Below are 72,089 nucleotides of genomic sequence, written 5' to 3' on the forward strand. Positions count from 1 at the left end.
TTTCATCAGGGGAAAGTTCATACTTCCTGAGAAACTACCCTGAAATGTGCAAAAAACCCCTATGACACCGTGTATAGTGGTCGGAGCGCCAGATAACTTTCTAACGGATTTACCGATTCGGTCCAAAATTTGCCATTCGCAATATTTTGTTCAAACTTAGTTTCAGTTCGAAGATAAGCCCTATCTGCCTACTCCTTCAGGTACCTCCCCCACAAAAGTTCAAAAGTGTTCGGACAAATTGTGCACACGATAACTCTTGAAGGGAGTGACCGATTTGGTCCATACTTTACACATCCTAATATATCTAACAGGCATAGATAAGATTGGTCTATATTTGTCCACTCCTTCATGTACCTTCCACACAGAATTACGGATAAGTTCACTTAAAGACCTGCTCTCGAATCTCTTAGTTTAATTTTTATTGAAGCAACTTGCATTCACTGCCTCAATTACGACGGTAAAAGTTTCTTTAAGAGCAAGTCCATACTATTTGAGAAAACAGCCCGAAAGGTGTAAAAAGCCTCTATGGAACCATTTGTAATGGCTGGAGAGCATGATAACTCTCGAATTGATCAACCGATTTAGTTCAAAATTTGACCTTCGTCATATTTTGTCCAAACATAGTTTCAGTTCGATGATGAACAATACCGGTCCACAATTTTCGGTAGCTCCCTCCAATATTTAAAAAATGACACTAAAATGGTATGCACGATAATCCTTGGACGGGGCAACCAATTTGGTCCAAAGTTTGCATCTCCTAGTATGTTGTCGAAATTTAGTTTAACTTCTAAAATCGCCCATAATGGTCTTTTCCGTAGGGTACCTCCCCCATAAAAATTCACCATTTGTATCAAACTGCAGTTTAGGAACTGTTCGAAGATCCTTTGGAAATATATACCTATTCTGTTCATTGCGATCCTGTTTACAGTGATATTATGTTATCCGTGGACAAATCCATGCTTCCAAAAGTTATACTGGTGGGAACGAGCTGATTCCCAAAAAAGATCCATTTCCATAATGGACTATGTCGATATATTCCTTTAAGTACCTCCTCCGCAACATTTTTATACCCTCAGCCTTTAGGCTAAAGAGGGTATATACACTTTGATTCGACCAAATAATGGTTTTAGACCCCAAGTATGTTTGTACGATATCCGTTTCAGACAATTTTGAGTAGATTTAGCAATTGCCGTCCGTCTGTCTGTCTGGCTGGCTGGTGCGCACGAAGGATCAATCGATTCGGTTCAAATTTTGGGTATCGAAATATTTTGTCCAGATTTGATTTAAGCTCGAAGATAGGCCATATAGGTCCACTCCTGCAGGTACCTCCCCCACAAATGTTCAACAATTGTCGCAAAACTTGTGCGCACGATAACTCTTGAAGGGAGTAACCGAATTGAATCAAACTTTGCATATGGTAATACTACCTCTAGGCTTACATCAGGTTCGAATATGGATTATATCGGTCCACTCCTTCAGGTACCTCCCACACAAAATTTGAAATAAGTGCAGTTTAGTGACACCTCACGAATCGTTATGAATCGTTTTGTAACAGGATGTTCGTGTGGCCCCCGTTACGTCATTGTAATTTTTTTCGAGGGCAAGCCCATAGCTCCGGAGATAATGGCGCATAACCTCAAAAAAAAAAAAAAACGCTGCACTATGTCGCGAGTTCAAATAAACGGTGACCAAGGAGTTGACGCTGGCAGATGAATTTTGGTATAAATACTTATAGTTCACTGACAATGTCGAGAGCAAAAAATTGGCAAGGTCGGTCCACGTTTTGGGATAGTCCCCATGCAACGGTACTTCTTAATGTTTCGGTATTTTGAATATTTTAGTTAAACTTATCAACCAAATTGGTTGAATTTTGAGATGCGGGGTTTTCACTTTACAAAAAACTTTTCCGATAAAAATTATGGACATAGGTCCACGCTATGAATAGATCCCATATAACGGTACCTCTCGATTTTCGGAATTTTAAAGATTTTACATATGTTTTACGCCCAAATACGCCGAAATTTTGCATTGAGGGTTCCCAATGGACTAAAAAAGTTTTCTGATAAAAATTATGTACATAGGTCCACGTTTTGATATAGCTCCAATAGAACGGTATCGCCCGATTTTCGGTATTTTCAAGGTTTTAGCCACATTAAACAACCAATGTAGCTGATATTTCGTATTTAGTCTTCACCAGGTCTTGCGAAATATTTGTACAGAGAATTGTTGGCATTGGTTCAAGTTTTGAAATAACACCCGTGGAACGGTACCGCCCAATTTTCGGTTTTTTAAGGCTTAGCCACATTATCCACCCAAAATGACAGAAATTTGGTGTTCAGTCTTCATATATTTTTGTGAGTTTATTGAATACATCAAAATTTGTCTTCAAATTGACCGATTAATGGTCAATAAACGGTACATTTTTTGTTAAAAATCGAAATTTTGACTTTGTATTCTTTTCCTTGACGGTGCATTCTTTTTCGGGGACAAGTCCATACTTTTTGAGATAATGGCCCTGGAGCTCCATTGAAAATGATGCACCACACTAATCGATTTCGCTTTTTATGCCATTTTAGTAATCAGAATGGTAGAATAATCGTTTCAGTAGTTTTGTTATTGATTCCGACAGAAAGAATGATGTTCCTGACGTAATTGTGGCATGATCGTAATTAGTGTCCCTTTATGGGCAATTTGAAGTTATTATCCAGCAAATGACTATGAAAAATTATAAAGGGTTGTGTCCAGAGTACGTACAAACAATCTAATGATGTATGGAAAGTCCTGTAATAGCCAGGCTTGTCTTATATAATACTAGTCTTTAACGGCGTTGCCCTGATAGAGGAGAGAATCATGACATAGAACAAACTTTTTTGCACGTTTCTTTAAAAATAGTTTTTAGAAACATTGTTGACAATGTCGATCATGTTTGCTTTTATAAAAACAAAAGTTTCAGCACTCTTTGTTGCTTTTCAAGCCCTACCATTCTTATTATTAAAATGGCATAAAAAGCGAAAAATTTGGAAATTATTAATCGATTATCGTGGTGCATCATTTTCAATGCTCAATTTAAAAATGTTCATTTTTTGTGTTTCGGTAAAATTTTAGTATAACGATAATGTAAAGGGAATATTTTTGTATGTCATCTTAAAGACAACTTTTCAGCCCACAAAATTGTTTTTTGAATTGTTAAAAAATCTCAACTCGTTTCCAAGATATCGATGTTTACATTTTTTATTTCAGGTTGCATCATTTTCAGTGACAGTCACTGTATATCTGTGTTGGCAATGTCGGCTGGTTATTTTTACTTGTTTACAGCAAAGTTAAAAATAACCCGCAAATATTCCACAAACAATCATCGACAATTTAATAACATAGCTTGTTTAAATGATTAAAATTGAGATTCGAGAGAATGACAAGGTCAGATAATAGTTTGTAACACTTTCATATCATTACAAATTACTACAGTACAGTTTGTAATACTAACTGTTACAGAATTTTTTGTATGTCTAGATAAGACGATTGATTAACCCCGCTTAACTTACAGTTAAAAGTGATCATTCAATTTTAAGAAGGTCCTTCTTAAATTTTAATGTAATTTTCACATCTTAAAGTCCTCCAAATTGGTTTATTTTGCTATTTCAAATCCATCAAATAGTAAAAGAAAACATATAATAATGGCCCTTTGTGTCTTATATTGAACCAAGTTGTATTCACGTGCCCTAACGCAGATATGTATTTTGAGAAAAGTCATCTGTTCCACCTCCACCCACCATATATTTACTAGTAGAGTTGTGCCAAAGGAACTATTTGGAACTATCTAGTTCCTTTCGCAGTTCCAACGGCCCACATTTTTTCTTTGAACAAACTGCGTATACTTACTATCACACGTTATATTTCATGATGTTACTCATACGTTTTGGAACTGGTACAAGGAACTAGGAACTAGATTGCCCAACTCTATTTACTACCCACCTGTCTTTAAAACATTTCAAAATCTTTATTTTTGTAATAATTATGAAAGAATAAAGATGTAAAGAAAGCTAAATTTACATCAGCTGATCGTCATAAAATTTGAGTTTTTATTGATTTCCTCTCTATTTCACACTTAACAAGCGCCACAAAGCAACTGGTCGCTATAAAAATGCAATGTCGATATTAAAAAAATACATATTTACATACAATATGTATGTTTGGATGTAGGTATAATAAGCATATGTTTTCTAAATTCTGTTCTGTTTGTGGTTGGTTCATGGACGGACATTCATACACATTTTGTAAACAAAAAATAAAAAAAATGCTACGGAATCTCCCCACAAAAATAGAAAAAAATGAAAACGACATCAGACGATATAACGAATTTTATATGTGGGTCACAAAACTAAATACAATGGATACTATCCACACGGTTGGAGGTTATTTCAACAATTGACCTACACATTCGGTTTTTAAAGATTCGGCAAAGAACTTTTCAAATTAACAAATTAATTTTATTTTCATAACAATGTGACATAGCTGAATTCTGTATTTTAATATACATATATATGTATTTAATTTTTTTATAATTAAATTAAAATACTGGGTACCTGAAGATGCTGCTGGATTATGGGAAGATCTGTAGAAATTCCAAAATATTTTATTTTTTTTGTTAAAAAATTAAAATAATTCTTAAAAAAAATATATGCTTATATTTTTAACAATCCCTATTAGAATACCAAAAAAAGTATTTCTATAGCCAACAACATTGAGTAGAGTGTAATATTTATAACCATAGTTTACTGTTTATATTTTCGTTAAAAATTACGCACTCATTTTCTTCTTTGTTTTTGTTGAGTTTTGTTTTGTTCGCCATATTCTCTTCCTATTTTTGTGTTGTGCCTCGACTTCGTAAAATAATCAACCAAAATAGACGGGGGACCCATAATGCATGAAACGGGGGACCCATAATGCATGAAAGACAAAAGAAACGAAAAAGACAACAAAACTGATTGTATTGTATATCCGAATCTAATAAGCCCTATGCCAATTGAATTCGTTGTGAGGGTGGTTAAATAAGACGCAATTTATTTGAATTATGTACTTGTCGAACATCATGTCTTGGTGTCTTGGGCATACAAGTAATTTGATAGGAAATCTGTCGTATGGATAAAAAGTACTAATGAATAAGTTCTATGGTTATTGGTAAAACAAAGACGGAGCATTTTTTGACAGTCTAATTAGTAGAGGAAATATTTGTTGTAGACTTAATTTTGAATTCTCTTCGATTTCGTCAAGAAGATTAAAAAGAATAAAAAGTGTGTTCTTTTACTCAATAACGCGGTGGAAGAAAATTTGGTCCATACTTGCTGCATAGTAATATTTCTGCGAGACATAGATAAGCTTCAAATAGGGACAAACCCGGTACACTCCTTCGGGTATCTCCCACACAACATTTTGAAAAAGTGCAATTCAAGACCTGCTCTCAAATCGCTTTGATAAGTGTTGTAGCAACTTGTGTTCACGGAGGACAATCGGAAGAGTGATGCGAATACGAACAATTATATTTGTTCACACAGTCAATCCTCTTCAAACGTCAACCTCACCTACTGTCTACTTGCTACTTCGTGTCCTCTGTTTACGCAAACGAGGCTCGAGTACAGTTGTGTGTTCGTGGTCCGCCAACCGACACGGGAGTGTAGAGAGGTTGGGAAGTATTTCTGAGAGCTACCCCTTTGCGCGGTGGGTAATACATTCACTCCACCTCCGGGTGTTGTTCCACTCCACCTTCGGGTGTTGTTCCACTCCACCTTCGGGTGTTGTTCCACTCCACCTTCGGGTGTTGTTCCACTCCACCTCCGGGTGTTGTTCCACTCCACCTTCGGGTGTTGTTCCACTCCACCTCCGGGTGTTGTTCCACTCCACCTCCGGGTGTTGTTCCACTCCACCTTCGGGTGTTGTTCCACTCCACCTTCGCGTGTTGTTCCACTCCACCTTCGGGTGTTGTTCCACTCCATCTTCGGTGTTGTTCCACTCCACCTTCGGGTGTTGTTCCACTCCACCTTCGGTGTTGTTTCACTCCACCTTCGGTGTTGTTCCACTCCACCTCCGGGTGTTGTTCCACTCCACCTTCGGGTGTTGTTCCACTCCACCTTCGGGTGTTGTTCCACTCCACCTTCGGGTGTTGTTCCACTCCACCTTCGGGTGTTGTTCCACTCCACCTTCGGGTGTTGTTCCACTCCACCTTCGGGTGTTGTTCCACTTCACCTTCGGGTGTTGTTTCACTCCACCTTTCGGTGTTGTTCCACTCCACCTTCGGGTGTTGTTCCACTCCACCTCCGGGTGTTGTTCCACTCCACCTTCGGGTGTTGTTCCACTCCACCTTCGGGTGTTGTTCCACTAACCAGTTCTCGTAGTATAGTGTAGAAGTTAACTTAGGCTAACACTAACTAACGATGGCCCGAACAACCGAGCCGAGTGCTGAATGAACATCTGCAACACGAATCACCGAGTGGCCGAATACCGAATCATCGAGCGGCCGAACACATACGAATTCCGAGTACGAACATCTACAACATGAATCACCTACGAACATCTACAACATGAATCACCTAGTGACCGAACCCCGAACACCCAATCACCGAGTGGCCGAACACATACGAACCCCGAGTAGCCGAACATCTACAACACGAATCACCGAGTTCCCGATTATCTTCCAATCGCGTACTACTGAACAGCGAATCACCGAGTACCCGATCATCATCAAATCATTTACTACGAATCCCGAAGCCGGTCGTTCTTTCGTCAATTACTAAACACCGAGTCACCAGCTCCAGGGCATCTGCGAATCGCCGCATCCGAACCCCTAAAACCGGGTCGTTGGGCCCTACAACTCCACCGCATACCTCGTACGAAGCTTCCAACCACAAATACTGAATCAAAGTTGCCGATCCCCAGTCAGTTACCCGATCTAGCAGATGCTATTTGAACCCTTCTTATCGTATTTAAACATCAGTAGATAATAAATTAGTTTTACATCAATAAATATCCGATTTAACCCCCAGGAAAGGGGGAATACTCGTCTTATTATTCCGTAAGGTTTAGTGGGCCCTTATGGCGACCCTGGACACGACTAAGTCTACCCCAGCCTACGACAAAACCACGTTACAATATTTGTGTTGTTATGGCGGACAAGGCAGTAGGGATGGCAACGGATGAGCTCATATAGATCAACGGTGTCGCCCACAGGCTTCCAAGAAGCTTACGCTCGTGCTTAGACGAATCTTAAATAAAGTTCGAAGGTGGACATGGGTCCACTCCTTCCGGTACCTTTCCCTAAAAGATAAAAAATCACTGAAATGGTATACAATAAATGTATTGAACAGAGCAACCGATTTGGTCCAAACTTTGGATCTCCTAATCGGTCATCTCCTTAGGGTACCTCCCCCATAACAGTTCAAAAGTTTTCATTAAAATGTTGAGCAAGATAACTATCGATGGCATTAACCGATTTGGTCCATACTTTGCACATCCTAATATTTCTGCGAATCTTAGATAGAGTTCAAATATGAACTATATCGGTCCCCTCCTTAGGGTACCTCCCCCGCAAAAGTTCAAGACTTTTGTTTATGTGCAGTTTTGGATCTATTCGAATCCGATGTTACTCCTTTGGTCGTGTTTACTGCTATATATGAATCTGTCAAGTCCTTCCTGACATAGTGGTCAAAAAACTGTGAGTTGTACGGTTACCAACTGAAATAACTGGAGGATGTGCTATCTATCGAAAATAAGTGACGATCAACTTCCAAAATAGACTATGTAGATGATTTTCTTCAGGTTCTTCCTCCTCAAGACTTTTGAACATTAATCCAAATATATATTTTTGTCGGCAAGTTTATACGTTCGAAAAGGGCCACAAAATCTGAATACATAATTATTGGGAAAAGGATTTTGGTTGTATAGCGGGTATTCAATTATATATGAAGGATTCAATTAACACAGCAACAATTTGAGTGGAATATATTTTGGCTATATGTTGTGATAGCCCCATTCTGTTGTCAGAACATTCAATTAATTTCCAATTTTGGTATCAATTTCGCAAATCATTTACACCAATTCGAAAATCAATTTGAATCCGATTGGATTTTAATAAAATAGTTTGGTCTGTTGGACCTATTTAAATTTATACTTATTTATTTCAACATGGGTTTCATTGTTTTTTTGTTCTTCCTCATTTAAAAGTTAAATGATATACAACTCAAACATATACATACATATGTAAAACGTATCCATCCATCCACCCATCCATCCTCAATAACGTTTATCGATTGAATTATGAATGGCCTTTGACCTACATTAACCTTTATCGCATCCATCTTTACAAGGAATAAACAGCAAAAGGTAATGACTTTATTAATTTACACTTGTAAAGCCTTATTTATAAAAAGGTCATAATTTTTCTATTTGCTTAAAGAGGCGTGCGCACCACGACCCGAAAGAATTTTGCCTTTCTTACCAATTTGAACACACACACACATACATATACTTGTGATCATCCTTACCTTAAAACAATATATTAGCCTTATTCTTAATCCCCTAATACCATAGTAATTCACGGTACTTAATCCTAATTTCTTACATAATAGATTTCTTTAAAAAAAACAACTTTTTACCTATTGGCTGGCTACCTGCTCACAGACCTTCCTCTACATGAAGAACCGCAGGTGGTATACGCCGTCCGAATGTCTGCGTTTTTCCTTCTACAATGGAAAATTTTCCATCATCATTTTCAATCGCCGTTGACAATTAATTTTCCATTTAGACATTCGGTTTTTTTTCCTATTATCTGACGAATGGAAAATTCCCACTGCATGCCAAAAAAATTTTGAGGAAAACAAAAAAGAAAATCAGAACACAAAAACGTGCCTCCACTAAAACAAAACTGCCAGAACATTTGAGTAGGAATAATATTTGCAGTATTTGTTTTGTACGTACATAATTATAGAATGTACATATGTATGTATGTATAGCTAGTAAATGTGCATAAAATATTGTACAAGTTTGGGGATTCAAAATACCATCTATTGAAAATATCCAAGCCATAAACACAATAAGAAAGTAACAATCAGCTATGCTGACGGAGACATACCCTCAGACACTAATCATAAAAAAATAAATAAATAACAAATAATAATTTTTTGAAATTTTGCCTGTTAGGGCGAAGATCATTTTGAAAGTTAATTTTCTGGTTTAGAGTTAAGCTTTATGATAAAAATTTTTTTGCAAGTGAAAAAGGAAATCCTATGACTCGAACCCACACAACCACCAACAATTTTGTGACTAGGTTTGAGTCCACGGCTTTCCTTTTTCACTTGCAAAAAATTTCGATAATAAAGCTTAACTCTAAACGAGATATACCCTCAGCCTGAAACGTCCATCTATTGACAATATCAGGAACTTGGACTAGCACACGAAAAAAATAAAATCGCTTAAACAGGACCACAATGAATAGCATCGCTATAATTTTCCAAAGGTTCTTCGAACAGATCCTTAACTGCGCTTAAACAAAAATGGTGGTAAAAGTGGTACCTTCGGGTACCTAAGGAGAAGACCGATTTCTGAAGTGAAACTACATTTGGACAAAATATTAATAGATCAAGGGTTTGGACGGTGGCTTCGTTCAGCAGATGTAGCGCGTACAATTTTAGTGTCATTTTTTAACATTTGGGGATGGGGAGAGGTATCGGAGTGCCAATCTTCAAACTTAAACTTAGTTTGGACAAAATATTACGAAGCCCGTTTGAAAGTTATCGTAAGCATAGTGTCATAGGAATTTTTACAGCTTTCGGGCTACCGTCGTAATGGAGGCATCGAATTCAAGTTGTTACAACAAAAATCAAATGGATTCGAGAGCAGATCGTAACTGCACTTTCCCAAAATTTTGTGTGGGGATAGCCATAGCCATATTCAAACCTAATCTATGCCTCTTATGGACCAAATCAGTTCTGCCTTCGAGAGTTGTCGTGAACATTTTTTACTCATACCAAGAACGGTCCTGACCGGCTTTAACATGGCAAAGCCTAGGATTTATCTTGGTCCCTCTTTCATCTCAAGGGAATACTGACCACCCCCGTGGTGTCACCTGGGGAGCTGCCTTTAACATCCGTTAAAGGTAGTGAGCTCACATGTGCCACGCGTTCACCCATAAGAACGTTAAAAACATGGGTTGGGAGTTGGGCAAGTAAGTCACCACGTCAAAACACCGCCTACTAATAAAACACAGAGAAAAAGAAGAAAAACAAGCCCCATAAGGACCATGATCTGCGAATCTGCACCTGGAATGTCAGGAATCTCTACAGAGCAGGTGCAGTTTGCGCACTGGCGGATGTACTTGGTATGTACAAAGCTGATACAGGAAGTGCGATGGAACCGGGCAGACGTAAAAATCACAAACGATTACGCATTGTATTATAGGCTATAATTTGTAGCTGACATAAAACGAAACATAAGCTAGGTGTTGGATTTATGGTAAATCGGATGCTTAAAAATCTTGTATCCAACTTTACTCCGGTTGATGAAAGAATTGCCGCAATCCGTATAAAAGCAAAGTTTTTGATATCAGTCTCCTCTGCGCCCATGCCCCGACCGAAGAGAAAGATGAACAGACCAAGTATATATTCTACGAGCGCCTATGACCGCTGCACTAAGATTGTTCTAGGAGATTTTAATGCTAAAATTTGTAAGGAAAATATCTTTGGTCCCACTGTTGGTAAGTTCAGCCTTCATGAGGTAACATCCGACAACGGAATGAGGCTGATCGATTTTGCAGCGCAAAAACATGGTAGTGCGCAGTACCAGGTTCCAACACCTCGACATACACAAGGCCACGTGGATATCCCCAGATGGGAAAACAAGAAACCAGATTGATCATTGATTCGGACCATTTCCTTGTGCCTCGGTACGCACTTGTCTTAATGTTGCGGCGAAAGTGCGATCTTACACAGGACCAGCTGCAAACACAACAGATAGCACAAGCTTATTCCGCTCAACTGACTCACATGCTGGAAGACCGCACTACTTGTCCTGATAATGTGGAAGCGCAATGGCAAAGAGTAGCCCACTCACTTCAAACTGCTGCAAAATCTGTGCTTGCGTACCAAAAACCACCAACAAAAAATCTAAGGTACTATCAGCAGTGTCGTAAAGCTACTGAATAAAAGAACTCGGCAAAGAAAAATATCGTGAGAAGAGGAGAGAGGAGAAGCGTATTTTCAGAAGAAAAAGAAAGAGCAAGAAAAACGTGAGCGTGAGAAACTCGAGATGTTCAGGAGTCAGAATGAAGTCTTAAAACTTTACCAGAGTGTAAAACACCAGACTGAAGGGTATGCAAAGATCATGAAGGCAATCTGGTAGCTGATACAGATGTCGTACTCAGGATCTGGAGGGAGCATTTCATGAAGCTCTTAGTATCGAATATGAGCGGCGATGAAGCTACACCAGAACCAATCGCAAACGACGACGCACAGTGGTGCCGCTTCCTTGTAAACGTCGCGACGTTGAATGCCTACCACCTAGCCAAAGCGAGGTCATGACAGCAATTAATCGGCAGAAAAACAATAAAGCATCAGGAGATGATTTGCTGCCGGCCAAGACAGGTGGCGAAGTGTTGATAAGGAGTATGCATCAGTTAATTATCGAAATTTGGCAGGACGAAAGTATACCCAACGATTGGTCCCGTTCACAAGAGACAGTGTGTACAAACTACAGAGGCATAAGGCATTTGAATATGAGGCAGTCGACGGTATACGCTCCAAGGGAAGGCCAAAACTCCGATGGAAAGACCAAGTTGAAGGAGATATCACAAGACATGGCAACCAAAATTGGAGAAGTAAAGCAAAAGATCGGTGCGTTTGGAAGTCTATTCTTAGTTCGGCTTATGGAACAAGACGTTCTGTTAACATAAAAGCCAACTACGTATACAAAGTGCTGTCGAGCGTACTGTGTGAACGTCTGAAGCCCATGGTCAATAAAATAATCTGGTCATACCAATGCGGTTTTAGATCTGGTAAATCGACTATTGACCAAATTTTCACACTGCGCAAAATACTGGAGAAAACCCACGAAAGACAGATCGACACATACCATCTGTTCGTCAACTTTAATTCCGCCTTCGACAGCCCAATTCGATCAAAAGTGTTCAAAGCCATGTCTGAGTTTGGTATCTCTTCTACGATTATGCAGAATGACATTTGCTAACACAATATCAGCTGTTAAAATAGAAAAAAAAACACTCCGAACTGTTTGAAACAAAACGAGGTTACTGACGAGGTCAGTCACAGCCTATCGTGTGACCTATTTAACATTCTAAAGGATAAGGTCATACGAGAAGCAAATGTATATACGGATGGAGATAAAAACAGCAAAATTTACAATAAAAGTATTATGTTACTGGCCTACGCAGATGGTAGACATAATTGGTTGATCAACATGGGCCGTAACAGCCACCTTTGCAAAAATTGAAAAGAGTCTGCCAATGTGGGTCTGGCAGTCAACGGTGATAAGACAAAGTTTATGGTATCAACACGCAAGATGTCCAGTAGACTCGAACCAACTGTTGATGTTCAGAACTAAAATGTTGAGATAGTAAATGACTTTATTTACCAAAAATAAAAATAACAACATCATTTTTGAAATCAAAAGAAGAATAATATTGGGCAACAGATGCTACTTTGGTCTAAGTAAACAGTTTCAAAGCCAAACAACCTCTCGTCAAACAAAAAATATACTATACCAGACACTGATACTACCCGTACGTATGTATGGATCTGAAACATGGATACTTGCGAAAGCAGATGAGGCAGAACTTGGTGTGTTTGAGAGAAAAATTCTTCGAAAGATTTATGGACCAATATACGTTGACGTATGAACCACGAGCTATACTAGCCGAAAGACATCGATATAGTAAAACGTATCGAACTACAACGATTGCGTTGGCTGAGCCACGTGAGCAGTATGGATAATAATGCCCCCGCCAGAAAGGCATTTGAATATGAGGCACTCGACGGTATACGCCCCAATGGAAGGCCAAAACTCCGATGGAAATACCAAGTTGAAGGAGATATCACAAAACATGGAATGATCTAAAATAATCGAATTTTGAGCTTGAAGAACCGTTCCTAGAATCTTTTTAAGTTCTAGAAAGAACCGGTTGTAGACATTTCGTATGTTCCAGAGAGTTGTTTGCTGATATCTTTGCTACATTATTGTGGTCCATTGTTTTCTTGCATTTTGAACGGTTTAGTATCTATGGAGCAGGGACCGAGAAAAGAGGATAAAAATCGCATTTGATTTGCTATTTTGACCATTAAGAACCGTTTCTTCAGAGTTCGTATGTTCTAGAAAGTTGTTTACTAAGATATAAGGTAAATTTTTCTAGTTTGTTGTTTGCTTCAATTTTGATCGGTTTGATATCTGTAGACTAAAATCCCAGAAACAATTAAAAGGGAAATTGACGATTTTGACCTTGTAGGAGAGGTTGAATGGATTTTAAGTGTTCACAATTATTATTATTTAAGACGAGAGCTACAACATTTCTACTACGAGTAAGCCCAAATTCTTAGCGGTTTAGTAGATATGTGCCTGAGGAAATGATTCCTTTTTACATCAAGGCCTCAGGTCTTTGGGGGCCCATAGTCGCGAAAGTTGAAGTGGTAGGGAAAAACGCCGGGACACGTGTCTTCTTATTTTTGGTCTTCTATCCCGCTGCGGTGTCAGAATATGGTTAATAATTTTCGTGTCTCACAGTGTATAAGACCAACATAATAAGACTTCAGCAATCATTGAAATAATAGTCGGTTTAAATCCCAAGTATTTGGAGTCTACTTTGCTATGTCCGCCTGTCTGGATAAAGCATACGATAACTCTCGATAGATCTACCTATTTGGTTTAAAGTTTGCAAATCGTAATACTCTCTTGCACTTATCATATATATTTTGATGTGGTCCCCAGTTTAATTAATTTTATAAGGTAACATTAGTTCCACCCTAAATGTTGAGGAATGTTATTATTCCGGGTATCCGTAATCACGGTGTGCCTTTACCAAATTTAAATGGAAGGTGCTTACACCTGGGAAGTTTTTGCAGAAACTACAATGTCCATAGATGTGAGATATCAAGAAACAAAAAAATCGCCAGAGGGATTTTCAAATAAATCGCGATTTAAGTTCACATTTTTAGGGGTTCTTTAGGTTTTCACGATTTTGCTTGGAAGCCGCGAGCCCTATGTAAATGGGCCTAAAGAAAATTTTGTAGCCGTGAAAATTTTCCACAAGATTAACCTTTATGATATTTTTGTAGGTTTTATCGTTTTTGAGATATAGAAGTTCAAATTGAGACAATGCATCGACTGTATCGCCTCGTTATAAAACATTACGATGAAGGGTGCGGCTTAAGTAACTTTTGATGAAAACCGCTTACACATCGGAAGATTTCGCGGATTCTGAAACAGCAATGTTCATAGATAAGAAAAATAGAAAAAAAAACAGAAAAAAAATCTCCGGAGGGATTTTTAAATAAATCGTGATCAAAATTCACAATTTTAGGTTTTTTTAGGTTTTCACGATTTTGGAAACCGCAAGTCGTATCGAAATGAGTCTAAAAAAAATGTTGTAGCTGTGAAAATTCTCTACAAGACTGACCTTTATGTTTTTTCGTAGGTTTTACCATTTTTGAAATAGAGAGGTTCAATTCAAATTTTTAGCTTTTTATCTTATGTTTTCAAGATTTTGCTTGGAAGTCTTGCAAGTCTTATCAAAATGGGGCTAAAGAAAATCTTGAAGCTGTGAAAATTCTCTACAAGATTGGATGATTTATTTTTTTCTAGGTTGTATCATTTTCAAGATATATAAGTTTAATTTGGGAAATTGCAGTAATGACATTGTTTTATAAGGAGGCGACACAGTCAGTGCATTGTCCCAATTTGAACTTCTATATCTCAAAAACGATAAAACCTACGAAAATATCACAAAGGCTAATCTTGTGGAGAATTTTCACAGCTACAACATTTTCTTTAGTCCCATTTACATAGGACTCGCGGTTTCTAAGCAAAATCGTGAAAACCTAAAGAACCACTAAAAATGTGAAAATAAATCGCGATTTATTTGAAAATCCCTCCGGCGATTTTTGGTTTTTTGATATTTCTCATCTATGAGCATTGTAGTTTCAGAATCTGCAGAAACTTCTCAGGTGTAAGCACCTTCCATTTAAAATTAGTTAAGGCGCACCGTGTAATAGTTAATTAAAACAAAGATTATTGTTCTTAAATTCCTTTATTGAACTTAAAGTACCAAAATTATGTGTATATAAATCAACATTTGAGATACATTTCGCTTAAATCCTACATATGTAAATGTGTGGTTATGTGAAACTTATTTTTGTATAAACATTAATAATAATTAACATTATTCAGTTCTTGTTTTTTTCTATTTACAAAGCCCAAAAAATGTGCAAGAGAGTGAGAGATGGATGTTTAATTATTTCTATTCATTCAGCAGACATGTTCTGATGAGAGCATCACACACAGCATACGGATCACAATTGGAACTTGGACGGCGATCTTCAAAATAGCCCTTGCCAGCTGTGGCAACACCTTGTGGTACCCGTACACTGACACTACGATTGGCAACACCCCAAGAGAATTTATCGATGCTCGAAGTTTCCAAACGGCCAACCAAACGTCGCTCATTGTCTTTACCCTCTTTCGGGTCATAGGCCTTTATGTGTCTCTCATGATGTTTACTTAGCTTTTCAATTGCCTCTTCAATGGCTTTCATGCCGCCCTCCGCTCTCATGGCCTTGGTGGAGAAATTGGTGTGGGCGCCTGCGCCATTCCAAGGGCCCTCTACCGGTTTGGGATCAAAGGTAACCACAATACCAAACTCCTCAGCAATGCGTTGTAGAATATAACGTGAAACCCATAAATCATCACTGGCCTTAATGCCCAGACTGGGACCCACTTGATATTCCCATTGGGCTGGCATTACCTCGGCGTTGGTGCCACTAAAATCAATGCCTGCATAAAGACATGCCAAGGTGTGGGCTTCAACCAAATCCCTGGCATAAACACGATCTGCACCCACACCACAATAGTATGGTCCCTGGGCAGCTGGATAACCATTGGCAGGCCAACCAAATGGACGACCATCTACATCGAGCAAAGTGTACTCCTGTTCAATACCAAACCAGGGTTCTTCATGGCCCACCTTTTCGATGGCCTTTTGTAACGCATAACGTTTGTTCGAGGGTGTGGGGCTACCATCGGCCAAATAGGTATCACACATAACAATGATGTCATTTTTACCCGGCTTAAAAGGATCACGATATATGGCCCGCGGCACCAAGGTGGTATCGGAATTTTCACCTTGACACTGATATGTGGAGCTGCCATCATATTGCCATTTTGGTAAATCACTAACTTCTTTGGGTATTTTATTCAAAACACGATCCTTGACGCGGATGTTTTCCCCCGTACCATCAATCCACAAATAGGTCACTTGCAAACGATCACTTGGTGTTTCCAGAAATTTGTAGCGGTTTAAAATTGATTTATCCAAGGCATTGTTGGGGGAGTTTTTCAAAAAATCACTGGAAAAGAGCCGTGATGTGGAACTCAAGGCACGCGTTTGCCTTGCAGAGAATGAGGCACTTAATTCTTTGCCAAGCAGAAGACCAACACAACGAAGAGCCATTTTGTTTAAATTTTAATTTTATTAAATTTCTTTGAGAAATGGTGTTTTATTAAATGATTCTACTTTTGCGGGTTTTGTTGATCTTGTACTTCTTTTTTCAATCTGTTCTATGTTTCGTTTTTTTTTTGTTCTATGTTATTTTCTTCTTCTTTGTGTTCTTATTTCGTTTAGTCAAAATAGATGCGCGACGTTAACACGTTAACGTTAGGATGACTTGTGAGCGCCTGGGCAATGCGTAGATCTCCTTCGCTTGTTTGAAAATCAAATGCCGACCGTTGGTAATTTGTTCATTTTTCGGTGCAGTGTCCACGCACTCATTTATTTTAGGCTTTGTTGCGTTCTCAATTGTTCTCTTATGTTCTGGTTGTTAGATGGACAGGTACCTGGATGTTGTTTAGGCATATGAATAACATTAGTCATGTTTTTAACATAGTAGAATTTTTCCGTTTAGGTATTTTTACATTAATGAAGTTGAACCACCACAAATCTGCCCACAATAAACACTTCGTTATAAAGAGGCTATTTTCTGTGAAATTTCAAATTTCTGTATTATTCGTTATGAGGACGTTCGTTACCTTAAACAGGATTATTTATTGTAATTAATATTGGATAGAGAAGCACTCCTCGTGAGGCAGTCACTGTGCAAGCTTTTACTGTGTATTTTATTTTATTTTAATTTATTTATTGTTATTTTATTTATTTATTTTTTTTTTCATTTTATTTTTATTTAATTTTTTTATTTTGTTTTATATTATTTTATTTCATTTTATTTTATTTTACTTTATTTTATTTAGTTTTATTTTGTTTCTATTTTATTTCCTTTTATTTTATTTTATTTCATTTTATTTTATATTATTTTTTATTTTACTTATTTTTTATTTTATTATATTATATTTTATTCTATTTTATTTTATTTCATTCTATTTCATTTTATTTTACTTTATTTTATTTCATTTTATTTTATTTCATTTCATTTCATTATATTTTATTTTATTTTATTTTATTTTATTTTATTTTATTTTATTTTATTTTATTTTATTTTATTTTATTTTATTTTATTTTATTTTATTTTATTTTATTTTATTTTATTTTATTTTATTTTATTTTATTTTATTTTATTTTATTTTATTTTATTTTATTTTATTTCATTTTATATTATTTTTATTTTATTTTAATTCGTTTTATATTATTTTATTTTATTTTATTTTATTTTTATTTTATTTTATTTTATTTTATTTTATTTTATTTTATTTTATTTTATTTTATTTTATTTTATTTTATTTTATTTTATTTTATTTTATTTTATTTTATTTTATTTTATTTTATTTTATTTTATTTTATTTTATTTTATTTTATTTTATTTTATTTTATTTTATTTTTATTTTATTTTATTTTATTTTATTTTAGTTTATTTTATTTTATTTTATTTTATTTTATTTTATTTTATTTTAATTTATTTTATTTTACTGCATTTAATTTAATTTTATTTTGTTTTATTTTATTATATTTTATTTTATTTTATTTTATTTTATTTTATTTTATTTTATTTTATTTTATTTTATTTTATTTTATTTTATTTTATTTTATTTTATTTTATTTTATTTTATTTTATTTTATTTTATTTTATTTTATTTTATTTTATTTTATTTTATTTTATTTTATTTTATTTTATTTTATTTTATTTTATTTTATTTTATTTTATTTTATTTTATTTTATTTTATTTTATTTTATTTTATTTTATTTTATTTTATTTTATTTTATTTTATTTTATTTTATTTTATTTTATTTTATTTTATTTTATTTTATTTTATTTTATTTTATTTTATTTTATTTTATTTTATTTTATTTTATTTTATTTTATTTTATTTTATTTTATTTTATTTTATTTTATTTTATTTTATTTTATTTTATTTTATTTTATTTTATTTTATTTTATTTTATTTTATTTTATTTTATTTTATTTTATTTTATTTTATTTTATTTTATTTTATTTTATTTTATTTTATTTTATTTTATTTTATTTTATTTTATTTTATTTTATTTTATTTTATTTTATTGTATTCTATTTTATTGTATTCTATTTTATTGTATTTTATTTTATTTAATTTTATTTTTATTATATTTTTTATATCATTTTATTGTATTTTATATTATTTTTTATTTTATTTAATTTTATTTTATATTATTTTTTATTTTATTTAGTTTTATTTTATTTAATTTTATTTTTATTTTATTTCATTTTTATTGTATTTCATTTGGTTTTTTTATTTTATTCTATTTCATTTTATTTTACTTTGTATTTTGTTAAAAAAACACCACTATTATTTCTCTTCCGCATCTATTCTAATATGAATGCAATGTTCAGATTTTTTTAGGCAGTCAAAAAAATCTTCAGGAATATTCTCTCATTTTCTCTCTAAAACATTCTTTCAATATGTAAGATCTGCAATTCATGGCATTAACAAAATAATATTTTTGATTTATTCTTTTTTATAGCGTATTAAATTTTCAAGATGATTTTGAACTCTAGACAAACATTTTTATTAGGCTAAATGGCCTTTAGACTAAAGAGAGTATATACATGTTGATAAGATCAACAAGTAAAAATATCAGTCAGATATACCCTCAGTAGGTGAGAATTGAAACTTTCAATACGCAACAGAAACCCTTTTCCAATAATTATGTATTGGGGGGTTTTCAGATATTGTTGTCCTTTTCGGAGGTATGAACTTGCTGACTAACAATTATGTGGACTAAAGCACAAAAGTGTTGCGGAGGAGGTACATGAAGGAATGCATCGACATAGTCCATTTTGGAAGTCATGGGAGTCATTTCCTTCATTTGGTCATTTCATATAGTCACCGTATAACTTTGAGGTTTTGGGCTGTTATATCAGGAAGCATGAACTTGCCACGAAAACAAGTAAAACAGTATGCGTCGGCTTTGCCGACAGAGATATACCGTCAGCCTATCTGAATTTAAACTATCATCTACGGACAGATTGAATGTATTTAGGGTCTTTTCAGAATTTTGTGGCTCTTTTTGGACATTTGAACTTGCCGACAAAAATGTGGATAAGGGTTAAAATTTAAAAATGTTGCGGAGGAGGTACTTAAAGGAATGGAAAGTTGATCTTATTTTTTATAGATATCGCGCCCACTAGTCATTTCAGTGGGTCATCGCAAAAATTTTGGAACAGAAAATCGATATCGGTCATTTTGCAAGTTAAACTAAATTTGGACAAAATATTAGGAGATCCAAAGTTTTGAACAAATTAGTTGCCCCGTTCAAGAGATATCGTGCATTCCATTTTTCATTTTTAGTGAATTTTTTTAAATGTTGAAGGGGAAGTACCGGACATTGTTGCCCATCTTCGAACTGAGACTAAGTTTGGACAAAATATGACGAAAGCCAAATTTTGGACCAAATCGGTTGATCAGTTCGAGAGTTATAGTGCTCTCCAGCGACTACATACGGTGCTATGGAGTTTTTACACCTTTCGGGCAGTTTTATCAAGAAGAATGAACTTGATCCTGAAAAAACTTTTACCGTCGTCATTGAGACAGCGAATGCATATTGTTTCAACAGAAAAAAAAGTGATTCGAGAACAGGTCTTCAAAAGGAACTTATCCGAAATGGGAGGTACGCAAAGAAGTGGACAAATATAATCCATATTCAAAACTGATATACATCTGGTAGATATATTAGGATGTGTAATGTATGGACCACATCGGTCACTCCCTTCAAAACTTATCATGCGCACAATTTTTCCGAAAATTTTTGAACTTTTGTGGGGGATGTACCTGACGTATGTTCGAACTTAAGCTAAGTTTGGACAAATATGACGAAGGTCAAATTTTGGACAAAATCGGCAGATCCGTTCTTGCGCTCCAACCACTACACACGGTGTTATAGGGTTTTTTATGTACTTTTCAGGCTATTTTCTCAGGAAGTATGGACTTGCCGCAGATAAAACTTGTACCGCCGTATGGGGGGCGGTGAATACAAGATGTTACAACAAAAATCAAAGCGATTCGAGAGTAGGCCCTAAACTGAAATTTTCCGAAATTTTGTGTGGGAGTGGAGTGGACTCATTGAGTCCTTATTGGAACCTCATCTAAGTCTGGTATATCGGTTACTCCCCTCAAGAGTTATCGTGCGCACATATTTTTCGAACATTTTCGAACTTTTGTGGGGGAGGTACCGGAAGAAGTGGACTGATATAACCCATCTTCGAACCAGCCAGACAGACGGACGGACATTGCTAAATCGACTCCAAATTGTCTGAAACACATTTCGTCCAAACATACTTGGGGTCTAAAACCATTATTTCGATGAGGCACATTTTGCCCGCGTGAAAGTGTATATGGCGAAAACCAAAAATATTTTACAATCGATTAATCCGAGTTTCACCCATTCAGAATTCGCGAACTGTTAACATATTTTATATAGTATGATTGAAATTCTTTAAAATGAAGTGTTTTAGGAGGAATCCCATAAGGTCGACCATTAAAATTAATTTACGTGGAATCTGTGTTGGCATCAATGTAGAAAAACTGTTCAAAACCCAAGGAAATTTTAAAGGTTTTTTATTTACGGACCTGAACAGGAAAGAATGGTCGAAAATAATCAAATTTTGAGCGTGAAGAATCATTCCTAGAATGTTTATATGTTCTAGAAAGTCGTTTATTGAAATCTTAGGTAGGTTTTAGTAGTTGGATGTATACGTAATATGCGAGCGGTTCGATATCTGTCGACCAAAGTCGGAGAAAAAAGTATAAAAATGTAATATTTTCAAATGTTTTTTGCTATTTTCACCTATAAGGACAGTTCATAGACTGTTCGTATGTTGCAGAAAGTTGTTTACTGATATCTTTGTTGATTGTGTTATTGAATTTTGAACGGTTTGGTAGCTATGAACCGGAATCGGAGAAAAGAGGATAAAAATAGCATTTGTTTTGCTATTTTGGACATTAAGAACCGTTTCTACAGAGTTCACATATTCTAGAAAGTTGTTTATTGATATAGAAGGTACATTTTTGTAATTGGTTGTTTGCTTCAATTTTGATCGGTTTGATATCTGAAGGCCAAAATCCGAGAAAAAAATATGACGGAAACTTGACGTTGACGATTTTGACCTAGAAGATGAGGTTAAATGGATTTAATGTGTTCACAATTATTATTCTTTAGGATTAGATCTACAACTTTGCTTTGATGTGTAAACCAAAATTCTTAGCGGTTTAGAAGATATGAGCCTAGTAAAATGAGTCCTTTTGACATCAAGGCCTCAGCTTTTTGGGGGCCCATAACCGCGAAACTCGAAGTGATAGGGAAAAACGCCGGGATACGTGTATTCTTATTTTTTGTTTTCTATCACTCTGTGGTGTCAGAATATGGTTAATTTTTTTCGCGTCACACAGTGTTATTGTATGGGTTTTTGCGAAATAGTTGGAGAACTCCCAAATATTTTTTTCTAATTTTTCGAATCAAACCAAAAAATATATTTGCAACAATATTTTCCAACAATAAATTTTTGCTCTTTTGTTGTTGCTATAATATGCAATTTATGTACCCAATCTCTATAAATTTGGTATCATATTTCTCTACGCATTGCCTAAATTCCGCATATATTTTTAAATTTATTTTTTGAGGGACTCTGGGAAAGTAACATTTTTTTATTATTTGTTAAAAACCGCTTTAACTTTGGCACACATCGTCCAATTTTGTGAACGCGAAAAGATTTGAAACCAGAATTTTTTTCTTAACCTCTATGCCAAAAATTGTAGATGTGCTCGCAAAAATATGTTTTAATTTTTTTCCAATGGAATTGCAAAGGATTTTTTGGTTTTTGCCATATACCCTCGTTAGCATAAATGCGAAGGTATAAACATAATATAACCTCCTAAAATGTTTAGTTTTGTTAAAAATTAAGATTGCCAAAGTTTGAGCTCAATCGGAATATGTTAACACGTGACGTCAGTTGCGATTATTCACTCTTAAATTAAATCCACCATTTTTTTAACTTAAACGACGATCTGTATAAATAATTCACATTTGCATTTTCTTAATAACTTACATATAAATGCAGATTCCAATAACAGAAGTCAGTGCTGATGGACTGAACATATTCGTACCTATTATTCACATTATTCTGGTATAAAAGGAATACGAAGGAAATATACAATTTGCCATCTTCTTCTCTCTACCCACTACCAATGAAAACTCCAATTGTCACAATTAGTCCAGAAATAATTCTGGGGCGAACTAGTACCAAATCGTCACAAAGTAATGCGAAGGAAACCAATTGACACCTTTTTATCCCCAAGTAAACGACGAGGCGTCAGTTGCGACTATTTATTCTTACATTAAATCCACCACTTTTTTGAACAACATACTGGCATATGACTGTAAACTAGTACAATACTAGTACAAACTAGTACTAGGAACTAGTACAATACTATCTACAGGTAATGCATAAAAAGTCAATTGGTTACCTCCTATGACATCCCCATGTTAAAGTTTACAGTTGGAACTAGTTACTGTAGCCCTAAGAATCGACGAGTTACCGATGCCGAACTAGTTCATCTTGCAAGCGGGATTAGCTCAATGATATGGGGCCTACTGTTTATCGCCGAGTCCGAACGGCGTATCTTAAGACCAATGAATGTAAACAAACAAAACGATTCCCGTACCAATCACACAACGCCACAAACTTTTCAGCTTCTCTGACTCGTTTCATTCTCACAACCGAAACAAACCCACAAACTTTTCAATGTAAAAAAGATGAAAACCGTACGATTGCTCAAATGTACTTCGGCTATGCTTTGCCGAGTTGTTTCATTCACCACCGAAACAAAAAGATTTTTTGGCAAACGTTTGCCGTGCGTTATGGTCAATGACACACACAGGCACACACACACATGTGATTGCATAACAGCCCTATAAGTTAGCATCAGCCATGCATACCACAGTGAATTTTATCAACCACCAAACGTTTTTGATTTATTCACATGTGTTTAGTACTATTTAGTTTTTTATCTGCTCTTGTGGAGTTGAGTACTTTTCGCTAATCGTTTTGTTCGCACTCACGAATGTAAACAAAACGAAACTAAACAGCGAACTCCGAAACGATTGAAAATGTTATTTAAAGTATTTTTATTTAAAGTATTTAAGACACCACTTTGTAGAGAAGTTTCACATGGCTAAAATACTCAGGAAATGGCGCCAACATTACTGAGGGGTATTTTGCCACTGTTGAAAATTGTGATGTTGACTGGCCGGGGAATCGAACCCACGACCTTCGGCGTGCAAGTTGGGTGTGCGTAATGCGATGATAAAATTAGGGAGAATCAAACGGTTATGTCATTTTGGTTATGTCGTGTGCCTCATACCTTTTTTCACTTAAATATCTGTTTACAGTGACTTCAAAAAATGGTCAAAAGTTCTGAAAAATAAAAACTTTAAAAGCTTTTGTGTGGAAGCTTTTTTTTATCGAATCACTTTATGATTAAGATTTTATGCAATCTTAGGTTAAAGCTCATCAAAATATCATACAGGGATAAGAGGTTGTAAAAAGTCATAACCCTGATATACACTCTAAACTTTTTTTGTTGAATTTCACAATGATAATTATATGTAGGCAACAAGATACGTAATTTTCAACAGCTTTGTTGTTGTAAAATTGTACGCAAAATATGCTTAAATTTACACATTTTGAATTTAGACACAATTTATTGTAATTTGACGCACTTTTCTTTGTAAATGTATGCACCAAATAATTTCTGAATTTGTTTAATAAAACTACATTTTGAATACGGAACAAAATGCTTGGGGCGTGTAGTGAGAGGTGAAGTGTGTCTCAGAACATTCCCGACTGTATATATTTAATTATATATAAATTCTGGTTGCAGGCTTCTAAACTTTAATTAAAATTATTTATGACTCAAAAAATATTTTATAACTTTTTCTACTTTTAAGCACAAAACAATATCATCACAATCTTTCGTCCGCTTCAAACAAAGATCCACGAGCAACTAACACTTGGTTTTTGTGGTCGTTCTGCTTATTGTGCTAAAATGAATTTGCTACTGTTTATGTTTGATTTCAAGCAGTTTCTATTGCAATTACAGCTTTTGCAACACTTTATGTTTGAAATTACGCAGTTTGTGTTTAATTTTAAGCATATTTTGTAGAAACTACTGTTTTTGCAATAATTTGTGTTTGAAATTACGGATTTCCATAAATTGCACTATAATTTGTTAATTATTACGCACCTCTTAAAAATCAACAAAAAATCACAGTGATTTTCATTGCAATTTTCAACAAATAATTTAGAGTGTACATACTATGAAATTGTCAGGCAAATCTGTTTAGCGGTTTTTGAGTCCGTAAGGTTCAAACAAAAGTACAAAGAATTTTCAATTTTATACTTGTCTGAATTTCATAATTACTTTCCGTTCGTCTTCATATCATCCTTCTATACGTGTTCCTTTATTCCGCCTCCTTTTAACCCTAATTACCATTTCCAAATATCAATGTCAAGAGCATTTTTCTTATCAGGGAAACTTACTCGTGCAAACCACCCACAGACCTACCTACCTACGTAAGGAAAAAATCACATATCACTGGCGAATTTATCGGAACGCAGAGATAACTGCAAAAATGCTTCCTATTTCAGAAATTAGTTGAAAGAATGAAAATTCGCACTTCGTTATATCGACATGTGTGCACATTGGGGTATCAAGTTTTTTTTTTGTAAATTTAGCAAATCCATATATATAAAAGAGCTTAGTGATAAGTGAGTGAGTGAGTGACATGTATATCATCGCCCAGACGAAACCGCTGAAGCTAGAAAGCTGAAATTTTGACTGTAGGTTGCTGTCGGTGCGTGGGTGTGAGATAAGGCTGGGTTTTTGGAAATTCTCCCTAGAAAGGTACGAAAAGTACCAAAAGGTACTAAATATGGTACCCATTGTATTAGACAAACGGCAAGAGCTAGAGTTCTGAAATTTGGAATGGATATCACTGATTGATAATTAGAAAGATGTACCAAAGGGTTTTTGGAAATTCGACCTCTAAGTGTACGAAAAGTACTAAATTTAGTACCAATTGTATATTTTGAACGGATTTAGCTAGAAGCTTGGAATTTGATATGGAAATGAAGGTTGGCAAGTAGTGTTTATAAAAGGAAATGGTTTGTGAAATTAGTACTCATGTGTACGAAAAGTACTAAATGGTTCTAAATTTAGTACAATTTCGATTTGGGTGAAAGGATAGAGCTGGAAACCTGAAATTTGGAATTAAGATTACTGACGGAGTATTGGATTGAGATATGGGGGTAGTTTTGGAAATTCGTACGTATGTATACGAAAAGTACTAAGTGGTACTAAATTTAGTACAACTTGGATTTGGGAGATCGGAAAGAGCTAGAAACCTGAATTTTGGAATTCGGAATTAAGGTTACTGTTGGAGTGTAGGATTGAGGTAGTTTTGGAAATTCGTACTTAAGGGTACGAAAAGTACTAAATTTGGTACGATTTAGATAAACGGATAGTGCTAGAATCCTAAAATTTGGAATTAAGATTACTGGCGGAGTATTGGATTGAGATATGGGGGCAGTTTTGGAAATTCGTACTTATGTATACGAAAAGTACTAAATGGTACTAAATTTAGTACAACTTGGATTTGGGCAAACGGATAGAGCTAGAAACCTGAAATTTGGAATTAAGGTTACTGTTGGAGTGTAGGATTGAGGTAGTTTTGGAAATTTGTACTTAAGGGTACGAAAAGTACTAAATTTGGTACAATTTAGATTTAGATGAACGGATAGTGCTGGAATCCTGAAATTTGGAATTAAGGTTACTGTTGGAGTGTAGGATTGAAGTAGTTTGGAAATTCGTACTTATGGCTACAGAAAGTACTAAATGTTACTAAATTTGGTACAATGAGAAAGTGATTGAACGCATAGGCCTGGAAACCTGAAATTTGGAGTTAAGGTTACTGTTGGAGTGTAGGATTGAAGGGGATTTGGAAATTCGTAATTATGGGTACGAAAAGTACTAAATGTTACTAAATTTGGTACAATTTGGATTTGGGTGAACGTATAGGACTGGAATCCTGAAATTTGGAATTAAGATTACTGTTGGAGCGTAGGATTGAGGTAGTTTTGGATATTCGTACTTATGGGCACAGAAAGCACTAAATCGTACTAAATTTGGTACAATTAGGAAGTGATTGAACATATAGGCCTGGAAACCTGAAATTTGGAGTGTGGGATTGAAGATGATTTGGAAATTCGTAATTATGGGTACGAAAAGTACTAAATGGTACTAAATTTGGTACAATTAGGAAATTATTGAACGGGTAGGCCTCGAAGCCAGAAATTTGGAATTAAGGTTACTGTTGGAGTGTAGGATTGAGGAAGTTTTGAAAATTAGTACTTATGGGTACGGAAAGTTTTAAGTGGTACTAAATTTTGTACACTTTCGATTCGGGTCTGAAATTAAGATTACTCTTGGACTGTAGGATCGAGGTAGTTTCGGAAATTCGTACCAATGGGTACGAAAAGTACTAAATGGTACTAAATTTGGTACAATTTAGATTTGGATGAACGGAGAGAGCTGGAATCCTGAAATTTGGAATTAAGATTACTGTTGGACTATAGGATTGAGGAAGTTTGGGAAAATTATACTATGGGTACGAAAAGTACTAAATGGTATTAAATTTGGTACAATTTGTGTTTGGGTGAACGGATAGCTCTGGAATCCTGAAATTTTGAATTAAGATTACTGTTGGAGTGTAAGATTGAGGTAGTTTTGGAAATTCGTAATTATGGGTACGAAGAGTACTAAATTTGGTACAATTTGGATTTGGGTGAACGGATAGGGCTGGAATCTTGAAATTTGGAATTAAGATTACTGTTGGAGTGTAGGATTGAGGTAGGTTTAGAAATTCGTACTTATGGGTACGAGAAGTATTAAATTTCGTACAATTTAGACTTGGTTGAAATTTGGAGTTAAGGTTACTTTTGGAGTGTAGGATTGAAGAAGATTTGGAAATTCGTAATTATGGGTACGGAAAGTACTAAATGGCTCAACATTTCATACAATTAAATTTGAGTGAACGGATAGCGCTGGAATTCTGAAATTTGGAATTAAGATTACAGTAGCCTTATATTTGGTTTTGGAAGAATTTATAGAGCTGTAAATGTGTATCGCTGTAGCGATATAGTTTTTGATATAATGGTGTAATTTTTAAAACTATTACCTATTTTAAGTACTAAATTTGGTACCGTTTTGGTGTTGCATAAAGGGATATAACTGGAGTTTAGAATTTTTGTAGTAGGTTCAGTGTTAGTGTTTAGATATTGAACTGGTGTTGGAAATACGGAAATACATTTTGATATCACAAATTCCGAAATTACAAATTCTTCGGTTGGAAATTTTTAAACTACTCATACCGTTGTAGTGAAACGTGAACTAAAATTTAAAATGTTAACGTGTAGGATGCGATAAGGTATTTTTTTTTTTTTTTTTTTTTTTTTGGAAATTCGAACTAAGGGTGTTCGAACGGTATTTAAATGAAATTAAACATCAATTACATCAAAAATTTTAGTGTTCACCATTTTCATATTAAATATTGTTTATTTGTATATTCTTCCCTTTCCGCATACGAAGTAGCGGGCATTTTGCTAGTATCAAATATTAGGAAATGTGTACCACATTTTTTTTCTTTATAGTAAAAGAATTTCTGCACAAAATTCTCCTTTAGCTTTATTATTGGTCAATATTAATATAATTTTAATCATAGGCATCGCTTTTGGTGTTGGAATTTTGCTCATCGAATCGACCAAAAGTATTGGGTTTTATTACAAACACAATATTCGCCACATTGTATTTTTTCTTTATAACCCTAGTGTATATTCGTATTTGCACAAGCAAAATCTTGGCACACTTCTAATAAAAAAATTAAATGAATAAAACCACAACGAGAAAATGCAAACATCAACGCCATGGGAAATTAAATTTCAGTTTAATTTGAGGGAAGACTAAAAATAATTTTCTTTTCTACGAATGACTAATGCAGGCGAAAAGTAAGTCAGTGAAACCTTTGCCTAGATGAGACCTCCACCACCAACATCATCGCCAACAGCGCCGCCCACCAAATGTTATTCTTATCAGATCAAATGATTAGAAATAAATTAAATAAAATAGGAATGAAAGAAAATCCGCACTTATCTATTTGGAATATACCTACCACACACACACAGGCAAGCAGTCAGGCAGACTGACAACCAGACCGACCTACACAATAAATGTCTGCAAATGCACTTTGTACCATGGACAGTGATTTGGATTTGATTTAGAATATCCATACTTTACTTAATGATGGAATAAATTAGAATATCAAAGTCCAATGTGAATGGAAATGTTAACAGTCAGTGGAGTCAATATTAGATAAGAATAGAGAAGACATCTGAAAAATCTGCTCCCATCGCTGTTGTGAGGAAGGTAGCGGATGCAGTTCTCCGATATTGTCCATCTTCGAAATTGATCTAAGTTTGGAAAAAATATTACGAGGTGGAAAGTTGGGACCACATAGCTTGTTTCCCTACGCTTATAGCTTTGATGGTTTCTCTAGAAATTGTCTTCAAGCATCCACGTTTGTAGCTCTAATGGTCCCCCAAAAATTATCTATAAAAATCCACGTTTATAGCTATGATGGCCCCACTAAAATTATTTTTAAAATCAACATTTGTTTCTCTTAAAGTTAAAATAATTCCCCCAATCAAATCTTAAACTTTCTCACATTACACTGCAGTAACCTGCTGTTCTATTGACTTTGTTTGTGGCATTTAAGCCTTTGCTTTCATAGAAACATTTCTATTATCCTCACTATGAATTCGATATGCTTGCTTTCCGTTCTCAGGGTGAATGGTAGGTAATCTTTTGAATATAAAAAAGGAAACACTTTCCTTGTCTCAAGGAAGAGGAGAAGGGTGGTTGAAGACTTTGTAACGAATATGCAAATACTGTTGAAGGAGGACTTTGCTTAGTGTCTCGTGTCGTATAGAATAACATATGGCAGCTGATTCGTGTGTCCCACATAAATATAAATGCGGAATATATTGTGAAGTGGAATGAACGACGACTTGTTGATGTAACACCACTCGAGAGTAAACAAACGAAACAAAAAGTGACGTTATGAAATCCTAAATAGTGGAAACAGTAAATATAATGTCTATGAATGACAGACTATTTGAGTCGTGAGAACGTCAAGGAAGTGAATATTTGCTTTAAGAGGGCCTTAGCAGAAAATATTTGGAACTTTTTGTTTTTTTTCTGCAGCGATAAGTTTGTGATATTTTTACAATGAAGAAGAATTTGTATTTTTGGACTACCACACATCCACTATTATCCGATGTTTTTCGCAGTTGTTTAAGCTGTTCATCAGATATTTTACATTAGATATGCACATGCATATTACACACAAATATCACCAAGAGGGACAGGAAGAATTTCTTGCATGTCAAGGAGTCTGAGGAGTTTTGATAATATTGCTAGCTAATTGGTAAGGGACCTACCTTTACCCGCATGCTTCACATAGAATGACACAAATTGTTGAGAAGTCTTATTCTGAAAATTCTTTGAAAAATGTTATATTACCTTGAGCAAGTTTTGAATTAACAACCATCTGCTAAACATTGCCCCACTTTCCTTTCAACCTCTAAGGGCCCCTGCTCAAGGCTCAGTATTTTATTTTTTTGTCTAGCGAAATTATTTTTCAAGACAATTAAACGAAATAAGCAATCATCAGTGCTGCCTTTCAAGATGCTTAACGAGCAGTGAAACATTAAAAGTTTGACATGAGACGAACAAAAGAAAATCTTAGATGGCTTCATTTGGCTCAGACCATTTATATTTAAATGCACTTTGAAGGATGCTTATTTGAATATATTTTGGGGGATACTATTTATGTAGAATTTGTTATAATTAAGAGGCAGACAATTTTATGGACCTGTGGTACATAAAGTCTTTATCAGAAACTGCTGAAATTTGTCATTAACAAATATCTATACTTTATAGAATATAAAATATCAACAAGTAAAAAAGTATCAATCGACTTTGCCGACAGAGATATACCCTCTATGTGAATTTAAACCTTCATCTACGGACAGATCGAATGTATTTAGAGCCTTCTCTGAATTTTGTCTATTTTGGAAGTGGACAACTAGTCATTTCAGGGGATACGATGACCCACTGGAATGACTAACTTTTGGACCAGTATGCCAGGAAGCATAACATCGCTGTATACATTTCCAAAGGATCTTCGAACAGACCCCAGACTGCACTTAGACACAAATTTTGAAGTTTTGTGGGGGAGGTACCCTAAGCAGAGGACCGATACGGGCCGAGATAAACTAAATTTATACAAAATATCAGGATATCCAAAGTTTGGACCGAATTGATTGCCCGGTTCAAGAGATATCGTGCATACCATTTTAGTGACAATTTTTAAATATTGGGGGGAAGTGCCGGAAGTTGTGAACCGGTATTGCCCATCTTCGAACTGAAACTAGGTTTGGACAAAATATTATCAGTTCGAGAGTTATCGTGCACTTCAGATACTACATATGGTGCTATAGGGGGTTTTTTACTCTTTTCGGGCTGCTTTCTCAAGAAGTATGGATTTGGCCATGGAAAAACTTTTACCGAGTGCTAGTTGCTTCAATAAAAATAAAAGAGATTGGAGAGGGCCTTAAAGTGAACTAATTGTTACTTGGGGTCTAAAGCCATTATTTCGATGAGGCACATTTTGCCCGTATGAAAGTGTATATACCCTAAATTAGCATTAATATAATATATAAAATATAAGAATAATAAATATAACAATAATAATAAAATATAATTAAAATATAAAATTTAAAATACAAAATATAAAAAAAAAACATAAAATATAAAATATAACAGATAAAAAATAAAACATAAAACATAAAATATAACAGATAAAAAATAAAATATAATAAAATATAAAAATACAAAATAAAGTATAAATATAAAAATAGAAAATATAAAAAAGAAAAAATAAAATATAAAAAATTAAATATAAAAACAAAAAATAAAATATAAAAAAAAACATAACATATAAAATATAAAATATGATATATGAAATATAAAATAGAAAAAATAAAACACAAAATATAAACACAAAAAATAAAAAATAAAATATAAAAATAAAATATGAAATATAAAACATAAAAAATAAAAAATAAAATATAAAAAACAACAAATAAAATATAAAAATATAAAATATAACAAATAAAATATAAAATATGAAATATAAAATATAAAATATAAAATATAAAATATAAAATATAAAATATAAAATATAAAATATAAAATATAAAATATAAAATATAAAATATAAAATATAAAATATAAAATATAAAATATAAAATATAAAATATAAAATATAAAATATAAAATATAAAATATAAAATATAAAATATAAAATATAAAATATAAAATATAAAATATAAAATATAAAATATAAAATATAAAATATAAAATATAAAATATAAAATATAAAATATAAAATATAAAATATAAAATATAAAATATAAAATATAAAATATAAAATATAAAATATAAAATATAAAATATAAAATATAAAATATAAAATATAAAATATAAAATATAAAATATAAAATATAAAATATAAAATATAAAATATAAAATATAAAATATAAAATATAAAATATAAAATATAAAATATAAAATATAAAATATAAAATATAAAATATAAAATATAAAATATAAAATATAAAATATAAAATATAAAATATAAAATATAAAATATAAAATATAAAATATAAAATATAAAATATAAAATATAAAATATAAAATATAAAATATAAAATATAAAATATAAAATATAAAATATAAAATATAAAATATAAAATATAAAATATAAAATATAAAATATAAAATATAAAATATAAAATATAAAATATAAAATATAAAATATAAAATATAAAATATAAAATATAAAATATAAAATATAAAATATAAAATATAAAATATAAAATATAAAATATAAAATATAAAATATAAAATATAAAATATAAAATATAAAATATAAAATATAAAATATAAAATATAAAATATAAAATATAAAATATAAAATATAAAATATAAAATATAAAATATAAAATATAAAATATAAAATATAAAATATAAAATATAAAATATAAAATATAAAATATAAAATATAAAATATAAAATATAAAATATAAAATATAAAATATAAAATATAAAATATAAAATATAAAATATAAAATATAAAATATAAAATATAAAATATAAAATATAAAATATAAAATATAAAATATAAAATATAAAATATAAAATATAAAATATAAAATATAAAATATAAAATATAAAATATAAAATATAAAATATAAAATATAAAATATAAAATATAAAATATAAAATATAAAATATAAAATATAAAATATAAAATATAAAATATAAAATATAAAATATAAAATATAAAATATAAAATATAAAATATAAAATATAAAATATAAAATATAAAATATAAAATATAAAATATAAAATATAAAATATAAAATATAAAATATAAAATATAAAATATAAAATATAAAATATAAAATATAAAATATAAAATATAAAATATAAAATATAAAATATAAAATATAAAATACAATCAAGTAAAAAAGAATCAGTCGGCTTTGCGGACAGAGGTATACCCTCAGCCCGTGTGTATTGAATCACATTTTTCCAAAAAACATATGTATTAGGGGGTCTTTAGAATTTTGGGCGTATGAACTTGCCGACAAAGATATGGATTAGGAGAAGATCTCAAAAGTTTTGCGGGGGAGGTCCCTAAAGGTACATACGCAATATTCGGTTCGGGAGTTGTCGTGCGCACCAGCCACACACATGCTGGCCGCAGGGGATTTTTACAGTTTTCAGCTCATTTTCTCAAGAAGTATGGACTTGCCACTTAAAAAACTTGTACCATCGTAATAAGGGCCAAAATTGTGCAACATGTTGCAAGAAAAATCAAATCGATTCAAAAGGAGGTCCTAACCTGCACTTTTCCGAAATTTTGTGTGGGAGGTACCCGAGGGAGTGGACCGATAGAGTCCATATTGGAACATGATCTATGTCTGGTAGAAATATTACAATGGACCAAATCGGTTGCTACCTTTAAGAGTTATCATCGCATAATTTTTCCGAACATTTTCGAACTGTTGTGGGGGAGGTACGAAAATGTGTGGACCGATAAGGCCCATCTGAGAACTTGAATCGACTATGGGCAAAATATTAAGATAGTAAAATTTTGGATCGAATCGGTTTATCCGCACGAGAGTTGCCGCGCGCTCGATCCACAACACGTGGTGCCAAAGCGGATTTTTACAGCTTTCAGGCCATTTTCTCAGGAAGTATGGACTTGCTCCTGAAAAAACTTGCACCGTCGTAATGGGGGCAGCGAATACAAGTTGCTATAACATAAATCGAAGATTCGAGAGCAGGTCGTAAACTGAACATTTCCGAAATTTTGTGTTGGAGGTCTAGTAGAAATTTCTCGATGTGTAAAGTATGGACTAAATCGGTTACTCCCTTCAAGAGTTATCGTGCGCACAAATTTTCCGATCATTTTCGAACTTTTGTGGGGTATGTACCGGAAGGAGGGGACCGATATAGCTCATCTTCGAACTTAAACTATGTTTGGACAAAATATTACGAAAGCCAAAATTTAAACCGAATCGGTTCATCCGTTCGAGAGTTATCGTGCGCTCCACCCAGCCAGTTGATCAACTCCAAATTGTCTGAAACACATTTCGTCCAAACATACTTGGGGTCTAAAACCATTATTTCGATGAGGCACATTTTGCCCATATGAAAGTGTATATACCCTTTCTAGCCTAAAGGCTGAGGGTATAATTATAATGTGCCATTGTAAATTCGTTGCAGGTGATAACTTATATTTAATATTGCATATGTGCCCTTCATTCACATGAATGTTCAGTGGCAACTTAATGGCCAACTGTGTCGTCCTTCCACCTTCTTATAATGTACATCTTATATACCTGATGAAGCTATAGCTATCGATATGTTGCCTTCTAATTTAAATATTTGCTTCTGGTATTTCCATTGATTTGTAACATAATTAAGAAAGTAGGAGTGATTGGGTCTTATGGTTTGTACATTTTACATATATAGCGCATTTAAAAAATAGGACGTAGGTTATAACCCGTACCTCCGAAATTGAACAAAATTAATAGCATTTTTCCACCAAGGACCATCCCTGTGCATCATCTGAAAATTACATGGAAATCGGTTTAGAAGTTTTGAAGATGTAACACGTTCAAAAAAGTGGGCGTGGGCGGATCATAAAGCCACAAATAAGTCCCTTGGATCGGAGACACAACCACCATTGTTTATCGAATTAATTTCAAACCACGTTCCGCCGATATTCCACAAAACATATAGTTTATTTTCACCAAGCTCCAGGGGACACATATGCAGCCTATTTTCGCCAGGAATGTCCCGGTACATTCCCTGAAATTTGTAGGAAAATCGGCTCAGAAGTTTCAGAGATAGAAATTGGGCGTGCTCGGGTGTTAAGGTCCCAAAATGAGTACCTAGGGTCGGAGAATCGAAGGGTGGAAGTTCGGAGCAGAGTGGTTCGATATGTAGAAGTCCGGAGCGGGGTGGATGGGAGGATGTGGTTCGGAGGGTGGAAATTCCGAGCGGGATGGATCGAAAGGTGGAAGTTCGGGGCGGAGTGGTTCGGAGTGTGGAAGTTCGGAGCAGGGTGGAAGGTCGAAGTAGGGTGGATCGGAAGGTGGAAGTTCGGGGCGGGGTGGTTCGGAGAGTGCAAGTCCGCAGCAGGGTGGTTCGGAACGGGGTGGTTCAGAGGGTGGTTGTTCGTAAGAATTAATTCAATCACTCGTTTCATTAGACATAGTAGAGGTACCAAACCCCTCCGAAATTCAACACAATGTAAAGCCTATTTTAACCACGGGTCTACGAACTTCGGAAGGTGGAAGTAGAAATGTGAAAAATTGAAAATGGAAAAAAGTGGGCATAAAAGTGGTCGTGGCCAAATTTTCTTTGCATAAAGACCCAAGTCGGGTTGTGGCGCACATTTTACAGAAAGTATCGTCGAAATCGATCCAGCCGTTCTCCACTGATGTCATTACCAACGAACGACATTTGAATTTTATTTATATAGATATAGCATTTTTAGAGAAATAGGGTATGGGGGAAGTACCCCGCCCCTTCTTAAATTCAACAAAATTTGTAGCCTATTTTAACCGGGGCCATCCCTAAACATTCCCTGGCAATTTCAGGAAAATTGGTTGAGTAGTTTTGGTAGAAATGCGAAAAATTGCAAATTGAAAAAAGTGGGCGTGGTCAAAATTTCGTTGCATAAAAACCCAAGTCGGGTTATGGCGCATATTTTACAGAAAGTATTATCGAAATCGGTCCAGCCGTTCTCAACTGATGCCATTACCAACGAACGACATTTGATTTTTATTTATATAGATATAGGATTTTTAAATAGGGGAAGTACCCCGCCCCTTCTGAAATTCAAGAAAATTTTTAGCCTATTTTAACCGGAGGCCATCCCTGTACATTCCCTGGCAATTGCAGGAAAATCGGTACAGTAGTTTTTGTAGAAATGACAAAAATTGAAAATTGAAAGAGTGGGCGTGGTCAAATTTTCTTTGCATAAAAACCCAAGTCGGGTTATGGCGCACATTCTACTGATATGAAAATATAAAATATGAAATATAAATTATAAAATATAACATATAAATATAAATAATAAAATACAAAATATAAAACATAAAATATAAAATACAAAATATAAAATAAAATATAAATAATAAATAATAAAAACAAAATATAAAGTATAAAATAGAAACTGTAAAATATAAAATATAATATATAAAGTATAAAATATAATGCATAAAATATAAATTATAAAATATAAAATAGAAATTATAAACATAAAAAATAGATAATAAAATATAATAATTGTTCCACAAACATCCCAGGCAGGACAAGGGAGACTTCTCCCATATCAATGAGTGCAACCCGATTTATATTAGCTCAATGATATGGGACCTACAGTTTACCGCCGAGTCCGATCTGCATGTCCTAAGACACCACTTGTAGAGAAGTTTTACATGGCTGAAATACTCAGAAAATGTCGCCAACATTACTAACATTACTGAGGGGTATTTTGCCACCGTTGCAAATTTGATGTTGCCTAGCCGGGGAATCGAACCCACTACCTTCTGCGTGCAAGGCGGGTATGCATAACTGCACCACGGTGGCACTAAAAATAAAACATATAAAGTATATAAAAAATTTTACTTCAACTAAGTAGCTAGATTCGGCGGAACATATCCCCTTTTTTTCTTGTAAATTTTTTCCGTAAAATCTTCCCCGTTTTAAGTGTGACTGACTGTCGTGCAAAATTAAAATTATCACTATAGTCATTTTGTCTAGACGCTGATGAATAAATTAGTCAGTTATTTGCCCGTTTCTAATTTAAAATTGAAACTGTTTTTTGTTTGTTTCATGAAGCTATTACCTTGGCCATGACAGCTTACAGGTAACGTGATTCTTGGCTAAAAATATTTTCCACATGTAATTATCACTTTTCCATTACACCTGAAAATATTCTCTCCGCTCTTCAATTGTGTTAATTTTTGCTTGCCTTCGAATTTGGTCAATGACCCCATCACCGAAAAACGAAACAAAATCTTAAAAGGAAAAGTGTTGTTTATTTAAGGCCACATAACATGTTGAGTAGAACGACAACAACAAAACTAAAGGCCTAGACAACCTATGTTAAGGTAATGTAAATTGTTACTACACACATTTGTAAAGATAAGTTTTTTTATTATGGGCATATGGTGGTGATTGATGATGGAGCGAACTAGCTCCAACCCTCTCTCACTTCATCCCCCAAAAACCACCCCAGTCCCCCCAGTATTTTTGGGTGATAAGAAATGTGTATCTTGTTTTTGTTTGATATTTTACAAAAAAAATTGTTGCGCAAAAAAGCCATGAAAATCCAACACTCAGACAACAGAAAATTTTGTATGAAATTTCATTGACACCCAAAATTATATTTTTTCCTAGAATATTGGTGGAGGCGGGGGAGGGCATATTACACCCACCAGGAGATTGGCGAAATTAAAATTTGTAGGAAAAATTAAAACACTTATTTTGTTATTTATTTTCTTTTTAAATAATTTTTATTTTAATTTTTCTTTTGTTTCGTTTTTAATTGTTTTTTTTTGTTTCTCTGTACTCTTTTGTTGTTGTAATGGTATGTATTTGCATCGGTGTGTTTTCTTGGTTTTGTTGTTGTTTTTTATTAATATTTAGAATATGCATGGATTTCATTTGAATTGATAATATGTGAATGCTTTTTCAATATGTTTTGTTTCCAATTAAAAATTATCAGGTTTTTGGTTTTTTAATTTTTAGCAACAGTTCTGAGTTAATTTTCCATTGCAGTTATTCAACAATATTTTTTTTTATTTTTTGTCTGTTTTTAATTTTATTTTCTTTTCAAAACACACACATGTAAAGTGATTTTTTTTTTTTGAAATTCGCATAACCCCAATTGCTGTTATCTCTTCTTTAGGTTTAATGAACTTTTTTTTTGGCATTGTCTTTGTGTGCGTGCAAAATGTTTTTTTTTCGAAAATAAAATTTCAAAATTCTTCCGCCTTCTCCGGCTTTGTTTATAAAACAAATAAAACCTTTTGTTCTGCAAAAAAAACTTTTACTTTTAAAAATAAAACATGTTTGTGTTTAAAATTTTTCATTTTTTCTTTAATTTTTTATATTTTTAAATATATATTTTTTTTAAAATTAAAAAATACATTTCTTTGTTGTTTGTCTAAAAATTTGTCGGTTGCGTTTTTTTACAATTATTGTAAATACATTTTTTGTTTTTGTTTTTCATTATATATAAAAATTATTATGGCAGATTTAACTTAAATGCTATACAAAAAATAATAATAATAACATAATTTATGTTCACACAGAAAAAAAAATAATAAAAATAATTAATAATCAAAAGGTTAGTAACAATTGGTTTGGATCGAAATTTAAACATTTGTTTTTTGTTTAGTAAATTTTCTTTGTCAGCTATTTACAATGTTTAACAATTAATTAATAATTAATAATGTTCGTTTTGTTCTTGAATGTCCTTAATGGAATATTTGTTGTTGTTGTTGTTTCTTTAAGGGAAAAATACAAATCAAATTATTTATGCTTAGGACATGTTTAGGGCTGTGTTAGCTAATTTCTAATCCAATGGAATTTTTTCACTTTTCTTCTCTTCTTGCTGCTCTTCTCACTCCCCTCACTCGCTCGCTTATTCATTCAACAAGCAAGTTCTGATCAAGGCATCGCACACAGCATAAGGATCACAGTTGGAGCTGGGACGACGATCTTCCAAGTAGCCCTTGCCAGCATCGGCAACACCACGTGGCACACGTACACTGACACCACGGTTGGCAACACCCCACGAGAACTTGTCAATGCTGGAGGTTTCCAAGCGGCCAACCAAACGTCTTTCGTTGTCCTTACCCTCCTTGGGATCGTAGGCCTTGATGTGGCGGTCATGGCGTTTGCTCAACTTTTCAATGGCGGCTTCAATGGCCTTCATGCCACCATCGGCACGCATAGCCTTGGTGGAGAAATTGGTGTGGGCGCCAGCGCCGTTCCATTGTCCCTCCATGGGTTTGGGGTCGAAGGTGACAACAACACCGAATTCTTCAGCAATACGTTGCAAAATGTAGCGGGACACCCACAAATCATCGGCGGCCTTCATGCCTAGACTGGGACCTACTTGGTATTCCCATTGGGCGGGCATAACCTCAGCATTGGTACCAGCGAAATCAATGCCAGCATACAAACAGGCCACGGCATGGGCTTCAACCAAATCACGGGCATAGACACGATCAGCACCTACACCACAGTAGTAGGGACCCTGGGGAGCGGGGTAGCCATTGGCAGGCCAGCCAAAGGGACGGCCATCAACATCCAACAAAGTATATTCCTGTTCAATACCAAACCAGGGTTCATGATCGCCAACCTTTTCAATGGCTTCTTGCAAGGCACCACGCTTGTTGGAGGCGGTGGGTTTACCATCGGCCTGATAGGTGTCGCACATCACAATAATATCATTCTTGCCAGGCTTGAAGGGATCCTTGTAGATGGCACGGGGAATCAAGGTGGTATCGGAGTTTTCACCGCGGGCCTGATAGGTGGAGCTGCCATCGTATTGCCACTTGGGCAAGTCTTGGACACCGGTGGGCACCTTATCCAAAACACGATCCTTCAAACGAATATTCTCACCAGTACCATCGATCCACAAGTAAGTGGCCTGTACCCGATTGCTGGGAGTTTCCAAATTGCGATAACGTTCCAAAATCGACTTATCCAAGGAGGTGTTGGGAGAGTTCTTCAGGAAATTGGAACCCTTCAAGGTGGTGGTGGTGCTCAAGGCACGCATTTGTTGAGACAATTGGGAGCTTACCTCCTTGCTCAGTAAAAGACCAGCGCAACGTAAAGCCATTTTTTTAGATTTTCACTGTTTTTTGCTTATTTTTTATGTTAGAAAATTAAATCTCGATTTTAAGGTCAAGGACGTCAAGGATACGCTTTCGTTTGTTATTGGAAACGGAGGAAATATTTGTACTTTGTTGTTGTTGTTCAATGAGAAGAAAAGGTACTCGTTTTGTTTGTTTTAAAAATTTTCCCGATTTTTTAAAACATTTCACTTTAGTTGTTATTTTGTCTTATTTTTCAATACACTTTGTATTAGAAATATTTTTTATTTTGGTTTTTAGTAAAAAAAACTCAATTTTTTTTTTTGTTTTAACGCGACGTTAGCACGAGAACTGGACACCCATCATCTACGAAGTTAGGATAGCTTGTGAACATTTTCAGCTGTGTAACATTCACTTTTTCTCACTTTGAGACTGGCTGCGCTGGCCTATCGTTATCGCAAAACCCGACACAACAACAACGAGAACAACAACACCACCACTGAGTAGAGCAATATAATCGAACAGCAGCAACCGTAGCAGAGCTGTGTTATGTTATGGCACAGTGTAGGAATTAGGTACAAATGTGCAGAGCAGGGTAATAAATGTCAATAACAGCGGTAATAAGTTAAATGATTTTAGTAGTGGGAATATGTGAGTAATGTCATAACATCATGGTGTAGAGATATGAAATGGATCATAGATATAATATTTAATAATATGTATCGGTGGTCACTGGTCATAAAGTAATTAGTTATAAATACTTCGTATCGTATGACCGCATATGTATGCCATTATTATGTTTTATTATCGATAATTCCTTATCGTAGCAAGCTAAATTTGTCCGCGGGAGACCTTCACTCACACTTTGTGACTTTGAACATAGTTATTACGTTTTTATAATGCGTACCGAACGGCACCGGTTTAAACTTATTACCAATTTTTTACTACAAGCAATTATTAATATATTATGGAACAAAGAAGTCGTAAGAAATTGTAGCAAAATTGTTTAGAACTTCGATCGGGCGACAACGTGTCTAAAGTATTTTAAATAAATCTATTGAAACCCATACCAAAAAATAGAATAATATACTATTGAAAGGGCTCACTGCGATCTCGAAATTATAGATGTGTTTAACTTCATACAATTTTTTCAATTTCCTTTTTTTACAGTGTTTTATTTAACTTGCTTTGGTGTCTGTTTAGTTCAAATCTAGTAACTCATTTTTAACGCAGTTGCACACTTTTCAGATTTGGTTGACAATATATGAATATGAAAGGTAAACCAATATGGGTCCAATTTTTCCTATAGCCCCCCATATTGCGGTACCACCCGATTTTATGTGTTTGGAGGATTTTGTCTTCATTTGAAGCCCGAATTGGCTGTAACTTGACATTTGGAGTTCCCAATTGTACAGAAACTTCCCCACCAAAAATTGTGTACATGGGCAGATTTTGGTGTAGCCCCCATATAATGGTACCACTCGATTTCAGGCAATTTAAAGTTTTTATCTACATTTTCGGCCTAAATTGACTGGACTTCTCAGTGGTCAAAAATTTATTTACTAAAAAGTTAAAAATAATTTAAAAAAAAAATTTCAGTATTTTATTTAAAGATGCACTTAAAACTAGAAAATATTTTGTCGCCTTCCCTCAATAAGTATATTCTTCCTCATGATGGAAAAAACGATACAACACCATCATAAATCTATATATGTATATCCTATATTCCATCAATGACGCTCATTCCAAATTTGATAATTCCAGCTCTACTGGTTCGCCAAATACAAATGGTACCATATTTAGTACTTTTCGTACCCTTCTAGTTCGAATTTCTAAAACCCCAGACTTATGGGCCACCTTCGCTCCAAGACTAACCCCCAATCAAAAATTCAAGATTCTAGCCTAAGCCGTTTCGTCTGGTCGTTGATTATTACACTATTTTTAGTACATTTTAGTACTTTTCGCACCCTTTTAGGACGAATTTCCAAAAATCCAGCCTTATCGACCACCTTCGCTCCAAGACTCACCACCACCCAATATTTCAGGATTCTAGCTTCAGCCGTTTCGTCTGGGCGGTGTAGATCTGTCAGTCATCATCACTCAACTCTTTTATACATAGGTTAGGGTGGGGCGATTTGAACACCACCACGGGCGCCTGGATTTTCTGATTATTGGGATTGTACTGAGCAAAAAAAGACCACTAGACCATATCGACACCTCCAAATAATAGTATGCTAAGTCTAAAAAGTGAGTTTTGCAGGAGAAGCTCTCAAAGTTTGGAAATTTTTTTGAACTTCAGTACTATGCTAAGTCAATATTTGTTTATAACTTCTGTTCGGATTGACCGATCATTACCAAAATTAGACAGAATTTAAGTTAAAGGACGTTCGACACCTCCAAATAATAGTTTGCTAATTCTGAAAAGCGAGTTTTGCAGGGCAAGCTCTAAAAGTTTGGAAATTTCTTTGACCTTCAGTACTATGCTAAGTAAATATTTGTTTATAACTTCTGTTCGGATTGTCCGATCATTACCAAAATTCGACAGAATTTAAGTTAAAGGACGTTAAATATAAAAATGTAAAGAACTTGAAAACATGCTAAGTCGACTTAGCATACTATTGTTTGGAGGCGTCGATATGTCTACCGTGAAAATCGAGCCCCCGTTTTTTTTACATTTTTGGATAGTTTGGCATATGTGTAACTAGAGTTGGGCAATCTAGTTCCCGGAGCGGATCGATCTTTCTAGTTCCTCTTCCCAGAAGGAACTAGTTCCTTAATATAGTTCCATAGTTCCGAGAGCGACATAGTTCAATGAATCTTTCTCTTTCATCGTTCTTTCTGTTTCCTTCGTTCCAAATAGTTCCGAGAGCGATATAGTTCCATGAATCTTTCTCTTTCACCGTTCTTTATGTGTCCTTCATTTAAAAATAGTTCCGAGAGCGAAATATATCATTCCTTGTTTGGTGGAATTGACATAATAATAATAATAAATGAATTGCGGCAATGTTAGGTGCATGTCATTTATGTTTATTTGCCAATGTAAAATTAAGAAAAATTAACGCAACGAAAAAAGATCGACGTAGGTGAGGTGATACATTCAAGGAACGAGGTGAACAAAAGGAACTATATGAACTAAAGGAACTATATAAAAGAAAGAGTTGGATATAGTTCCAATAGTTCCTCATTTGGAATAGTTCCTTGGAACTAGTTCGTTCCGGAACTACACAACTCTATGTGTAACAGCCAAACCACTGAGATTTTCGATCCAACGCAAAGACAAAAATTGTAGCCAAGACAATAATTAAGAACTCTCTAGTACATCGCAAAAGCATTGGAATGCTCCTTCAGGCAGTTATGGCTCCGAGAAAGTGCACATTTTTCCGAAAATATCTATAAATTACACTGTGCTACAAAATTTGACTCAAAGTCAGTGGGTGGAAATTTCCTTTTGGAGATGAAAGCCCTTGGTGAGTGTACTAAGAACGCAAAAGGACATTTTCAGGAAAGTTCAAGTTTCTGAGATATGGTTTGGCCAAAATATCCTTGAACAACATTTCAAGTCAAAATCCGGGGGCTCGATTTTCACCGTAGACATATGGTCTAGTGGACTTTTTTGCTCAGTACAATCCCAAGAATCAGAAACTCCAGGCGCCCACTATCACGTTTTTCCTTCCATACAAATCGCCCCGGCCTTACCTATATAGTATTTTTAATTAATTTCTCGTTGGAGTCGAGCTTAATGACCGATGATTTTTTGCAAGTGAAAAAGGAAAATCGATGATTCGAACCCACACAACTACCACTGAATTAAGCCAATATTTGTAATAGGTAATAAACGTCCCAGCAAAAAGTTTGCATCCGCGGATGCAGTTGAATCTCTACAAGTGTACAGTACACTTGCCGTTGGAATACATCTTTTCCTTTGAATTCACTTATGAATTTTACAAGAGAGCGCGCAGCTAGGATGAACTCCATTTTGCTTCCACAGCACACAGCTACACGCAGAGAAAAAATATTTTTCGCTTTTGTTGGAAAAATATCTGTTTTGGTCCCAAAAATGTATTTGTTTTGTTCAAACTTTATAATCCAAATCCAAAAATACCATCTTTTGTTCCAAACATAGAAAATAAACAACAACCGAATTTCCGCAATATTGTAAAAACGTTAACAATACCGATTGTAGGAACTATCATAATCTAATTTTGTTTACAAAAAGTATTGTCAACCCAGAAAAACAGCCCAGAAATTTTTGATTTGAGTGTATATACTTCTCATATACACTTTTCACATAACTTGGATAACTTGGTTTTTTCAACACAGCATGGAATAGCGAGAGAAGAGAAAAAATTGTCGAAGAAAAGAGAGAACTATTGTCCAGTTGACAAAAACTATTTTTGGATTTAACAAAACCCAATTGTTGGAATCACAATACTACATTTGGAATTTAACAATATCTTTACAATACATATTTTGCTCTTCGAATATTGTTGGATCAATCATATTTTTTTCTCTGCGTGTAGGGTGCACTCCATTTTCGATCCAAATCACAGCTTTTGATGTAGTGTTTTGGATTGAATTTAAAGGCACTCTTCGGATTGCATTTTTAATCAGTCTAAAGATGCAATTAAAATGCAAGCCATTGCGAAATATACCAAAATAAATAAAATGCATTTTTTATTTGTGTAAAACAAGGACACACAGAATTTTATTATATAAACACAAATTAAAAATTTTCCTTTACATTCAATCACATTTGACCTTACTTCCTCCGTTCTCGATTTAATCCAAGCGCATCTGATTTTCTTTCATCATCCTAATGTTTTTTTATGTTGCCTTCCCATCACTAGTTCAGCTTTCGACATGGACTTCAACTCCACTCCATTAAAAATTTCCGTCTCGTGAATTACCACAATTATTATTTCTTTATTTTATAACTAATGCTTAGTTTACATTTGGCGTCGTTTCGTGATTTCGAGGGCGTTTCGTGATTTCGCGCGAAATCAAGCAAAATTTATCATGATTTCGCATACAAAAATGAAATCCTCTCATTTCGTGATTTCAGCGAAATCAACATCGAAATCACAGTACACATGATATACAACCCTGCTTTTGCCTAAAAAAGTACCAAAAGTTGCAACACTTTTCACGTATCACAATAAACAAGGTAGATGGTCAATTGCTGCAACAAAAAATTTTAGTATCAAAATTTGTAAACAATGTGAAAAAATATTAAATTACTTTGTTACAATGATATTTTTTATTGTGTTCCCGTACTTTTTAATGGTAATGTTAGAAAAAAGAGCGAATTGTCAAAACTTGCTTCCCCATACAAATTTCATAAAAAATAAGGGAACGGAAAAATGACGGAAATTGCAAAAACTCCAGCATAAATATCAAAATCAACGTATCGGCTATAATATTAGATGCCAATGAACATGCTTGCTGCTAGTTTTCTACTAGGCCAAAATTGTATGGCAGAAAACAGAAGAAGAGGGTGTTATTCGGCGCTATTTTTGTTTAAAGAGAAGTGCAAGTCTTGCTAGATTTCGGAGTATGGGAACGCATTTTTAGCACTAAACGGGAAAACTACTGCAAGTACTAATTTTGTGCAGGTTCTGAGCACAATTTTTATCTATCGAATGGCCTGTTCCCATACTTTATAAAGTGGTAAAAGTTGTAAAAGTCGTAAACGATTTTCATATACATTTTGTGTAAGGGAACGAAAATGTGTAAAAGTGGTAAAAATTGTAAAAACTTTTTAGTTCTGGAACAGAGCTAAAATTTATTATAACGAAGTCTCAACGATAAAATCATTTTTTGATATTTTCATTTGTTAGTACTATACGCAATTAATACGATATATAGGTCATTTTACGATAATTTTCAATATAAAGTTTTAATGTTCTATATTGTCGTATATTTTTGATGCTTAATTCAATTTACAACAACTTGTTTTGAAAATTCATGTTCGATCAGCTGCGCATATGCATCCACCTTGATCATTGTGATATGTTTGAAATCAACAAAAAAATAAGTGTAAACACCGGGGTGTATTTCAGGATTTCGTGAAATCCAGTGGATTTTGGAGCGCAAGTATAAACTTGGCATAATTCTTCGAAATGTATACACTTTTGTTTATCTTTTGAAGAAATGTGTAGGGATCAACCAACTGTTTTTTTCTGTAGGGATCTCTACAGCAACTGCTTATAAAATGTATCGAACGGAGTGAATTTTTCATAACTCTTTTGGACTACATCAAAAGATGTTGTGAAATCATAACTCCCATTGCACAACTTCCAAATTGGGTACCCAGCAAAAAATTTTGGAAGTTGTGCAATTGGAGTTATAATTTCACAACATCTTTCGATGTAGTCCAAAAGAGTTATGAAAAATGCACTCCGTTCGAAACATTTTATAAGCAGTTGCTGTTGAGATCCCTAAAGAAAAAACAGTTGGTTGATCCCTAAACATTTCTTCAAAAGATAAACAAGAGTGTATACATTTCGAAGAATTTTGTATAAAATAAAAAAATAACAACTTAAGTTGCGAATATTTTTGCGGTAATTTACGAGACGGAAATTTTTAATGGAGTGGAGTTGGAGTCCATGTCGAAAGCTGAACTAGTGACGGAAAGCCGACATAAAAAAACTTTAGGATGATGAAGCAAAATCAGATGCGCTTGGATTAATTGAAGAACGGAGAAAGTAATCTCAAATGTGATTGAATTTAATTGAAACTTTTTTTAATTTGTGTTTATATAATAAAGTTGTTTGTGTTCTTGTTTTTCACAAATAATAAATGCATTTTATTTATTTTGGGATATTTCGCAATGGCTTGCATTTTAATTGCATATTTAGACTGATTAAAAATGCAATCCGAAGGATGCATATAAATTCAATCCAAAGCACTGCATCTTAAGTTGTGATTTGGATCGAAAATGGAGTGCATCCTAGCTGTGTGCTGTGAAAGCGAAATGGAGTGCATCCTAGCTGCGCGCTCTCTTGTAAATTTCGTAAGTGAATTCATAGTAAAAGATGTACTCCAACGGCAAATGTACCGTACACTTGTAGAGATTCAACTGCATCCGCGGATGCAAACTTTTTGCTGGGTAGTACTTAGTACCTAAACGTACATAGTACATAAAGGTTTTGGTCGTATTTGCTTGATTGTGGCCGTTGTGGAGGTAATATAATTTGGGATATTTGTTTTGTCTCAAGATTAGAATGGACCGACAATATCATTCCGAAGGCATTTATTGTTTGTCTGGTCACCGGAAATGAATGGACTTAGCTGTAAGGTGAGATATTTTAGTATAAAGCAATTTTTGTTTGAAGAAAATGTTTCGTACAACTATAAATAAACACAATTTATCACCTGAACCGCAAAATATACGACGAACATAACCGATATGAGTCCTTTAAATTGGAACTTTCCATGAAAGTCTATAGTCAGTAGCCATGAAACATAGAAACTCTTTTTCATACGGACCTGAGCGGGAAAATGTGATCCGCTGCCAAGTAAACTACTTATAAACTGGTATATTCGATGAAAAAATACATTATACATACATATATGTACATTAAATTATTTGTTGAAAATTGCAATGAAAATCACTGTGATATTGTTGATTTTTTAGAAGGTGCGTAATAATTGACAAATTATAGTGTAATTTATTGAAATGCGTAATTTCAAACACAAATTATTGCAAAAACAGTAGTTTCAACAAAATATGCTTAAAATTAATCACAAACTGCTTAATTTCGAACATAAAGTGTTGCAAAAGCTGTAATTGTGTATTATACCAGCAGAACCACCACAAAAACCGAAAGATTGTTAAGATATTGTTTAGTGCTTAAAAGTCGAAAAAGATGTAAAATATTTTTAGAGTCATAAATAATTTTAATTAATGTTTAGAAGCTTGCACCAGAATTTATATATAATTAAATATATACAGTTTATCGGGAATGTTCTAAGACACACTTCACCGAGTCGAAAAAGATGTAAAATATTGTTAGAGTCATAAATAATTTTAATTAAAGTTTAGAAGCTTGCACCAGAATTTATATATAATTAAATATATACAGTTTATCGGGAATGTTCTAAGACACACTTCACCTCTCACCTCTCAAGCATTTTTTTGAGTATTTCATGGACGGACTAGGGTGTACTCTTCGTTTTAAATACCCAATTGAATTTTAGCCCCAAGAAATTCTCAAAAGATAGAAGTAAATGAGGTGAACAAAATGCTTGAGGCGTGAAGTGAGAGGTGAAGTGTGTCTCAAAACATAACCGAATATATATTTACTTTTATTAGTATTTTTAATTAAATAATTTATGTTTTTATATAAATGAAACACATTTTTCTCCGTATTCAATACGAACGATATCCCATTGTAATTGCTTTAAGTATTTTAACTAAAATCGAAATAGTTTTAAGGGGTATGTTTACTTTCCTGTGTTGTGAAAATTGAAATTCATTAATTACAATAAACAAACGAATTATATTAAAATAAATTTGTCTAATTATTATTATTTTGTCAACAAGGAGCCACATCGTGTAGTTTTTGCCATAAAAAAACCCCCAACGATTTAGCCTAAACTGCATTTTTGTAAGGGGTATGTACATATATATTTCTGTGTCACTGTATATTTTATTTAAATAGACGAAAAGTCGGGAATAAAAAAGCTTAAGCAAAGCACAACATTTCCATTTAACTGTTCCAAAATATCAACCTTCAACGATGGCATTAACGATTTTCACTTTATGAAAGATGAATGAATAACAATCTTGTATATGGGGATTTCTGAGTGAAATCGGACACTTTTTCAAAAAGTGGTTTTTGATTTCTTTTATTTTTTGTTGTGGTAATGTTGCTCATCCGCAAAACATGTCAGTATATTTTCAGATTTTTTTGACAAACGGTTCCAGAGATATCGCGCCTTGAAAAAGTATAATTGTCTAAAAACTATGTACATACATATATGCAAAGAAACGCTCATAACTTTCTTGATATTGGTCCAAATAGAAAAATCTTTTTTTTTTGTATTTTTTGTTATTTTATCAGCTACCTGATGCAAATAGACAAACCTTTTCTTCAGTAGGGGTTAGATGCAATTTTCGCGATTTAATATTAAAAATCAATTTTTATCAATGTTTGTACTCTGTACTGTACAAAAATTTTAAGTCCTATTTGGTAGTGGGATTCGAACAATTACCATTTTTTTTAATTTTTTAAAATTTTTAATAACAATTTTCTCCTTCACACGAAGTTATTGTACCAACCAGACAATAAACTAACTAAATTTATAATGAAATAACCACAGCTTGTGAATTATATGAATGGGCATCCGAGTCGAATAATCTCTTAATCTAAAACAGCAATCTACCGTAGGGGTCTTCGAGGACAAGACAAATTCAACGAATTTTTTCGTGGGAGAGCCAAATCCAACGAAGATGAGCCAAATCCAACGAAAGGTGATCGTGGAAGAAGCACTTCGAGGCAAATGGTCGTCTGTTTCTTTGGTAAAACTGACCATGTGGCGACTATTCCTCTTGAGCAACGTAGGACGGTCAATTTATTTCCCTGAAGTCTTCGGAGAAATTCCATGACAGTGCGTGTTCTTACACATAGTCTCAAACGGACGCCTTTTTGACCGGCTAAAACGTGGAGTTATGGTTCATCCGAAAATGGCGTTGAAGGGTTGAAAAACCATGTTTTGGAGGTGTTTCTACAATTGGTTTGAGAGCATGCATACGCGTATAAATGATGCTGGAAAATATATCGAAAACTACAGAATCTTATCTAGTAGAAGTCGTAAGTCTTGTATAACTTTGATCGCAAGCCCACAGCTTCTGGCAATGCTAATTGGATATTCATCTTTTTCAGTGTCTCTTCAAGCACTTGAGAGCTTTTGGGTAGTCATTCAGAGGTACTAATAGTCCTTCAAAATATTCAGCGCTAAATAACTGACTACTGAAGAATAATCTGCCTAATACATGAATGAGTAGATTTTACGCATCCTGTTCCGGGTTTTAGATATCTAGCGTACACTGCTGAAGTTTGGAATCTGCTTAAACTTTGTAAAAGGGATCTCACTCTTCTCAGTAAAGTGACGGAAGAGAAACTTCAAGAAGTTTCTCAACGCAAATAACCCGACCCAGCACATAATCCTGAACATGTCTTTTTTTTTTTGCGATATTCGGCAGCAATCACCACAATGAACCCTACAGTTTAAAGACATTCTAAAGTCCTTCTTAGATTTTTGAGCGTTCACATCATTCAATTTGAGAGCTGGTTTATAACGACATAATGTGTTTCGTGGAAAGGTTCATGTTTTCCAATATAATAGTCCAAAAGCTTAAAGAAACTGTGACCAACATAAATGGCTAGTTGTTACCAAACTCTAAAGGAGTGGTTGACATTGGTCATTAAGTTCGAAACTTTGTTTAAGTGCAGTTAGAGGAATATTTTTGAAATCGAAGGTAGTCCATGTGATAGACAACGATATAATAGTAAACGTGGACAAGTCCATACTTCCTGACATAATAACTCAATAGCTCAAATAAACCTATGATGACCAACTAAAATGACTGTTTGGCACGAAAGGAAAGATTCACAAAATTAGATTCACTTCCAAGATGGACTATGGCGTGTGGAAATTTTAATTTTCGAATTGATAATATATTCATATTTAGGACTCATCGTTTGCCCACTATAACTTAAACAAATGTTGTAGTTCATATTGAATCTGGTAATATTTTTACAAAACATATATAAAGCCAATTAGGTACTAAGGTACAATTAAAGCGATTTGTACAGGTAGTGGTATCGACAAATTTTGAATATGTTATGTCAAAATGTTTTTATGTTGTGGAGAAATTACAACAAATATAATTTCGTTATAAAGGAATTTGATACTTTATATTCAAACAGCTGGTGTGACACTACTCCCTGTTAAATATGCATTGGGTACAATTAAACTGTATTTATAGAGTAAATAAGGAATAATAAAAAATTGGTCCGTTATGCGGTTCTTGGTCTCATAAACAGCTGATGAAGCATCAGAATTTCTCTGTCGAGCTTAAAGTTTTTGGCTGATAGCCCATGATCTCCGGCAGCCTTATTTTTTCAGCCAATTATATGTTGTTACTAGGTTTCTTGGTTTCTTGCGCTTCCGAAGTGGAAAAAATTGTCTGTTCATATAAACACTTTGGACCCGTGTGGGGCTTGCTAGATCCTCCATCGGGACCCTCCCATTGGCGAATTGGGGACGTTCGGTGTGTTTCAACAACATACAGGACACCGGGGAAATAAAATACCCGGGGGTGACCAAAATCTAGCCTAAGGGACGGCAGCTGGTCCCTTAGTATCACTGGCGGGCAGATGTCGAGTCGACTAATATGGTCGCTTTTGGAGAGTGGGTGGCGTAGCAGAAACTGCGAAAGCGGCACACACACAGCGAAATGTGAATATCGGTTTGGAGCAAGCCAAGCACATTCCACTTTCATCGGTAGCGTCTGACCCATATTGGGCGGCTACAAACAGCGTCTGTATTCCAGAGGAACGGCGGAACAAAAAGAAGGAAAACTATAAACCCTTCAGAAGGCAACGGGAAACCACTGAAGTATAATCCCTTGAAAACTATACAATTACAATGAATACAGGAAATAACAAACGGCCCTTAGTCTCCGGCAATTCGAGGGTGCTAAGAATCCCCGGAGGTAAAACCAAACTAAACGTAGGAACGTGGAATGTCAGAAGTCTTTACGAACTTGGGAAATTGGACAATACCATAAACGAGATGAAAAGGTTACAGATAGATGTGCTGGGCATTAGTGAAACTTGGTGGACCGAATATGGTGAATTTGTATCTCATGATATAAAAGTTTATCACTCCGGAAATCCTGAAGGAATTCATAGAAGAGGTGTCGCAATTCTGATCAAGAACAAAATAGCTGCCAGCGTCACTGGATGGGTTCCAATATCAGATAGGGTCATGATGGTGAAAATATCTGGAAAACCAATCAATATAAATAAACATAATACAAGTTTATGCACCCACCTCTGAAAGCAATAACGACGAAATAGAACAGTTCTACAACGACTTGGAAAAATTGTTGAAAATGACAAAACCGCACGACATCACAATAATCCAAGGGGATTTTAATGCCAAAGTCGGGCAAGAAGTAACAGCTGAAGTTACAGGCAAATTCGGACTGGGAAAACGGAATGAAAGAGGAGAGAAATTGATTCAGTTTTGCCAAGAATATAAATACAAAATCACCAACACATTATTTTGTCTTCACCCTAGGCGACTTTATACGTGGAAATCACCTCAGGATAATAATGGCAACATAGTAAGAAACCAAATAGACTACATTTTGATAAATAAGAGGTACTGTACGTGTGTGTCAAAATGTTCTACCTATCCTGGTGCTGATGTCCCCTCAGACCATCAAGAATCAATATTGAAAAACTGAATGACCCATTAACGAAGCAAACGATAAAGGAACAATTAAATGCCGATCTCATTGAAATAAATGCAACAATATATAATGTTGAAAACCTATGGAACCAAGTGAAAAAATCCATAAAAGATGTCACAAAAAATATAATTGGAACCAACATGCGCAAAAAAGAAGATCCATGGATAACGGATGAAATTCGAGCACTTCGGAAAGAAAGAAGTAAACACAAAAATGTAAACTATGAAAGATATTGGGAGATAAACCAAGAAATTAAAATCGCAACACGTGCTGCAAAAAATGAGCAAATAAATAAGCAATGTCAGGAAATTGAACGACTTAAAATACTTCATGACGACTTCAATCTCCACAAAAAATTAAAAGAGACATCTGGTATTTATCCAAAGAGATCGTCAACATTTATCTACAATGATAATAAAGTAGCAATTTATGAAACTGCAGAAAAGAAAAAACTATGGGAAGAATATATAAAGCAATTATTTATCGATCACCAACGAACATCCTTATCCAACTCTGGGGATGAAATTAATTTTACAGGGACACCCATTACTGAGAATGAATTACAACTAGCTATTATGTCAATGAAAGATAAAAAGGCAATGGGTCCAGACGAAATACCTGCCGAGGTACTTAAGTTAATAGACGGAAATAACACCAAGCTTCTTTTAAAACTATTCAACAATATATATAAAACAGGACAATATCCCCAAGATTGGCTCAAATCAACATTTATCACAATACCCAAGAAAAATAATGCGAAGACCTGCAGCGACTATAGACTAATAAGTCTAATGAGCCACGCTCTTAAAATATTTTTGAAAATAATACATAGACGAATCTATCCGATCTGCGAAGCACACATGGGACAAACACAATTTGGATTCAAGGAAGGCATGGGGACACGAGAAGCGTTACTAGCTGTACAAGTATTAATACAAAATTGTCGAGAGGTACAAAAAGATGTATTTTTATGTTTCGTAGACTACGAAAAAGCGTTCGATACGGTAAATCATAATAAATTGATAGAGATTCTACTTTCAATCGGATTGGAAGACAGTGACATAAACTGCATTAAAAACCTATACTGGAAACAGATAGCAAACATTCAAGTAGATAATGAATTAACTGACGATGTTCCAATTTCAAGAGGCGTAAGACAAGGCTGCATATTGTCCCCTCTTTTATTTAACATATATTCCGAGAAAATATTCGAAGAATCTGTACGTGGAAAGAATATTGGTATCCAACTAAACAACACCTTAATAAATAACATACGCTATGCCGATGACACCGTATTAGTAGCAAGCAGCATAGCTGGACTACAAAAATTAATAGACGCAGTAACACAAAATAGCGAAATATACGGATTAAAAATCAACGTTAAGAAAACAAAATATATGGTAGTAAGCAGGAATCATGCCGACAATAATACGCCACTAAAGATAAATAACGATGAAATAGAGCGAGTGACAACCTACAAATACCTCGGAATTCAAATCAACGATAAATGGGACATATCAAGAGAAATTAAATGCCGAATAGAAATGGCAAGAATTTCTTCAAACATAACAAAGTTTTACTTAGCCACGACATAAGTCTTACTACAAAAATACGATTTGTAAAATGTTACATATGGTCCGTTTTATTGTACTCTGCGGAAACATGGACTTTGAAAGCTGTAGATGAAAAAAGACTGAACTCGTTTGAAATATGGATATATCGTCGAATTTTAAAGATCCCATGGACCGAGCGCATTACAAACGACGAAGTGTTAGAACGCATGCAAGTCGAACGCCAATTAATAAAAATTATAAAAACACAAAAAACCGCATATCTTGGTCACATTATGAGGCATGAAAAATATAAGCTTCTGCAAACAATTATCCAAACAAAAATCGATGGGAGAAGACCGAGAGGGCGACGGGAAACATCATGGCTCAAAAACATTCAAGACTGGACTGGACACCATAATGAAAGAACTCTTCTGAATGCCGCCAAAAACAGAAAATTATATATAAATTAATAAACGGATTTGTTAAATATACCAAATTATCATTATGTAATTGTATGATCGCTAAAACCCGAATACGGAATGGCAAATAAAGAAGAAGAAACACTTTGGAAACGAATGGACCGACAAGCCATACGAAATAACACGTAAACGTAAATTTTTCCATGTAAATTTCGGTTTATGTATTTCGAAAGGATTGTCTTTTGAAGAAAGAAAATGTCCAAATCATTCACTTGCTTTGTAGCTGTCAAGTAGAACGTCCAAGTTAAGTTCGAAGTTGAACTACACATTTTTCAGATGTAATTCGATTAATTTTGTTGTAATTTGAGTATTCCATTTGTATCTCGAAACATTTCAATTGTAATTCGAATTATTCCATTTGTAATTCGAATGTATCCATTTGTAATTCAAATTATTCTATTTGTAATTCGAATGTATCCATTTGTAATTCGAATTATTCTCTTTGTAATTCCAATTGTTTTATTTGTAAGTCCAATTAATCAATTCGAATTATTTCATTTGTAATTCGAATTGTTTTTCTGTAAATCGAATTATGACATTTGAACTTCTAAACATTTTATTTGTATTTCGAAAATCATATATAAAACAAATGGAACAAAACATTTTTTTTTCGAATTATTCCATTCGCAATTCGAATTATTTCATTTGTAATTCGAATTGTTTTTTGTTTGTTATTCGAATTATTCCATGTGAAATTCGAAACAAAAACAGTGGGTTGCATTGATTTTATATTTAGTTTTTATACCCTCAGCCTTTAGGCTAAGGAGGGTATATACACTTTGATACGATGAAAATGTGCCTCATCGAAATAATGGTTTTAGACCCCAAGTACGTTTGGACGAAATGTGTTTCAGACAATTTGGAGTCGATCTAGCCTTGTCCGTCCGTCTGTCTGTCTATCTGTCCTGCTGGCTGGAGCGCACGATAACTCTCGAACGGATGAAGCGATTCGGTTCAAATTTTGGCTTTCGTAATATTTTGCCCAAACTTAGTTTAAGTTCGAAGATGAGCTACATCGGTCCACTCCTTCCGATACCTCCCCCACAAAAGTTCGAAAATGTTCGGAAAGTTTGTGCGCACGATAACTATTGAAGGGAGTGACCGATTTGGTCTATACTTTGTATAGCGTAAACTTTCTACCAGAGTAATATGAGGTTCCAATATGGTCTCAATAGGTCCACTCCTTCGGGTACCTCCCACACAAAATTTCGGAAAAGTTCAGTTTACGGCCATCTCTCGAATCGCTTTGATTTTTGTTTTAACAACTTGTATTGTTGCCCTACATACGACGGTACAAGCTTCATCAGGGACAAGTCCATACTTCCTGAGAAAATATCATGAAAGTTGCAGAAAAACCCCTATGACACCGTGTGAGGTGGTTGGAGCGGAAGATAACTCTCGAACGGATCTGCCGATTTTGTCAAAATATGGCCTTAGTGATATTTTGTCCAAACATAGTTTAAGTTTGAAGATAAGCCATATCGGTCCACTCCTTCGGGTACCTTCCCCACAAAAGTTCAAAAATGTTCGGAAAAATTGTTCGTACGGTAACTCTTGAAGGGAGTGGCCGAACTGGTCTATACTTTACACATCCTAATATATCTACCAGATATAGATCAGGTTCAAATATGGACTATATTTGTCCACTCCATCCGGTACCTCCCACACTAAATTTTCGGATAAGTTCACTTTAAGACCTGATATCGAATCACTTTGATTTTTGTTGAAGCAACTTGCATTCGCTGACTCAATTACGATATTAAAAGTTTTTTTAGGGGGAAGTCCATACTTCTTGAGCAAACAGCCCGAAGAGTGTGAAAACCCCCTATGACACCATATGTTGTGGCTGGAGATCCACTTCCATAACGGTCAATGTCGATCCATTCCTTTTAGTATCTCCTCCGCAAAACTTTTGATCTTTAATCCTAATCAACAGTTTTGTCGGTTCAATCGCCCAAATTTTTTAAAACCCCCTAAATACACACGTATTTTTGGAAAAAATTGTTTCAATATACACATGCTGAGGGTATACCTCTGTCGGCAAAGCCGACTGATACTTTTTTACTTGTTCGAATTACAAATTGAATGTTTAGAATTCCAAATGAAAAAATATGAATTACAAATTGAATAATTCGAATTATGTACATCCGAAAAAGGTCAAAGTTTTGGTATTTTGAGTTTTTTTATTTGCAAACCTTGAAAACATTTCTTGCCTCCATTAATATTTCCGTAACATTCTCCCACTGTGCAGCTGCACACACACATTTTCAAATGCATTCACACAGATACTGCTGCTGTTGCCGCCTGTCTAAAGCTGTTCTGTAGTAAGCACCAGTTAACATTGGGCTATCTCCACTTTATAAAAACAACAGTGTAATTGGGTGGGTGACAGACTGCATAGTAAAATTGAGTGGCTATTACCATGGTGTGAGTGTGTTTTTATGTTAAAAGAAAACCATAATAATAACAATACATTTTTTGCTGATAACAATGTCATAGATACAGTGCGAGAGAGAAAACGAGAGATAGAATAGTTGACGCATGATCTAGAAGAGACAGGAAGAGTGAATGCGTTAAAATAACATGGTTACAGAGAGGGCTGAGATATAGCTACCTGTCGTCGGTTTGCATTACATTACAAGTGAGAGCTACTTACTACCTAGGTCGGTCATTACAACCCCACTGAGAGGAGAAAAAGCAAAGGCAAAGACGTTGGAGTATTTCGTTTTTTGCCTAGAAATGTTGTAACGCAAAAAAAAAATAACAACAAATGTTATTGTTCGCGTCTGTCATTTTACATGGTCTTGGCCAATCATCACGTAGCCAGTCACTTGTAGTATTGATACGAATGTGTGGAACTGAAAAATATACACAAATAAATACATATATAGCGAGTACATAATTGTATTATTTATGTCATAAGCACTTGTTATTGTTTGTTGTGATCAATCAATTTGGGCAAACACATTTTAAAGTTCAATCGCCTTCCAATTTCGTCGCTTGGGAAATATTTTAAAGTACACTTTGATATTGTTGTGTACATACAAACAAACATATGGTTGGTTGTATGCACATATTGATATACGAAATGCTATTGTTTATATTTTTATTTTGGCAATTGTTAGTTGTAGTACTCATGCTCACTTGTATTGTAATTATGTTCTTGAATTTTCATTTCTCTATCTCTTTCTTTTACAATAAATTTTGTGTATATGTGTGGGAATCTGTTATTGGTAGGGGCTGTCATAAATGTTGGCGATATCTTGGATTTTGCGTTCCGTTTGCAACGTTCTCAACCGCCAGAAAAGGTTACTAACAGTGGGGTCGACTATGTGATGCCCTGCATCACTACACCTAATGAGACCAGTAAAAATAAAAATTAAAAACTAAGTTATGTTAAAATTTTTTATACTTAAAAGATTGGTAATGTCTTCGTAATCTGTGGAATATGTTTCTGCATTCTGTATGAAAATTTTTTCCATCCAAATGTGCATTGTCTCTTGCTGCTCTATTTAACCATGTACATACAATTATTTCGATATCGAATGCGGAAATTAGGTCCCTGATCTTGTTTGTCTTTTATTGCATTTGGAAGCTTTATGGTTTCCCAAAAGCATGTATTATGTATGTATTATTGTAGGGTACCTATAGCTAATAAAGTTTATAATTATATCGCATAGAAACGATTAAATTTGACACAATAAAAACACATTAACAGATAAGCAGTAATCAGTGTATAATTTTATGTTTCTTTTTTGTGGTGCTCATTTTTTTAAAGTGGTAGCGATCATTTATTTTAGCAGGGACTGTCAATCCATCAAGTTATTCGTGAAAATGTCAATTAATTTCTATTTTTGTGTGAAAAATTTTAACGACATTGACAGGCAGATTTAGATTTAACTGGTCCTTGCCATCTAGGTATTATATAATAATTTAAGGTTGCACAATTTCGATGGGTGAAATTGCTTACGTAACCAAAAAAGAAGAAAAAAATAAGAAACGGTGAAGATAAATGTTTAAAAAAGCGTTTAAAATTTGTGAGTGCAAAGGATTGTTGTTTCTTTGACAGAGTTTTTAGTCATAGGAGATTTAGGAATGTTTTATGAAAAGAAGGAAGGGGAACGAACAAGAGTTTGTCATATTCCTTTTAAAAAACCACCACATGTCACAGTGGTACCACTTGTATGGAAAAGAGTGCCAAAAATAGTTCTAATCGAGCTACCGCATCCAATTTTTAAACGTAGGTTTATAACAAGCCAAAAAAATAGAAAACCATTTTTAGTGGATATAGGTCCATATTTGGGTATATATCCCATAGAAAGGTAACGCCCGATTTGTGGTATATTGACGATTTTGGCGAAATTAACCCACCGATTTGGATGTTATTTTGCATTTTGAGTTCTGAGTGAATAAACTACCTCCTTGCAAAAAATATTCAATATAGGTCCACGTTTAGGTATAGCCACCATATAAATGTATCCTCAGATTTTCGGTATTTTGACAATTTTAGCGAAATTTTCCAACTGATTTGGTTGTAATTTGGCATTTTGAGTTCTGAGTGAACCAAATACCTCCATGCAAAAAATGGTCAATATTAGTCTACGTTTAGGTATAGCCCCCATGCAAATATCTGGACAAATAAACAGCTGTTTCTCATGAACTATAACAGATATTGTGTTCATCGTTTAACACTTTTTTATTTATTTATTTTTTTTTTTGAAATTACATGGGGAAAAAATTGTGTTCTTTCCATACCGTTTCCAGTATAAATTTTAGCTTTTTCACACAAATTGACTTTTTTAATATATGAGTTTTTATAAGAGTTATAGGAGTTTTATCAAAAGCCAAGGAATATTTTTTCAATTCTGGGAAAAAATTAAATTTTCTGAAAAAAAAATTTGAAAAAATGTTAATTTTTTTTTAATATTTTGTAGTTTTATGGTTTGTTTGGTTGTTTGTGTGTGCCCTTTTTTAAATAGTTAGAATATATGAAAAACTCATATTTTGATGCAAAATAAAAAAAACTCAAATTTTTAACTTTGACCTTGAAATCCTCCTCATCCGCTAGACCGAATTTTGTTACTTTTGATGTGTCGGAAAGCTTAAAGTGTTATCTGTCGAACAAAGAAAGAACATTTCCTATCTGCAAAGAAAAGACGCAACTGTGCAAAACTTTAGCGTCCTATCCCAACTTGTTAAGAAACTAGAGTGATTACCACAGACGGACGAATTTGACTCACGATTTTACCCAGATCAGGAATGTTATATACATATACTTTATAGGGTCGCAAATGATTGTTTCAATGTACCTTTTCATTAAAAAAGTACAATTTAAATTTTTAATTTTCCACCTTGATCCCAGTTTGCAATTGGTGGAATTTTATTTCCATGACGAATAACTATACTTCAGTTTGACGTATTACAAGGGAAGAATCTTAATATGAAAGTAGACCGTCTGACATTTATATCAGGAGTTATTATAAAAGATGCTAAGCCATCTTAATTTGTATATGAATGAAAAATATACACGGTGTGCCTTAACCAAATTTAAATGGAAGGTGCTTACACCTGGGAAGATTTTGCAGATTCTGAAACTATAATGCTCATAGATGAGAAATATCAAGAAATAAAAAAAAATAGCCGGAGGGATTTTCAAATAAATCGCGATTAAAGTTCACATTTTTAGGGGTTCTTTAGGTTTTCACGATTTTGCTTGCAAACCGCAAGTCCTATGTAAATGGGCGTAAAGAAAATATTGTAGCTGTGAAAATTCTCCACAAGATTGACCTTTAGGTCTTTTCGTAGGTTTTTCCATTTTTGAGATATAGATGTTCAGTTAAAATTTTTAGGTTTTTATCTTAAGTCTTCAAGATTTTACTTGAAACCCGCAAGTCATGTCAAAATGGGACTAAAGATAATTTTGTAGCTGTGGAAATTCTCTATAAGGTTGGCTGATCTATTTTTTCTTAGGTTGTACCATTTTTGAGATATATACGTTTGAGATGGGAAATTGCAGTCATAACATTGTTTTATAAGGAGACTTGTCCCAATTTGAACTTCTATATCTCAAAAAGTGTAAATACTGCGAAAACATCATAAAGGTCAATCTTGTGGAGAATTTTCACAGCTACAACATTTTCTTTATGCTCATTAATATAGGACTCGCGGTTTCGAAGCAAAATCGTGAAAACCTAAAGAACCCCTAAAAATGTGAACTTAAATCGCGATTTATTTGAAAATCCCTCCGGCGATTTTTTTTGTTTCTTGATATTTGTCATCTATGATCATTGTAGTTTCAGAATCTGCAAAAACTTCCCAGGTGTAAGCATCTTCCATTTAAAACTAGTTAAGGCGCACCGTGTATATCTGCTTCTAGTAGGCGTATTCCAAAAATATAACCTGATAATCAAGAGCTTTAAATCAGTACCAAGTACACGCAGAGAAAAAATATTTTTCGCTTTTGTTGGAAAAACAATGTCTGTTTTTTATGTTTGTTGTTGGGCTTTTTTGTCAGTTAATAATTTTATGAAAATAAAAACAAGTTTTTATTCCATTTTTTACCCGACGTTTCGTTGGCTTTTTTTCCAATTTTTTCAAGGGTGATGTTTTATTAGGGGAAATCAAGTAACATACTCGTAATTGAGAAATAACGTTTTACACTTTTAATTTTTCATATGATATTGTACAATTTTAACTTACATTATTTATATCATATTATCTTTTTGTTTACTTAAATATTAAAAAACGGGACTTCACGCACATAAATTAATATAAAAAATAATAAAAAATAATTGCACTAATAATTTAAAGTTAAACTTATCCTATATCACAGAACTGTTGTCGTTATTTCATTGCAATGGAATACTGTAGTTTTGTGTTGTCTTTATCCTCTTTTGTGTTTATCGATCTGTCAATTCTTTCTTGTATTCTTAAGCTTTCTAATGTGTATCGTCGATTCTCTTTTCTCTTCTTGTCCAGTATTTTGACATTTGCTAAATCTGCTATGTGCCCTTTTTCCATAATATGTTGTGAGAGTGCTGAATGAATATGAATATTAGTGAAATATATCTGCTTCTAGTAGGCGTATTCCAAAAATATAACCTGATAATCAAGAGCTTTAAATCAGTACCAAGTACACGCAGAGAAACAATATTTTTCGCTTTTGTTAGAACAACAATATCTATCTTTGTTCCAATAATTCATTTGTTTTGTTCAAGCATTGCAATTGCAAATCCAAAAATACCATCATTTGCTCCAAACATACAAAACAAAAACAACTTGCGAAATTCCTCAATATTGTAAAAATCATTTACAATACCTATGGTAGGAACTATCATAATCTGGAATTTTTACAAAAAATATTTTCAGCCCAGAAAATCTGTTACTGAAATTTTTAATTTGATCGTATATAATTCTCATATACACTTTCCACATAACTTTGGTAAAAATGTCACGTATAATATTATGAGCATTGCCAAACACTACACATGGCCAGGTTTTGACAGGTCTAACTAAAAAGACAACAAATGGAATGAAGAAAACATAACTACTCCATTGCGCTCATCCTCCAAGCACCTACCACATAAGGAATACCATAAAACCACAACAAATATAAAAAGAAAACACAAATTACGACCAAAAACACTTTTCAGATTGTGGTGTAACTCAACTACACAGAAAAAATTGTAGCCATTTCATAAAGAAATTCAAAGATTCAACCAAAAATTTATCGATTTTCCGGCAATAAAAAAATTGTCATATTGACAAAATTCGATAAAATTATTTGATCACAAAGTAAAAATACAGTTTGATAAAATACAATTGTAATATTGACTAAATTATTTATCGAATTTGTTTATCTTGAACTGATAAAATATTTTACACATTGACAAAAATATTTATCAAAATATTCCACATTTTGCTTGATAAAAACAACATATTTTCTTGATTAAAAAAATGTGGAATGCATTTTTCCAATCGATAAGAAAATGTTCATATTTACAATTATTTCGTTGTTTTTTGTTAAATACAAACCCAAAAGCCATAAAAAAGACACATACACACATTTATAAATGATTGTGGTGGTTATTTATTTAATTAAAACGCATAAAAATGCCAAACAAAAAGCAACAGCACACACATAGGTACATAAAAATAAGAGATACAAGAAATAACAGATGAAAGAAAGAAAAAACGGAATGGAAAAAATAAATAACAGAAGTAAATAATTATTTAGTGCCACACTTCAATTTAAATAAAAGAAAACAAAAACATCACTTTTAAATATAAAATACAGGGAACACCGTTGAACGCTTCTCGTTAGTTGTGAAATAAAACACATTCTTCTGCCACATTGAAAATCATCAGCGGAAAATGGATATCTGTAATTACAAATATATTACATAATTTATGACATACATATTTCAAATATATAAAATGTGTTGACGTTATTTCCAATATCACATGCGGTTGCTCCTTTGTCCAATAAAATATTCGTATTCTCCTTTTTCAGATACGTGAATTCAATTATAAAATGTATTGGGCATTTAATTTACTTGAAAGACACCTTTACTTTAAGAAAACACAGAAACACTGACTTATTTCTGCAATACCGATCCACACACAACGACTGCTTTAAAAAGACTGCCAAAATTAACCACACTGACGGTTAAAAAATATTATCTGCCTAATCTAACCACCAAACAGAACAAAACATGAGAACTCGTACAATTTTTTCCTTCCCTCTTCGTTTGTTAGGTTCATAAAAACAGTAAAAAACTTATTGTATACATACAAGCCTTCACCCGAGCACAAGTAGGTAAACAAACCAAATGCCAAACAAACGCATCATTCCTCCATGCCGCAAAAATGCCCATAAGCATAGCAACGACACTCACATCTCAAGAAAAAACACAGTACATTGTTTTAGCGCTCTCTCTCTCTCTCTATGCCGTAAACAAGTTTTTTTTCTCGCTCTTGAGAGCGAGACATTGCGACAAACGTTGAAAACCATTTTAACATGAAATCGTTCATCGATCGCTTTCTAGTAACATTTTCATGTTTGATAAACATTTTCGCTATATATACGTAATATTTTATCGCCATTCGACAAAAATATGGTGATAAAGCTTTTAATCAAAATTTTCAGGGTGGCTTTTTTTCTGTGTATCAAAATATAATGAAGAATAAGAAAGAAGAAACAAATAAAACAAGAATCTCATGGTGTACATACACAAAAAAGAACAAAGATAAAATAAAAAAAATTGTCCAGCAGACAAATACTATTGTTGGATTTGGCAACAACTATGCTTAAGCAACTGGATGAACCTGGAGTTGAGTATTTAACAAGTGTCCTCAACCTATCGTTAGCCACCCATATCATACCAGAAGCCTGGGAAGTTGGCAGGGTGGTCCCATTACTGAAGCCTGGCAAGGATGCCAGTAGGGGTGAATCTTACAGGCCGACTTCGCTCCTGTCGCCAGTAGCAAAGATCCTAGAGGCACTACTCCTCCCCACGATGAGAAGGTGTTTTCCACTTGCCCAACATCAACATGGATTTCGGAAAATGCATAGTACTACAATATCATTCGATGCCATATCCACACATATCAGTAGAGGACTGAACCAGAAAAGGCCGTGCGACCGAACAGTCATGGTGGCTCTTGACCTATCGAAGGCTTTCGATACCGTCAACCATGCCAAGCTGTTCGAGGATATTACGAAGACTAATCTCCAGCCATGTTTGAAACGTTGGGTAATCAACTATAAGTGTGCAGACGCCAGTCGTTTGAGGAATTCAGAAACAAGAAGTCCGAACACCGTAGAGTGAAACAGGGAGTTCCCCAAGGAGGGGTGATATCTCCGGAACTGTTAAACCTCTACCTTTCTGAAATTCCACACCCTCCAGACGGGGTAGAGATCGTGATGTATGCGGATAATTGATCTTGGCGTCGGGTCCTATCATCGATGACATATTTGATAGGTTAAATGTCTACATAGCTGATCTAATGCAGTTCTTCCATCTGAGGAATATAAAAATATCCGCCGCTAAATCCACTGCCACACCACATGGACGACTGAAATGAGGCTCCCACTGAACATATTGGTCGATGGTGTACTGATTCCAACCACTAACTACCCCAAAATACTGGTTGTAACGTTCGATAGCATGTTTAAGTCGTCCGCGCATGCAACAGCTATTTGCGATAAGATCAGAAGTAGGAACAAGGTGCTCAAGTCGCTGGCCGGCAGCACTTATGGAGCTGACAAAGAAATCTTGATGACCACCTACAATGCAATAGGCCGGTCTGTGGGAAGCTATGCGGCGCCAGCGTGGTCTAACCAAACCTGCCAGAATGCTGCCCTGAGGACTGCAACAGGGTGCCTCCTCATGACACCAGTGGACCATCTTGCTGAGAAGACGAAGGCTTGGATAGCATTCACACTGACATGGTTGCGCAGGCAGTACAGAGATACAGTGTGAATGCCGTACTTGGAGACCACCCCCGATCCATCGGAGCAGAAGAACGCCAGCTGCCAAGGCAAACACGAGTGGTTTTAGCCCAGTTAAGATCCGGACGATTCAGCAGCCTCAATTCGTATTGGGCCCGAATTGACGCCACGATACCCAACACCTGCCCAGCATGTGGATTGGGACCACACGATACACTGCATTTGTTTAGCTGCCCAGCTAACCCCACTCACCTGTCTCCTGATTTCTTATGGACGCAACCAGTCCAGGTTGCAGAATTCTTGAATCTGGATACAGAGGAACCTGATAACTGAAATAATACAGGAACGAACACATTTGCGTTGCTACAACAACAACTATTGTTGGATATAACAACAAGTATTGTTGGATATGACAAAAACAATTGTTGCAATTAACAACAAGTAAGAAAACGTTAAGTTCGGCCGGACCGAACTTTTTATACCCTCCACCTAAATTAAATTGAAAGAGAATGGAATAATTAGTTTCCTTTCATCTTAGAAAGTACTTAGCTCCGCCTACTTACCAAATTTCAACCATTTTTGTGGGATAATGAAGCTAAAACCTTCAAAATACCGAATATCGGGAGTTACCTTTCTATAGGGGCTATATGAAGGCGTGAACCTATACCAACAAATTTCAGGTGGAAAGTTCTATACACCCAACGATAACTAAATACCAAATTTCAGCCACTTTGGTGGGATAATGAAGCTAAAACCTCCAAAATACCGAATATCGGGAGGTACCGTTCTATGGGGGCTATATGAATGCGTGGACTTATACCAACAAATTTCAGGTGGAATGTTTTATACACCTAACGATAACAAAATACAAAATTTCAGCCATTTTTCAAGCTAAAACCTTAAAAATACCGAAAATCGTGAGGTACCCTTCTATGGGGGCTTTATACCATTTTCAACAATATCTTTACGATACATATTTTGCTATTCTAATATTGTTGGATCAATCATATTTTTTTCACTGCGGTCAAAAATAAAACATACCTATAATAACTTGTTTATAATCGCCTTTTTATTGAAAACTTAAAAGATTAGACGTTGCTTATTACATAGTCTATAATTTAATTGCAGTTATGGTTTTAATAGTGGGATTGTAATTATTTCGGTTCAGTTCGCTTTATGTCATCTGACGTTTAAATCCGGGGTGGCGAATAACTTTAGCATCTCCCTAAAATAAATGTTGATCCGTGAAATGCTTTTGATTGGGGAAAGTGGTGTAGGGTATTACATAGTCGGTCCCGTCCCGGCTATAGTCTTTGCTTACTTCTTTAGTATATATATGAAGTTGGGTCTACAACCTTTATTTCGATGTGTTACAGACGTTTGAGCCAAAACCAACATAATATACTTTTCTACATAGTGGTGGTATAGGGTATCAAAATTAAGGTGTACATAAACATACATATATGTATGTACGTAGCAACAAAACCTAAAAGTTGCATAACGTTGATGATTTGATGTTGTAACATTTCCAAAATATGTTCAAGAAAAACCTCTTAATGCCAGGGTCACCTCTGTAAGAAGAAAGGTCTAGGTCAATGTTTGAGTAGAGAAATTTCTAGACGAAAGTAAATGTGTTATACCTTTCTCATGAAAAGGTGGGGGAGAGGAAGATGTTGCAGAGAACATAAACCTGCAATTACTATTACATTTTTTATAGCGCATCTATAAACCACCACCACCGCCACCACAACATTTGGGTTAATGTTTTTGTTCTCTTGACCTTATTTCTAAACTTGGAATGGGTCATAGAAAAGTGGCGCGAAGTTTCCGTGTTCGATGAGATTTGTTTATGCGTAAAATGTAGAAAAAAAATTCGTAGTAATTTGTTTGAGTTTGAGTATACCAGAGGAAAAGGTATACGTGCATTCTCACATGTGATATGGGTATACAAATATTTTGTAACTTAAATGTATCTACGGAGCTGGTAGTTCTCTTCTCTAAAATCGTAGGATTTGTTTATTTGTGAGAGAATAAAAATTGTTATGCTCTTCTGACCTGACGCAAGTCAAATGGATTTCGCAGAGAGTTCACAGCTGTTGATTTAATATTTTATTAATACTTTTTCCACTAAAAGCTTTGTAGCTTTTAGAAGTGAAAGCTAATGTTATTTAACATTAAATGGACAAGTTTGAGCCACATTGAACTATTTTCAGACACGTCTAAATATCTGAAAATTTGAAATTTTCATATCAGTTTGGTTTGTTTGAGTTTTATAATTGTACAGCTGTAAAAGGATGTAAAAAGTTAATGATTAGCTTGAGGGTATTTTCCTATAAATCATAACAGTAACATCCAAGCTTTATCCTTACTCTATGGTTACTTTCCCCACCAATGTTAAAAGTCTGTAAATAACAGTGTGCCATTATAAGCAGGGCATGTGAATTTAATTTACAGCTGTAAAATAATAACATTTGTAGGATATCTGTTTAGAGGTAGTTTACACTATCTATCAATGTCATATGACACGAAATGAAAACATTCCATATCTACCCACGCAGGCAATGTGGAGACGTAATTTTATTACATTTTTGCTGGTGTGGACGCACAAAGTAAATGGCGTAAGGAAAATCCCCAATATTGCACATATTAGCGACTATATAATGATGGAAAATTTTATGTCATATGACATATACATATAGTGTAAACTACCCCTTAGTCTACCTAACATCCCTAACCTCAATTCTGTTAACCTAACATTAACCGTTATAAACAATGTAACATTTTCTGTTATGTTATTGAAATTGTGTTACAGAAATGCATTTCCTGAAATGCAATGTTACTCTCATAAAATAAAAATCTCTCTCACTGCATCCAAAAGAGAGTTGAGTGACCCAAAACAGAACTTTGACCTTTACATTGTAAAACCACATACAGAATAACGTCTCTGTTAGCCATAAGAATGTGTGTGTGTTAAGAAAGGCAAACGAAAACAAATCGAACGATTGTAGCATTTTTCAACTTGCATATTTTTTTTTAAATACCACAACAACAAGTCGGTGTGGATCAAGTCCATCACCCCACACCTCAAACCTGTTACATTTATGATAATTAAAACTAAACATATAGAAAATATGTTATGTTAAGGTGGGTCGCTTTTGAACTTTCATGGATTTTTAAAAATATTTTTTGAGGATTTCATGGGCGTGGAATTTTAAGAATATTTTTTGAGGTCGGCTATAGACGTGGATTTTTAAGAATATTTTTTTTTTGAGGAAGCTGTAGGCGTGGATTTTTAAAAATATTTTATGAGGAAGCTAGCTATAGGCGTGGATTTTTAAGAATATTTTTTGAGGGCGGCTATAGACGTGGATTTTTAAGAATATTTTTTGAGGGCGCCTATAGGCGTGGATTTTTAAGAATATTTTTTGAGGGCGCCTATAGGCGTGGATTTTTAAGAATATTTTTTGAGTGCAGCTATAGGCGTGGATTTTTAAGAATATTTTTTGAGTGCAGCTATAGGCGTGGATTTTTAAGAATATTTTTTGAGGGCGCCTATAGGCGTGGATTTTTAAGAATATTTTTTGAGGGCGCCTATAGGCGTGGATTTTTAAGAATATTTTTTGAGGGCGCCTATAGGCGTGGATTTTTAAGAATATTTTTTGAGGGCGCCTATAGGCGTGGATTTTTAAGAATATTTTTTGAGGGCGCCTATAGGCGTGGATTTTTAAGAATATTTTTTGAGGGCGCCTATAGGCGTGGATTTTTAAGAATATTTTTTGAGGGCGCCTATAGGCGTGGATTTTTAAGAATATTTTTGGAGGGCGCCTATAGGCGTGGATTTTTAAGAATATTTTTTGAGGGCGCCTATAGGCGTGGATTTTTAAGAATATTTTTTGAGGGCGCCTATAGGCGTGGATTTTTAAGAATATTTTTTGAGGGCGCCTATAGGCGTGGATTTTTAAGAATATTTTTTGAGGGCGCCTATAGGCGTGGATTTTTAAGAATATTTTTTCAGGGCGCCTATAGGCGTGGATTTTTAAGAATATTTTTTGAGGGCGCCTATAGGCGTGGATTTTTAAGAATATTTTTTGAGGGCGCCTATAGGCGTGGATTTTTAAGAATATTTTTTGAGGGCGCCTATAGGCGTGGATTTTTAAGAATATTTTTTGAGGGCGCCTATAGGCGTGGATTTTTAAGAATATTTTTTGAGGGCGCCTATAGGCGTGGATTTTTAAGAATATTTTTTGAGGGCGCCTATAGGCGTGGATTTTTAAGAATATTTTTTGAGGGCGCCTATAGGCGTGGATTTTTAAGAATATTTTTTGAGGGCGCCTATAGGCGTGGATTTTTAAGAATATTTTTTGAGGGCGCCTATAGGCGTGGATTTTTAAGAATATTTTTTGAGGGCGCCTATAGGCGTGGATTTTTAAGAATATTTTTTGAGGGCGCCTATAGGCGTGGATTTTTAAGAATATTTTTTGAGGGCGCCTATAGGCGTGGATTTTTAAGAATATTTTTTGAGGGCGCCTATAGGCGTGGATTTTTAAGAATATTTTTTGAGGGCGCCTATAGGCGTGGATTTTTAAGAATATTTTTTGAGGGCGCCTATAGGCGTGGATTTTTAAGAATATTTTTTGAGGGCGCCTATAGGCGTGGATTTTTAAGAATATTTTTTGAGGGCGCCTATAGGCGTGGATTTTTAAGAATATTTTTTGAGGGCGCCTATAGGCGTGGATTTTTAAGAATATTTTTTGAGGGCGCCTATAGGCGTGGATTTTTAAGAATATTTTTTGAGGGCGCCTATAGGCGTGGATTTTTAAGAATATTTTTTGAGGGCGCCTATAGGCGTGGATTTTTAAGAATATTTTTTGAGGGCGCCTATAGGCGTGGATTTTTAAGAATATTTTTTGAGGGCGCCTATAGGCGTGGATTTTTAAGAATATTTTTTGAGGGCGCCTATAGGCGTGGATTTTTAAGAATATTTTTTGAGGGCGCCTATAGGCGTGGATTTTTAAGAATATTTTTTGAGGGCGCCTATAGGCGTGGATTTTTAAGAATATTTTTTGAGGGCGCCTATAGGCGTGGATTTTTAAGAATATTTTTTGAGGGCGCCTATAGGCGTGGATTTTTAAGAATATTTTTTGAGGGCGCCTATAGGCGTGGATTTTTAAGAATATTTTTTGAGGGCGCCTATAGGCGTGGATTTTTAAGAATATTTTTTGAGGGCGCCTATAGGCGTGGATTTTTAAGAATATTTTTTGAGGGCGCCTATAGGCGTGGATTTTTAAGAATATTTTTTGAGGGCGCCTATAGGCGTGGATTTTTAAGAATATTTTTTGAGGGCGCCTATAGGCGTGGATTTTTAAGAATATTTTTTGAGGGCGCCTATAGGCGTGGATTTTTAAGAATATTTTTTGAGGGCGCCTATAGGCGTGGATTTTTAAGAATATTTTTTGAGGGCGCCTATAGGCGTGGATTTTTAAGAATATTTTTTGAGGGCGCCTATAGGCGTGGATTTTTAAGAATATTTTTTGAGGGCGCCTATAGGCGTGGATTTTTAAGAATATTTTTTGAGGGCGCCTATAGGCGTGGATTTTTAAGAATATTTTTTGAGGGCGCCTATAGGCGTGGATTTTTAAGAATATTTTTTGAGGGCGCCTATAGGCGTGGATTTTTAAGAATATTTTTTGAGGGCGCCTATAGGCGTGGATTTTTAAGAATATTTTTTGAGGGCGCCTATAGGCGTGGATTTTTAAGAATATTTTTTGAGGGCGCCTATAGGCGTGGATTTTTAAGAATATTTTTTGAGGGCGGCTATAGGCGTGGATTTTTAAGAATATTTTTTGAGGGCGGCTGTAGGCGTGGATTTTTAAGAATATTTTTTGAGGGCGGCTATAGGCGTGGATTTTTAAGAATATTTTTTGAGGGCGGCTATAGGCGTGGATTTTTAAGAATATTTTTTGAGGGCGGCTATAGGCGTGGATTTTTAAGAATATTTTTTGAGGGCGGCTATAGGCGTGGATTTTTAAGAATATTTTTTGAGGGCGGCTATAGGCGTGGATTTTTAAGAATATTTTTTGAGGGCGCCTATAGGCGTGGATTTTTAAGAATATTTTTTGAGGGCGCCTATAGGCGTGGATTTTTAAGAATATTTTTTGAGGGCGCCTATAGGCGTGGATTTTTAAGAATATTTTTTGAGGGCGCCTATAGGCGTGGATTTTTAAGAATATTTTTTGAGGGCGCCTATAGGCGTGGATTTTTAAGAATATTTTTTGAGGGCGCCTATAGGCGTGGATTTTTAAGAATATTTTTTGAGGGCGCCTATAGGCGTGGATTTTTAAGAATATTTTTTGAGGGCGCCTATAGGCGTGGATTTTTAAGAATATTTTTTGAGGGCGCCTATAGGCGTGGATTTTTAAGAATATTTTTTGAGGGCGCCTATAGGCGTGGATTTTTAAGAATATTTTTTGAGGGCGCCTATAGGCGTGGATTTTTAAGAATATTTTTTGAGGGCGCCTATAGGCGTGGATTTTTAAGAATATTTTTTGAGGGCGCCTATAGGCGTGGATTTTTAAGAATATTTTTTGAGGGCGCCTATAGGCGTGGATTTTTAAGAATATTTTTTGAGGGCGCCTATAGGCGTGGATTTTTAAGAATATTTTTTGAGGGCGCCTATAGGCGTGGATTTTTAAGAATATTTTTTGAGGGCGCCTATAGGCGTGGATTTTTAAGAATATTTTTTGAGGGCGCCTATAGGCGTGGATTTTTAAGAATATTTT

At 34.4% G+C, this 72,089-nt stretch overlaps 2 protein-coding genes across 2 annotated transcripts; both read right to left on the reverse strand.

Moving 5' to 3' along the window:
* Positions 1-15,282: 15,282 nt before the first annotated feature.
* On the reverse strand, positions 15,283-16,986 carry LOC141395407 (glutamine synthetase 1, mitochondrial-like). Its single transcript, XM_073971222.1, has one exon. It carries the CDS (start codon positions 16,715-16,717, stop codon positions 15,509-15,511), a length of 1,209 nt encoding a protein of 402 aa, XP_073827323.1. The 5' UTR covers positions 16,718-16,986; the 3' UTR covers positions 15,283-15,508.
* Positions 16,987-38,662: 21,676 nt separating this feature from the next.
* On the reverse strand, positions 38,663-40,834 carry LOC141395411 (glutamine synthetase 1, mitochondrial). The gene has a single exon (XM_073971226.1). The coding sequence runs from the start codon at positions 40,362-40,364 to the stop codon at positions 39,159-39,161; it is 1,206 nt and encodes a 401-aa protein (XP_073827327.1). The 5' UTR covers positions 40,365-40,834; the 3' UTR covers positions 38,663-39,158.
* Positions 40,835-72,089: the final 31,255 nt, after the last annotated feature.

The sequence above is a fragment of the Musca autumnalis genome, unplaced genomic scaffold (assembly GCF_047663935.1).
Source record: "Musca autumnalis isolate F117 unplaced genomic scaffold, ASM4766393v1 scaffold_2, whole genome shotgun sequence".
NCBI lineage: Eukaryota > Metazoa > Arthropoda > Insecta > Diptera > Muscidae > Musca > Musca autumnalis.

Bases quoted from the DNA above. Each gene is read 5' to 3' on its own strand.
- LOC141395407 (XM_073971222.1), bottom strand. From the start codon at position 16,717: ATGGCTCTTCGTTGTGTTGGTCTTCTGCTTGGCAAAGAATTAAGTGCC.
- LOC141395411 (XM_073971226.1), bottom strand. From the start codon at position 40,364: ATGGCTTTACGTTGCGCTGGTCTTTTACTGAGCAAGGAGGTAAGCTCC.